The 53,943-nt window shown below is 32.6% G+C and overlaps 2 protein-coding genes and 1 pseudogene across 2 annotated transcripts; 2 read left to right on the forward strand and 1 right to left on the reverse strand.

Annotated features, from left to right (window-relative positions):
• The first annotated feature begins 19,084 nt into the window (after positions 1-19,084).
• LOC115713921 (uncharacterized) lies at positions 19,085-20,133 on the forward strand. The gene is made up of 3 exons (XM_030642400.2): positions 19,085-19,550; positions 19,627-19,743; positions 19,851-20,133. Exons 1-3 carry the CDS (start codon positions 19,266-19,268, stop codon positions 19,947-19,949), a joined length of 501 nt encoding a protein of 166 aa, XP_030498260.1. The 5' UTR covers positions 19,085-19,265; the 3' UTR covers positions 19,950-20,133.
• Positions 20,134-22,105: 1,972 nt separating this feature from the next.
• LOC115713919 (RGG repeats nuclear RNA binding protein A-like) lies at positions 22,106-24,074 on the forward strand (annotated as a pseudogene).
• A 1,563-nt stretch (positions 24,075-25,637) lies between these two features.
• Positions 25,638-30,920, reverse strand: LOC115714504 (uncharacterized protein At4g38062). The gene is made up of 2 exons (XM_030643230.2): positions 30,683-30,920; positions 25,638-30,047 (listed from the first exon to the last, which is right to left on the reverse strand). Exon 2 carries the CDS (start codon positions 30,011-30,013, stop codon positions 25,967-25,969), a length of 4,047 nt encoding a protein of 1,348 aa, XP_030499090.2. The 5' UTR covers positions 30,014-30,047; positions 30,683-30,920; the 3' UTR covers positions 25,638-25,966.
• Positions 30,921-53,943: the final 23,023 nt, after the last annotated feature.

Below are 53,943 nucleotides of genomic sequence, written 5' to 3' on the forward strand. Positions count from 1 at the left end.
ATGGGCATTTTAGAATCTTTTGATCTTTTGGGTTAGTGGGAGTTTTGTTTTCTGTTTGTTTTCAGAAATTATTATTTATAATTTTCTGAATAAAGTTATGAACTACATTTTATGTTTCAATATTTTTTATTATTGAATGGATATGTTTTCAATTATGTTTTGTTATATTCTCGAGAATGATTGAATTGAAAGCATGTGGTTCATATTGTTGTGATCATTGTCTTTTAAATTTATTTGCTTATTGACAATGATATGTTGTTGGCTTAATTCTTTAAGCAAGTTTAGTGACACTTACTTATTTTAAGTGGTGTATGTTTAATTTCACTGGCTTATTTATTAAGCATCACGGTATCAGTGAAATTGAGGACTGATAAGGATATTATGTTATTTTATATTGATCACATGTTGAACATAATTCCTTACCACACTACTAGACTTATTGACCATGTCGATTTAATACTTTGGTATTTGTGATTATGAATGTCTTTTGTTGAGCTAAAAAAACAATATGACTGTCATAGTTCATTATCAAAGGTTAAATTGGACCGGTATGTTGAGATGCTATCAGAGAACTATCAGTTTTTAAAGTGGCCACAAATGTTTTCTTGTTGTTCAACCCATGAGTCGTTTTCAAACAAAATTATTTTGATATATAATATATATGTATTAAAATCAATGTAGCCCAAGTGGGAGAATGTTAGACTTTTATTTGGGCTTACATTATATTTTATTGGTTTTATTAAAACTTGGGTTGATTGGATAGTTCTTTGCTGTATTAGCCCATGTTGTTGGTGATCAATTGTTAATGGGCTTAGCATCTGTGAGTAAAGTCTAGGTGAAGCAGAAGTGTGGGCTTTTCTAGTTGACTGAAGCCTTTGATGAGCAGGCCCAGCCCAACTAGGGTTTTGTAGCTAAGTCCCCTCCCTAACTCTATAAATACATATTGTCTCATCGCAATTGTATACCTTTTGATAATCAGAGAAAATAAACTGCTTCTGATTTAGAGATCTAGGGAGGAAGACTTAGTTGATAGTATTGCACTATCAAATTGGAGTAACTGCTGTGGATCAATCAGAGATAATTGCTATGGATCAATCAGGTACACATACTCAATTATCATATACTACTATTGTGTTCTATGTTATATACAAATAGATCTTGGGTTAATTGTTAATTTATATAACAAACAACACATTTAAAATGATTTGTTTAACGAATTATTTTTATTGTGACATAGGATTTGGGATGATCGATTGTTTTTCATTCAAGTTAACTGGTACGCATTCATACCACATTGCATGTTAAGATATGATACAATTATTATCATTTATTAATTGATTATTATCAAGTATTAATGCAGTAATTATCGTTTTGAAAAAAAAGAGTCATTACTCTATTCTAAAATTATTATTAGGTTTCTTACTTTTCAGTTACCTCATTAGGTAACGACAGTGACAATAGATGCCTGGGTAGGCTTATCATGATTGTTTCATTAGGCCACAGTATAAAAGAGACTACTACTCTAATTGAAATCATTGTTAGGTTTCTTATTTACCTGTTGTTAATTAAACAATAATAGTGACATTGGTTGTCTCATTTGGAAATGAGAATTAGCAAATACTTTATGAAATATCGAGAATAGTTTGTTCTATTAGAAAAATACTTAAAATTGTTAAAGTTGTGATATATTGAATTAATCAATTTGAATATATATATAGGAGATATCTACTGTACGTCCTTTAGTTTTGACCCCATAGTATAAGGTAGTAAAGTAAACCAATGAGAAGTTAAATAGATGAAAGTCTTCTTTAGTTACAGTGGACTGTTGTACATTATAATTGAATTTATTTATTATTTTATATAACTAAAATTACTTTATATAAAGAATAGGCATACTTGAGTGTTTTATAAGCGCGTGGGAAAATGGAGATATGAGTTTTTTTTTTTCAGTTTTTTTAGTTTATTATTACTAAAACTTAATATTTTCTATTTTATCTCAAATTTTTATATTCTACCATATTACCAGGGCGGCCCAAGTATTTTGGGGGCCTTGTGCAAAATTTTAAAATTTGGTTTTTTTTTTTTAAAAAAAAAAAAAAAACCCGTGTACATTAAAACTACAATTCTATTTCTAGCTTTTTTTTTTAAGATTTGTTCATAAATTTTCAATCATAAATTTTTTATTTATGTGTATATAATAGGAAAAAAGAAAAAAAAAAATAGGCCTTTAAAAAATGGAGGCCTTGTGCAATGGTCCAAGCTGCCCAATGCTTGGGCCGGCCTTGCATATTACCATACATCGACTTCTTTGAAATACAAATTTTATTTTATTTTTCAAATTTTAATATATTTTATTCATTTTAAACATATGATATTAATATTTACACATATCCTCATATGAAAAGTAAAATTAAAATCTCAAATGTTAATCAAATATGTTTAGAGAATGAATAATAATATTCTATAAATATAGAGCATGAATAGTGAATTTCAAAAAAGCTTAAAATAGAGAAGGAGTTTAGAGCATCTAATATAGGGTGTTTTCAGTTTAATTCTTTAAATATTTTAAAAATTCTCTATTTTAAAGCATCTAATCTGAGTGTTCTTAGGCCTCTTTTTAGTAATTTTTTGCTTAATGGTCTATTTTTAGTAGTTCAATGTTATAAGAAAATTCTAAAGTGCACCCTCTAAAGGAGGTATATCGACGCATTCCTATCTAAAACATCTTTACTACACATTTTTTAAAAATATTTATCACTCTTTTAATTAAAAAATAAATAAACTATTAATATTTGTTGCACAAACACATCCAAAGTTTTATTATTATCATTTTACAAAAGCTTTGAATCAAAATTAATTTATGGCTGCAAAAAAAATTATTTTTATCATAAAAAATTATAAAGAACATATACATACATATGTCCAATATCTCCACTACTGCAAGCACATAAAAGTAACAAATAAAATAATAGATATAATGGGTAATTTTACTGTAAGAGCCTTAGTTTGTACCTCATAACATGGTATAGTTTTTTGGCCAATAACATTAAAGTCAAATAAAGGTTACATGGTATTGTAGTGTGTATGTACACTTGATTACTTTTTTGTTAAAAAAAGCGACTGACTGTATAAAAAAAAATTGTTTAAAAAACAAAAAAAAAGGACTGCTTTATATATGTCGTGTGTATGTATACATTAATGGACTTTATTTTTCTCGGCTTTAAGTTAATAAACTTTGTTATTTTAATTTTTTTTCGTTATCGAGAAAAATGTTTCAAAAAAAAAAAAATACATATATAATTTTGAAAATAAAAAAGATATATATTAATGAGTCATAAAAATTATATTATGTTCATAAGAATGTGTTAGCGGGTGCAATTTATGACATTTGGCTAAACTGAAATTTGTGTATAAATAAAAAAATAACATTGCTATTGGGCACTAGTGGTGCCAAGTACCTTCTATAGGTGGCGCCCCACGATTGGTTATTGATATTCCTTAAAAGCTATTTTCTTAAGTTATATGAGACTTGATACTTAATTACACCAATAGCGGTATGATACCGAGGAGAGTTCTAGACATCAGTGGTGCCTTTTAACAATTCTCATAAGAAAAAAATATATGAATCTGAGTTGTATAGATAGTAGCATTAAAGAGAGGCTCAAAAATAGATTTAATTTTGTACAGAGAAGGAAGTTGTCTAGTATAGATAAAATTTTTCTTAAAAATGTAAAAGAACTGTAAGTTTCTCTTTTAAAGGGGAATTCCTTTGTAGATGTAATGGACTCGGTTTGATTAATAGAAATTATCTTTCTTGATAAAAAAAAATTAATAAAGCAACTTAATTTAAAAGATAATTAATTTATATGGTCAAACTATGTATGTAAATAAATTAGTGGCGAAAATATTTAAGTAATCAATTTCGTTACATTTAACTATTAGTACAAAAAAAATTAATAGTAAAATTGGTAAGTAAAATTATTTTTTAAAAATAAATACCTGTTTAAAAATAATTCAAATTAATTTAAAAATAATAATAATAATTTAAATTAAAAATTAAAATTAATAAATTAATAAATTTTTAATTATTAATATTATTTTATTATTTAAAATAAAATATACAAAAATAAAAAGTATAATGTTTATTAGGGACAAAAATACTAAAAACTAATTTTATGGGGAAAATTAAAATTATTTAAATATTTTTATATAAAAATTATAATTAAATATTATTATAATATGTATAAAGTTTTAATTGTATACAAGTAGTCTTATAGTAAGAGTATGCACCTTACATCATAATAACCACAGGATCTAAAATCAATAGTTAAGAAAAGTTTCCTACCGGTAGGGAACTTTTGCTAGGTCCTACCATAGTCTTGCCCTATATATATATATATGATTATATGGCTATCGTTGATTGTTGCTTTATACTGCATGAATTTGTATTACTTACTTTTCTTGCCAAGTCTTTATGACTTACGGGTACTTTGTGGTAGGGGTGGGCATTATCCAATCCAATCGAACCGAATCAATAAAATTCAATTTAGTTACAAAAAGTTGGATATCCAACTATAATTGGATTAGATTGGATGCTAAAAGTTAGATTCTAATTGAATTAGATCGGTTATTGGATGTCAATCTCAAAATTCAATTAAAAACCGATCTAATCCAATTACATTTATATATGTTAAAAAATTATTTATATGATAAAAAATATTAAAAAAATATAATATATATTTATTAGATTTTTTTTTTGTGTTGAATTTGTAACAATTGGTTGTTTTGTATATTTATTTTCATGATGTTTTGTTCTATTTTATTACTTAGAAATGTTGTTGTTTTAATTATTTAAAACTTTTGGCTACATTACACTTGTCACGATAGTATGTTTATGAAGTATTAAACTTAAATAAAAGGTGATACTTAGTGTTTTACGTATTTTTCTTCATATTTTTAAGTTAATATTGAAATTTAGGTGTGTAATTGGATATCCAATTAAAAAACCGATCCAAACCAATTAGTAATTGGAATAGATTGGATTGGATTTTGAGGTCTAATTGGATTGGATCGAATGATGATTTTCTAAATCTAATTACTAATTGGATTAGATCGGATGAAAAAAAAAAAGTTGGATTAAATTGGATGTCCACCCCTACTTTGTGGTGCATGTAAGGAAGAAGAAAAGTAGATCAACCATGAGTCAGAGATTTTCTGATGAATGTACATATTAGCCTCCCCGTCTGGCGTACTTGTGAACAAGATCATAGTTTTTACAATATTTTGTAACAAAATGGTACAATAGTACTTTTGTAAAAATTTATAAAAATGGGATCCCCGAGCTTAGTAATTTTTAAAAGATTGTAATTTATAATTTCAAAATTATTTAGTAGTGTTTTAATTAAATCACAATTTTTTCCCTAAACTGTAGTTTATTATTATAAATTAATTTATAAAATTGCACACATGGCACCTTTACGGGTTAGAGCATTACAGTCACTTTTGTTATATTGCATTATGTTCACAATTGAAAAAAAAATAGATTTTGAGATCTCCACTTTTGTAAACAATTTATGTTTACAATGTTTATTTATATATATATATATATAAAAAACTTAACTATTATAAAGTTTTAATTAAACATGATTTTATAGTTAAACCATTTGATTACCAAAAGTTAGCACAATAATTAAGAAAATACAGTAGCACGTCTAAACTAGTAGGACATTACACTTTGGCTAGAGTAGCTATGTTTTGTTGGGCTATTTGGCGGGCTTAGATTGATATAGTTTGGAAGCAAAAGGGGCAATCATTTGGTGAAGTGATGTCAATTGCATTTCAGTCTCTTGACCAGTGGAGTAAAGTTCTAGGAGTGGGGAGTAATCCCTCATTGAAGCCATTGCATGTTGGAGATGAAATTGAGCGTTGGATCACGCTAATTGATAATAGTGTCAATATTAATGTTGACATAGCCATTTTTTCGGAGACTGGTAATTATGAGATTGGTTTTGCAGTTCGTGACTCGTCCAGGAGACTTTTGGTGGCTGCTACTCGTCTTCATTCGGGCAGTGTTGAACTAATGGTGGTCGAGGCTCTTAGAATCAAGGAGGTGCTAAGTTGGCTGAAAACTCAATCATTCATGAAGATTACTTTGGATCTGATAGTCTTTTAGTTGTTCAAGCTATTAGGAGTAATTTTGGTTTGTTCTCTGCTTTTAGTTTATTGTTCATGACTGTCAGTTGTTATTAAGATCTCAAAGTAATGTGTTTTTATAGTTTGTTAAACGGTCTGCTAATCAGATTACTCACCATCTAGTTAGGCAGTCCCAAGCAATGTTGATCGTCAATTTCTTGAGGGTGATTTTCCTTGTGATTTGTTATCTACTATTTGGAGCAATGCTATGATTTAATGAAGCTTGATCTAATAAAAATATCATTATGAGTGTGTAGTGTAGTAATGTTGTTCATGAATTATTTTATTTACATATTGAAAAAAAAATTGTTATTGTGGTTTACTAAATTGTATCCGTATGCTGTTAAAATTTTATCGAATTATTAAGATTGTTAAATTTAAGGACTTATGTGTAATTTTACTAATAGAAGCCTAACTTGGATAAACGTTTAGAGGATATAATTAGGTATACGCCAAAGTTCAGGGTAGGGATGTTCATAAAATTAGCCGATCCAATCCAATCTGCATGATCCAATCTGCAAAGTGCAGATATTCGTACTTGTGTGGATTGGATTGGATTAAAAAATTCAAAATCCGCACTTGTGCGGATTGGATGATGATTGACATGTAAAAATAACCGATCCAATCCAATCCACACATTTTCGTAAAAAATAATTAAAAAATTATATATAAGTAATATTATAATGTAAAGAAAATAATAATTTAAAAGTCTAATGCATATAATACAATTATACTTTTTTAAAACTTCATAGATCAAATGTATATTCTATTCTTATATATATTTTTTTAAAATACAATTTAAAATAAAAGTAGTACATTTTTTTATACATATATTTTTTTTTCTTCCTTTTAATTTGTTATTTGTTATTTTATTTATTTTAATGTGTTGTTGGAGACATAAAATAATTATAATTTGTTTTATTTTGTTGCTAGTTATGTGAATTTTTTTTCTTCATAAATATTAAATAATTTAATAATAAAAAGTAATCAATCCAAAATAACCGATCTAATCTGCACTTTTTGCGGATTGGATTGGATTGAATTTGAGCTATTGTGCAGATTGGATTGGGTCTAAAAAAATAAAACCTGCACTTAGTGCGGATCGGATGCACTATGAAGAAAATAGTGCAGATTGGATTGGATGAACACCTTTAGTTGACGCCGACAAAACCCACTGCCACCAAATCCCACCTTCGAAACGTCGAAATCCACCACCACGAACTCTGGCTTCCAAACCTACCACCACAAAATCTGGCTTCCAAATCCACCACCACCCTTCAAAACCCACGAGCAAACCATAGACTATAGTATAGGGCACAGTTTTAAACCGTCGCCTATACCCTATTATAGGTGACGGTATTAAACCGTCAGGAATTTCACATTAGGGAGAATGATTGGTACATGGAAAATTGAACGTTAATAAAATTAAACGGAATTAGACAAAAAAAATTCAATCCAACAATCTTAATAATTCATAAAAAAATTTGGAGCAAAATTTAGTACATATCAAAATTAAAATGTAAATATCTAATTAGCTTTTTTTTATAGCAAATTATTATTGGGTTGTAGCATTAATGATAAAATAAAATAAGAAAGAGAAAACTAAAAATGATAATAAAAAATAAGTACTAATTACAAATTTTTTAGTCAATCTTTATGTTCAAAATCACAAAATACAATTTTTTTATAGCCGTATTTTATTATTTCTGTAAATTTTTAAAAAATTTCGAATGGTTTACTATATCAAAAATAGAGTTCTTGATATTTCAAATTACCATGCTTCTTAAAAAAAATTTAAACTTATTTTTGGTATCTCAAATTTTTTTAAAAATTTACAAAGATGATAATATAAATACTGCCATAAATTGGCACAATAATTTGATGTTTTTGATGACTTTTACAGATTTTGTGCCTTTTACCGTTGTTGTGCCATTTATTATGGCTTGTCATTAATTATTTAGGATAGTTTTATGATATGGTCATTAGGCAAGAGAAGTGATCTATTTTGTGCTCAGAATTTCTACTTCAACGACTTTTCAATTTTGACAAATAAATATTTCAATTTTTTTTTTAAGTTTTTATATTTGATATAGATTGTTTAATATTATATTATGAATTATTTTGTCATCGTTCTTTCACATTATTTAGTTTTCATTTAATTTTGTTGTAATATAGTTCTATTTATTGTTATTTAATTTGTTGTTTGGTTTTGTAGAGGGCTTAAAATTATTAAGACTTTGCCAATAAGTTTAATTTATTATAATCAAAATCACACGTGATTTGGTGAGTGTTGTTAGTTTGTTGCTTTTAGCTAAAATGTTATACTTTTGGTTGGTTCTTTAAAGGTTTTAGTTAGGATTTCGTTCTCTTTTTGTAGTTGAGTTTTAATTTTTTTATTTAGGAACTTAGGTGTTTAAATTTGAATTTAGTCTACTAAGTTTAATTCAAGGATTTTCTTTTCTAATACCTGTTATTTTTTGGTGTTGTTTGTTTTTTTAAGTAACATTTTTGTATAACAAGTTGAAACTTTGGCTCTCTGGTAGCAGCTATCAACAAAGGAAAAATGTTTTTAATGAGTTGAGAGTGCTGTTTGTTGATATTATAGTTTTATTGTTTAAATTTTCGAGGGCAATTTTATCTCATATGACTTGCAATAAGAATTTTGCAGTACATAATTTGGCAAATCATGCCCTTTAATTAAGCTATCCTAATTTAAGGAGGTACTGTCTCCAACTATAAAATGCTGGAATATTAATCATTTGTGATTTTCATCACCACATGCAAAAAAAAATTAGTGCCATAAATTTCTTTCTGAAAAAGATATTAGGGTGAAGAATGTAAAAAACTGATGAAGAAGAAAAATGGCTAGAAGCCTTATATTAAAAACAGAGAAAATGGCTAAAAGCCTTTTACAGAACCAGAAAAATACAAAGGAAGAAAATGGTGCTAAAAGCTCATTTGAAACAAGGAAACAAGTAGACTATATATAGACCAAGTCTATAGCACGTGAGTAATGAAAAGGTAATGCTGACTGTACAAAAGATAACAACCTATTAACTAACTAATAAAAACTGTTAGGCTAATAAAGGTTGGTTAACATCCCCCCTCAAACGAAAAGGAGTGTCAGACATCTTGAGTTTGGACCGAAGATAAAGATAGCGATCAGTGGACAGCGGCTTTGTTAACGCATCAGCGACTTGGTCTAGAGCAGGCACATATCGAACCGATAGCTGTTTAGAGAGTATAAGATCCCGAACAAAATGTAAATCGATTTTAATATGTTTGGAGCGCGCATGGAACACAGGATTAGCAGCAATGGCAGCTGCACTTTGATTGTCAACCCATAGTATTGGACAATGTGGTGTAGAGACATGTAGTTCGGAGAGAAGTGAGACTAACCATTTTATCTCAGCTGCAGCATTTGCTAAGGCTCGGAATTCACTCTCACTACTAGACCGAGCCACTACCTGCTGTTTCTTAGCAGACCAGGACACAAGGTTTCCCCCAAAGAACATCACATAGCCCCCCGTACTTCGTCTACCATCAACACACGATGCCCAATCTGCATCAGAGTAGCCTTCTAAAGTCAAAGAGTTGGCAGGTATGATATGTAGACCGTGATGTATAGTGCCCTTGAGATAGCGCATAAGCCTCTTGCAAGCTTCCCAATGCAGGCTTGTAGGAGCATGAATGAACTGACTTAACTTGTTGATAATAAATGCAACATCCGGTCGAGTGAGAGTAAGGTACTGTAAGGCCCCCAAAGTACTTCTGTAAAGTGTATGATCACTAAACGGTTCTCCTTCAGAAAGAGAAAGTTTAAGAGATGAACTTGTTGGATTAGAACAAGGTTGGGCCCCTTCCATGTTGAGACGAACAAGTAAATCTGTAATATACTTCGTTTGTGACAAATACATGCCCGTATTGTCACGATAAATTTCTACACCAAGAAAATAATGGACAGATCCTAAATCTTTCAAAGAAAAGAAGTTGTTGAGATCTGAGATGAGCTTTGTGATGAGAGGAACATTAGGACCCGTAACCAAAAAATCATCAACATATACAAGGAGAAGAATGGTGTTGTTACCCGAGCCATATATGAACAAGGAAGTGTTAGATTTTGATGCTGAAAAACCCCAGTCCAGAAGTTTATCTCTTAAAGTTTGATTCCATGCGCGGGGAGCCTGCTTTAACCCATAGAGGGCTTTATGAAGTTGACACACATGGTTGGGTTTGGTGGGATCAACAAACCCTTCAGGTTGACTCCTGTAGACAGTCTCATGTAGTGCACCATTTAAAAAGGCATTAGAAACATCTAATTGCTTGACATGCCAATGAAGGGAAACGGCCAATGTAAGAATAATTCTTACCGTGGCTGGTTTAACAACAGGAGAGAATGTATCCTCATAGTCTATTCCAGGAGTTTGCAAATACCCTTTAGCTACAAGTCTTGACTTGAGTCTATCAAGAGTACCATTTGCATTGAGTTTCACCTTGTGAACCCACTTGTTGCCAATGACTTGCATGTAAGGAGAGTAAGGGACAAGAGTCCAAGTACCAGCCTTTTTGAGAGCATCAAATTCAGTATTCATAGCTTTAAACCACCTTGGATTGTTGAGTGCAGCAGTAGTATTCTTAGGTTCAGATGGGCTTAGTGACTTTGGTAAGGGATATTTGGTTGCATTGTATGCTTTGGGTTTTCGTATGCCACTTAAAGACCTTGTCTTCATATGGTGAGTTCTTGTAGTAGTAGGGGCTGTGAGGTTATCAGGAATGGGAATATGGGGTGTAGCCGTTGGGATAGAGACATTGGATAAAGGTGTGGTATCACTATCACACAATGGTACAATGGGTAAAGGTGGGTTGTCATTATCACACAATGGTAAAGTTGGTATAGCCGTTGGGATAATGACATTGGGTAAAGGTGGGTTGTCATTATCACACAATGGTACAATTGGTATAGCCGAAAGTATTAATGGAATGGTAAGGCTTTGTGTGGGTGCATCGGGTATAGTGGGGCATGTGTGTGGTGAGGGAGTAGGTAATGTGTCAACATTGGTATTAGTGTGTAGGCTAGGTAAAGGACAAGTAGGAAAGGGATTTGTCATAGGGGTGGGTCGGCTGTCTTGTGTTGTGGTCAAAGGCTGCATAATACATGGGATGGGGCGTGGGGTATATACTGTAGGTAAGGTAAGATGGGAGTGTGATGTATCAATAGGAGGTACATTATGTTGTCCTTCATGAACAGTGTTGTCATGTTCCTCAATAACCGTGGCATTATGAGTGGTAGGAGAATTAAGAGAACCACAGTTAGTATATGAAGGAAAAGTATTAGTTTGAAAACTAAAGGTGGGAACAGTGGACAAGGATTGTACCTGCTGTGTTGAGTCACTGCTAGAACCCAAGGTAGCAGGGAAGTGGCCTTCATTAAATGTTACATTTCTTGAGATATAAATCCTGCCACTTGGGTGTTCACACAAATAACCTTTGTGATGTGAGGAATACCCCAAAAATATGCACTCTTGTGATCTCATTCAAGTTTATGATTATTATAAGGTCTCAAATGTGGAAAACAACTGCAACCAAAAGACTTGAGAATATTATAATCTGGTTTTGTGCCAAATAGACATTCATATGGACTCACATTGCCAAGAACGGGTGTTGGAAGTCTATTAATAGTGAACACAGCACAAGCCATAGCATACCACCAGTATTCCATACTTAGACCCGCATGAGCTAACAAAGTGAGACCAGTTTCTGTGATATGACGGTGTTTGCGCTCAGCGCGACCATTTTGTTCACTTGTCCTAGGACAAGGGTGTTGGAAATGGATTCCCTGATCAGTAAGAAAGCGAGCAAAAGGCCTATATTCACCCCCCAATCGGCTTGGACACTTTTGATAGGCAAGTTAAATTGTTTTTCAACAAGACTTTTAAACTTGAGGAACACATCAAAGGCATGATTTTTGTGTGTTAATGGAAAAATCCAACAGTATCGACTATAGTCATCAATGAAGTGAACATAATATTTGAAGCCATCTTTGGAGACAATATGAGAGGGACCCCACAGATCGGTATGGATTAGTGCTAAAGGTTGGGTTGCCCGACTATTAGACAATGGAAAAGGAAGTTTATGACAAGCATTGCAAAATCATAATGCTTTGATAGATCCAGTGTGGGAAATATGAGGTAAAAGTTTAGCCAAAGTGTTCTCAGCAGGATGTCCCAATTTAGAGTGCCAACAATTTATATCATTGAACTTTGAAACAGAATAAGCTTGTGGAGAAACATCAGAAAAATCTTGATTGCCTTTATTAAAATCTTGAGAATTACAAGAATCTTTTTGTACATTAGAGTGACAATGACAAGAACATTTACAACAAGATTTATCTATACTAGAATGGGTGGTAAGGTGACACTGAATGGCAGAACTGGATGTTTCTCCAAGCTGATATAAACCATCTTTGGCTCTCCCTTTAAGAAGCACTGTCCCTGTTAGTTTGTCCTTAATAAAACAACAAGATTTATGAAATTCAAGATAGACATCATTGTCAGTAGTGAGCTGAGAAACACTAACAAGTTTTTTCTTAATAGCAGGGACATGTAAGATGTTGTTTAAGTGTAAAGGGGAGGAATGTGGAGAAGGGATAGACAATTGACCAATATGAGAAATGATTAATTGCTTACCATTTCCCACGGCTAATGTCTCAGTGCCTTGGTAGGGAGTGATTGAGTCCAAATTGGGGTTTCCACAGCTAACATGGTTGGTAGCTCCAGTGTCCACATACCAAAGATCATCATCGCCCATATCAGGAAGAATGGTAGTGGTGAAAGCCTGTGGATCATAAGTAGAGTCAATTTCGGTTAGAAAGGCTTGAGAAGAAGGAGAACTACCATATTTTGGGGTGACAAAATTCTTGTCGAATCGGTAGTGGCAAACAGCCGCTGTGTGTCCAAAGCGAAGGCACACTTGACAGAGCAATTTCGAACCATTTCCACGCCCAAAAAACCGTCCATGGGGATTGCCGTGAGTGCGATTAGGGGGAACACCGTGGCCATTAGTGCCTCCATTTCTTGACTGGTTCATACTCAAGTTAGCTTGCATCTTGAGAGAAAAATCTGTGACACTACTGTGGTGTTCCAATCTTGTTTCATGAGAGAGGAGAAGAGCCTGAACCTCCTCAAAGGAGAGATGATCACTTCGTGATGTAATTCCGGAGACCACGAGGTCAAATTCTGGTCCAAGACCATTCAATAGTTGCAGCACCAGATCTTGAGGAGTGACAGGCGAGCCAACAATCGCCAAGGCATCAGCGGTGGCCTGAGCTTTGTCGACATATTCAGCGATAGACAAAGATCCTTTTTGGAGCCGAGAGAAAACCCCCTTGAGTTGTAATAGACGAGCCTTTGTTTGGCTGGAAAACCTTTGTTCAAGGGCTCTCCAAACCGAGAAGGAGGTGGTGAAGGAAGCAACAGATGCAAGAATCGGTTCCGACATTGAAGAACGAAGCCAAGAAAGAAGGAGCTGATCTTTCTTTTTCCATTGCAAGAATTCAGGATTGGGGGCGCCATTGATGAGATTGGGGTTAGGGGTAATATCAGAGAACAAAATCTGGTCTAATTCATGACCAATAACAGTTGGTACTACCTGGGATTTCCATGACAGGTAGTTGAGGCGGTCAAGCTTGACCGTGAGGGAGGAAGACAACAAATTGGAAAATGGATTCCATTGAACCGGCGGTGGTGGAGCAGCGGGAGCAGTCGTGGCCAAGGGATCGGAGGTGCAAGATTCCATTGACGTGAGTCAGTGACGATGATACCATGAAGAATGTAAAAAACTGATGAAGAAGAAAAATGGCTAGAAGCCTTATATTAAAAATAGAGAAAATGGCTAAAAGCCTTTTACAGAACCAGAAAAATACAAAGGAAGAAAATGGTGCTAAAAGCTCATTTGAAACAAGGAAACAAGTAGACTATATATAGACCAAGTCTATAGCACGTGAGTAATGAAAAGGTAATGCTGACTTTACAAAAGATAACAACCTATTAACTAACTAATAAAAACTGTTAGGCTAATAAAGGTTGTTGGGCCGAGGGGGTAGTGAAGGTTAGCTGTGGGCCTGGTATGGTTGTTGAGGAGGGTGTTGGTGAAGTGTTGGTTTTGAGTAGTGGGCCTAGTTGGTGTGTGGGTTTGGATTGCTTTTTAGTAAATGGGCCGTGTGCTTCTCTAGGGTCGGTGTTGATTATTTTTTTGGAGCTTATTGTGATGCCTTTGGGTGGTAGTGGGACGAGAGATGTGCTTGGGCCGGGTCATTTGGAGAAAGGGAGTAGTGCATTGGGCACTTTCATTGATAAACTCTTGGTGGATTTGGGTGGGTCTTTTGACAAGGTTGGTTCCACCCTTGGGAGTGGAGGGGCTTTGGTAGGAAAGGAGATTCTTTTTGCCAATTCTAATGGTAAAGAGATAGAGGAAAAATTTGTAGAGGACCGGAGGGCCTTGTCTCTTTTATTTAAAACTCAAGAGGAGTTGCTTTATGTCCGTATACTTTTTGGGAAGTTGGAGCTATACGAGATCAAGAATGTGGGTGGTGTTATTGGAGTGGCGCCTTCTTCTGAAACTAATGAACACACTAAGCATTCTGTGATTGAAGAAACTGGCTCCAACTTATCTGTTCACTCGATTACCCCTGTGGAGGAGAATGTCAGATCTCCTCCACAGGCACCATGAGAGGTGTTGCTTGGAGCTGTAGAGGGTTGGGGCAGACCTCTACAGTTCAGGAGCTGAAGTCCCTGCTCAGGGTGCACTCTCCTGATTTTGTGTTTTTAACTGAGCTCAAGGTGGATGCCAATCCCCTGGTACGTATTCTAAAAGCTCTTCACTTTTATTTTCATATTTTTGTGCTGCCTATTGGTATTGCTGGGGGTATCGTTTTAGCTTGGAAAGCTGACTTTTGCTTTGAATGTATCTCTTGCTCTCGTAACCATATTTTGGGGCTTGTGTATTCGGATCCCCCTACCCACCCTTGGCTTCTTTCGTGCGTGTATGGCCCACCCTACAATCATGCAAAAAAACATTTTTGGACTGAGATCATGGCTTTAGGAGATAGATTCGGTGGTCCTTGGTTGATTTTTGGTGATACCAATTTTGTCCTTAGTCATTCTGAGCGGGAGGGGTCGTCGGGTAGGGATCCCTTTATCCCTTTCATTTCTAACCTTGTAGAGTCACGTGGCCTTATCAATATGCATATTAAAGGGGACATGATGACTTGGGATAACCACCGGTCGGGGGAGAGACATGTTATGTCGGCCCTTGATAAAGGCATAGTGAATGGAGCCTGGCTTCACCTTTTCCCCAAAGCTACTCTCTGTTCTGTCCAGACGAGTACTTCTGACCATAGGCCGTTATGTCTTGATACGGTAGGGACTTTGCCTAAATTTAAGAGGTGTTTCAAGTTTGAGGAAAGTTGGACGAGGGATGCTAGAAGCAACCTTGTTGTTGCCAATGCCTGGGTTTCGGTGGGTCATTCTTGGGCTCCCGCCCGCGTTTTTAAAAAGATAGGTGCAACTCGGGTGGCTCTTCTTCAGTGGAAGAGAACGCAGTTTGGGAAAACTGATGAGGAAATTAAAGCTTTGGAGTTGAAACTGGATAGAATACAACAGTTGCCTGCTGGTTCTAGAGATTGGAATTTAGAATGTGTTACTAGACGTAACCTGAATGAAGCCAGAACTAGGAAAGCGGTGTACTGGAAACAAAGGGCGAGAATTGCGTGGCTTAAGGATGGGGATAAATGCTCAAAATTTTTCTTTCTCTCTGCTGCTATTAGAGGAAGGAGAAATGCTATTGAGTGCATTTTGAATAAACATAATGTCTGGATTAATGAGCGGGAATTGATTGGTCAGGAATTCTTGGATTTTTTCAAAGATGTTTTCTCTGGATCTAATTATGACCGGCAGGTAGATTGTGGTCATTTATTCAAGGAAAAGATTTCTCTTGCGAACCAGGTCGAGGTTGTCGGGTGCCCATCTCGTGAAGAAATAAGAAATACTCTGTTTGCCATGAGTAATCATAAAGCCCCAGGACCTGATGGAATGTCCATTTTATTCTTTAAACACTACTGGGAGTCAGTTGGAGAGGATTTCTGTGACGCAGTTGCTGATTTCTTCATCAAAGGAAGAATGCATAAGGGTGTGAATTCTACCAATGTGGTGCTGATACCAAAAGTGAAAAACCCAAAGAGACCAAACCAGTTTAGGCCCATTTCTCTTTGTAATGTGATGTACAAGGTCATTTCTAAAATCGTTGCAAATAGAATTAAGCCTATCCTCCCGTCTCTTATCTGTCCTACTCAAGCCGCATTCGTTCCAGGAAGGAGTATTCAAGATAATAATGTTTTGGTGCAAGAGATCATCCACTCCTTCAATCAGAAGCAAGGAAAAGAGGGGTTCTTTGCGATCAAGATAGACCTTGTTAAAGCCTATGACATGCTGAGTTGGACTTTTATAGAGCATGTTCTTGGTTGTTTCGGATTCCCTCAAAAGTTTTGTAGTTGGGTCTCTCAGTGCATATCCACCACCTCCCTCAACATTTGTCTTAATGGTGGTCCGGTTGGCAAAATCATACCTTCCTGTGGCATTTGGCAGGGTGACCCGTTATCCCCCTACCTTTTCATTTGTGCAGCGGAAGTGTTTTCTAGACTCTTGGAAGAGGAGATTGGAAAGGGTATTATTAAAGGGATACAACTTAGCAGGGGAGGGCCGGTGCTCTCCCATATTTTCTTTGCTGATGACCTCATCTTGGTTGGACGGGCTAACATAAATGAAGCTAAATCTTTTTGGAATTGTCTTGAGAAGTTCTGCTCGTGGTCTGGACAGAAGGTCAATAAACTTAAAACATCAATTTTCTTTAGCAAAAATACCTCAGCAGGAATGAGGAGAGGAATTAAAGAAGCTCTGGGTATAGACACTCCTGAGGGAGTTATTAAGTATTTGGGGTTGCCTCTCTTTAGATCAAGACAAAAAGATGCTGACTTTAATTTCATTCTTGAAAATCTCAGTTCTAAACTTCAAGGGTGGAAGGCTAAAACTTTATCAAAAGCGGGTAGGGCTACCCTCATCAAGTCCGTGGGGCTGTCTTTGCCCTTCTATGCCATGCAGACTACCAAATTTTCTAACCGCCTTGTGAATAGGATTGATGGTATGATTCGTGACTTCTGGTGGGGTTTTGAGAAAGGGAACCATGGTCTTTACCTTAAAGCATGGGATAAGCTTTGCCTTCCCAAGTCCATGGGAGGTCTGGGTTTTCGGAAAACAAAGGAAATGAACCTTGCCTTTTTGGCTAAGTGGGGGTGGAATTTATTGACTGGGAGTCAGTCGTTATGTTGTAAGATCCTAGAGGCTAAATACCTTAGGGGAAGGGATTTTCTTGAGTGCAAGTACAAAGATTCTGATTCCTGGTTTTGGAAGAATGTCATAAAAGCCAATGCAATCCTTCGAAAAGGGGCTTGCAAGAGGGTGGCCGATGGAAGAGACACTAGCATCTGGAGGGACCCTTGGATCCCTCATTTGAAAGGTTTCGTCCCGAATCCAAACAGAAGTGTAGTAACGGACAACAACTGTGTGGCAGATCTCTTGTCTCCTAGGGGTGGGTGGGATTTGCATAAGTTAAATAGTCTTTTCGATCATGAGACTGTTTCTGCTATTCTAAAAGATGGTCCCCCTGGTAATGGAAAAGATAGTTGGATTTGGACGTTGGAGAGTAATGGGCGGTTCTCTTGTAAATCGGTTGATCTGTCTCAGGCTTTGGAGAGAGTACCTCCTAGTAAAGTCGCCCTAGCTCTTTGGAACAAACTTTGGAATAGTAAAATAGTGGAGCGTCATAAAGTCCTTTGGTGGTGCATACTCTCTCAAGCTCTCCCGGTTCGAGCAATGATTAAAAGAAGAGTGCAGATTGAGGATGCTAGCTGTCCGTTATGTGGTTCGAGTGAGGAAACTATGGAACATCTGTTTCTTTCATGTGATGTAGCTATGCACCTGTGGCGTTCATCACCATGGGGAATATTTCCTGTGTGTAATTCCGGTATTCGAGTTTGGGATTGGGTTAATTTCATTTGGAGTCTCAATAAGAGGGGTATCCGAGTTGAAGATGTCTTTCTTTATGCTTCTATTGTTGTGGATAATATATGGAGAATGTGTAATGAGGTGATACACAATAATGGAGCTCCTGATATTGTAAAATGTATTGATCAAATTGGGTTTTCTTACGCAGAGTCACATACTTCTCTCTTGCCTAGTCCTCCGCCGTCTGTGCAGGATTGCTGGACACCTCCACCTCTGGACTGGATAAAATTGAATTGTGATGTTCGTGTGGGCTTGGAGCGTATGTGCATAGCTGTTGTAGCTAGGAATCACCTGGGGAGGGTGACCTCTATTCACATGTCCCGGTTGGATTTCTTGGAGGCTCTTTGTGGAGAAGCGGCGGCCTGTTGCTTGGCGGTGTCTGTTGCTTTGGAGCTAAAGTATAAGTATGTTATTGTGGAGAGTGACTCGAGACTAGCAATCAATGCTCTCAATGGGAAGGTATCCCATTGAGTCCTAGAGAATTATGTCTCCTTTTGTACTAGGTCTTCTCCTTATTTTATTTGTTGTAATTTTTCAAATGTTAGTAGGAACTGCAACTATGCAACTCATAATGTTGCTAAGTGGGCTTTCACACACCAGGTGTATGGATCGATTCCGATCAACTCCGTTCCGGAGAACTTATTGTGTAACGACCATGAGGTCTAATTTCATTTAATGTATTATTACGCTTTTCTTCTTCTTCTTCTTCTTCTTCTTCTTCTAAAAAAAAAAAAAAAAAAAAAAAAAAAGGTTGGTAAACATAGGGATGTGTTTTGGAGCAAGAAAATGACTAAAAAATTATAATTGAAAATTGACCGTGACTCTTCAAATAAAAATAGAGAATTATTTCTTAAAACCCTTTTGTTAAAAAAAAAAAGGAAGAGCCGTGACACAGTCCACGGTTCCAGGAATTTTGAAAAGTAGTATCGAATCGATTTGGGGAGAAGATCGGAAAAAATGGGAGACGAAGAGGCGAAAAAGAATGAGGCCTTGCGGATCATCGCTCAGTACACACCACTTCCTCGTTTGGTCGTCTTCGATCTCGATTACACTCTTTGGCCCCTTTACTGTGAGTTCTACGACGACGATGACAAGCCTCGTTTGTATGCAGAATCTTCCTCCGTATTGAATGCTCTCAAGGAAAAGGGAATCGACCTCGCCGTTGCTTCTAGAACACCCACTCCTAAAGTCGCTTCTGCATTTCTTAAAACATTGGCCATTGACTCCATCTTTCTCGCAAAGGTTACTTTTTTTTAATAGCACAATTATTCTATGGAGTTCAAGTTCAATTCTTCTTAATTTAAGATTTATATTGCAGGAGATTTACCCGAGTTCTACTCACAAGACAAAACATTTCCAGGAAATTCATAATAAGACTGGCGTACCCTTTTCTTCAATGCTGTTTTTTGATGATGAGGACAGGAATATTCGAGCGGTAAATTCATATCCATCTCTCCCTCTTTTCATTCTGCTCTTTTTTTTCCTCAGTTTACTCTATAGTTCAGCTTGAGTGATATCCTTCTTTGTATTTTATTTGCTTAGGTATCGAAAATGGGTGTGACATGCATTTTGGTTGAGAATGGGGTGAACCTTGGAGCTTTGAGGCAAGGTTTGATGGAATTTTCTCAGAAGTCGGGTTAAATCTCACACAATTATCAATTTATATACTGAAGGATCATTGTGATCATCATTCTTTCGAAAAAAATTATAGTATATGTATCTGGTACACTTTAAGCAATGTGATATCCATGTATGTATTAATGCATCTTGTAAAATCTAGTTTGTCTCAGTTGTGAAGTGAGAAGGGGTATGATTTCTACTCTTACTAAGTTAATGAATAAATATAATGGAAGAAATATTGACTAAAATTGAAATTGCATTAATTGAACTGAAATATGAATTTACGACTCTTATCTTTTGTTAAAAGAACATGAAAACATGAGATTGGAGTTCCCATTAGCAAGACATCCTTGGTAACTTGATTCTTGACAGAAATCAGATTGAAATTCAAAGGTTACACCATTATCAAGTTCAAACTTTGAAAACACTAATCAAATTCTTATTTATAGATTGCACATGTAACATGTTCTACATGATCTAGACTGAATAGGAGCTTTGATATTAAAGTGTTTGGCTCCACCTTCACCCCCTTGTAAATCTGATCAGTGCCATAGTACTCACCAGAGTCCAGATAGCAACACTGATCTCGAACTCTCTTGGGCGTTGATATGAGCCCAGAAACTTGATCACTACTGGCCACCATTGCAGCATAATGTGCTGACATAGATTTAGACTGTTTGGCTCCACTTGGTGTTTGATTTACCGGAATGTAATTGTAATTGTAATTGTAATTGTAATAGGAATAGTAATAGTAATGGTAATAGTAGTGGGAATACTATTATCATATTTGGTTTATTTTGTAATGAGCATGGTAATTAGAATTGAACTGACAAAAATATTCTTGCTTCATTTATTTATTTATATTTTCAAAGTGAGAAAGAAAAAGGGTAAAATTGTTTTTTTATTGTTTAGTTGTCATTGTAATTCTCATTAATGAGTTGTAAGAGTGTAATGAGAATTTATAAGATTGGAGTAATGCCCATTACAATGGAATTCCATTACAAATGTTAGAAACACAAACCAAACATTGTAATGGTGACTTACTCACTTTGATTCCATTACAAGATTCCAATCAACCAAACATGCTTATATAGGGAGTTTTATTTGCACCCAATACAATATTATTAAAAACATATAAACTTGGCTAATTTTTAAAAATTACTTTTAATATTTTTTTCTAATTTTTTTTTCACATTATTTTATGTTAATTTAATACTTATTTTAATTTTATTTTTATAATTTTTTTAACTCATTTATAGATATATTTTTTTAAAAGAATTTCATATAATTTTTTTGTCATAATATTTAAAATATAATTTATTTCTGTTTGATATGTATATTTTTTAAGAATATGAATTAAAAGAAAAAAAAATTTAGTACAATTAAAAATAAAAATTTTATATAAAATAAAAATTATTAAAATAAAGTATTTATATTATTTTGTGTTTTGTGTAGGTAAACTCACAGTTAGGGGTGGGCATCATCCAATTTAATCCAATTGAACCGAACCGATCCAATCCAATCCAATTATAAAAAGTTGGATATCCAATTACAATTGGATTGGATTGGATGCTAAAAGTCGGATTCTAATTGGATTGGATCGGTTATTGGATGTCAATCTCAAAATCCAATTAAAAACCGATCCAATCCAATTACATTTATATGTATTAAAAAATTATTTATATAATAAAAAATATTGAAAAATATAATAAATATTTATTATATTTTTATTAGATTTTTTTGTATGTTGAATTTGTAACACTTGATTGTTTAGTGTATTTATTTTCATGATGTTTTGTTCTATTTTATTACTTAGAAATGTTATTGTTCTAATTATTTAAAACTTTTAGCTAATATACACTTGTAAGAATAGTATATTTATGAAGTATTAAACTTAAATAAAAAGTGATGCTTAGTTTTTTACGTACTTTTCTTTATATTTTTAAGCTAATATTAAAATTTAGGTGTGTAATTGGATATCCAATTAAAAAACTGATCCAATCCAATTAGTAAATGGATTGGATTGGATTGGATTTTAAGGTCTAATTGGATTGGATCGGATGATGATTTTTCAAATCCAATTACTAATTGGATTGGATCGGATGAAGAAAAAAAGGTTAGATTAGATCGGATGTCCACCCCTACTCACAGTTATACACGCAGAAGCAATAGCTGTTATGGTGGCACTTTATTAGTTTTTGGGGTTGGGTATTCCGCTTAGCACTGTTGAATTGAACTGTTTAGCTATGGTGTCTGCTTTTTCTAGAAGATTTTTTTTTTTGTAATGATTTAGGATCTGTTTTAGATGATATTTATAATTTACTATCCAATTTTAGTGGAGCATATTTAATTCATTCATGTTCGTCGCTCATCCAATATAATAACAGATAAATTTGCTCTGCATGCACTCTTGATAATAAGGATAGATGTACTCAACTTCTGATGTTTATTAATAAAATGTTGATTGTTTATAAAAAAAAAAAATAGGGTATATTTAGAAATTTTTTGATCAATTTTATACGTAAATTGTTAAATTTTATTTGAGTTCCATACCACCACCCAACCACCATCGTGAGGCAGAAAAAAAATCGAGAATGATAAATATTTGCTAGTATTTTGTTATTTGGATTGGGTTTTCACTTCTGATCTAGCCGCTAGGGTTTTTCTCTCTCTTAAAACACACTGAAAGAGTGAAGATCTATATGTACACAGTAAAATTTTGATGGAGTTGTTTTTAAGCTAGCGTTGCGTGGTCGCCCTTCACTGTGAGATTCTCTTCTCAGCGATTTTTTGGTTTTTTTTGTTCTTTTCGGTTGTTGAGCTTTTTCTTAGTATTCGGGAATGGCGACTGCAAACCCCTTTGATTTGTTGGGGGATTACGATGTTGAGGACCCATCACAGTTGATCGCTATTCAGTCGCAGTTGGCTGCGGCTGCTTCTGCTATTGGTACGGCTACTGGTGCTCTGGCAAGGATCCGGGATACTCTTGCTCTGCAGAATAAGGCGGCTAATCTGCCTTCCAAGCCTCTTCCTCCTGCTCAGGCTGTGATAGAGTTCAAGAATGAACCTGGTCGCGGTGGCCGTGGGGGTGGCCGTGGGGGTGGCCGTGGTTATGGCCGTGGTCGTGGTGGCAGTGGTGGGTTCAATCGTGGATTTTCGAACGGTGAACAAAGCCCTGCTGGTCAGGGTGCTGTTGAGGAGGGAGACTCTGGGAGAGAAAGGCGTGGCTATGGAGGACCTCGTGGTGATTTCAGTAATGGAGAAGGTGGTGAGGGAGAACGCTCTCGCAGGCCATTTGAGCGCCGTAGTGGAACTGGGCGAGGTAGTGAATTTAAACGTGAAGAAGCCGTCAATGAGACTGAGAAGAACTTCGGGGACGAGAATCCTAAAGGAGAAGGTGGTGCTGCTGCAGATGGAAACGAGGAGGCCCCTCTTACAAGAAGAAAAAGAGCACGAGGATAAGGAGATGACTCTGGAGGAGTACCAAAAGGTGCTGGAGGAAAAGAGGAAGGCCCTGCAGACACTAAAGGCTGAAGAGAGAAAGGTGGATACTAAAGAATTTGCATCCATGCAACAGATTTCAAGCAAGAAAGAGAATCAGGACATCTTTATCAAATTGGGTTCTGAGAAGGACAAGAAGAAGGAGACTGCTGAAAGGGATGAAAGGGCGAAGAAGTCTGTTAGCATCAATGAGTTCTTAAAGCCTGCTGAGGGAGAAAGGTACTTCACTTCAGGTGGTCGAGGCCGAGGCAGGGGCCGTGGTGGTTCAAGGGGAGGAGGGTTTGCTGGAAACTACCAGAGCAGCAATGTGTCTGCTCCTTCCATTGAAGATCCTGGGCACTTCCCAACCTTGGGTGGAAAGTGAGACCCTTGAGAATGAGAATCCTAATTTACATAATGCTCTATTTTAGATTTTGGGTTCTTTTCTTTAATTTAAAGCAAGAAATTGACATTAATAATTGGATTTTGTTTCCATTAATAGTTTTTTCTGAAAAAAACCACCATTGTGAGGCTTGAGAAGAACCATAAGCACCTTGGAAGAACTGGCCAAAATCTCTGTTCTGCCCTGGATTTTGTGAGAAACCATAGTTACCAGGTGGAAACTTCTTGGATTCTTGATGTTATTGAGCTAAATTTTCTGAACCATAAGCTGAATCTACTTCCAGTTGGTCCTTTTCAATTCGTTGTTCTAGAGTCATCAGTTTCGATTCGATGTCTGCAACTGGTCTCGTAAGAAGGGACAATCCATTCAAAATTGCAGTTATATGATCATTGACTGACACACAATGACCAACTGAATCAAGCTGATCCACAACAGATTTTATCTTATGCAAAAACTCATAAATGGACATAGAGTTTCTTTGTACTCAGTAACTGAATTTGAGAAGCAAAATACTCATTAAAGTGCTCTCCAAACCTGTCCAGAAGTTTCACAACCCACAACTGATCTAGCTGTTCCCAGTCCAAGAATTCTTGACTAACTTTTCCTTGATCATTGAGCAGCTTCATCAACATACATCAATGGCGGACTTGCAGGATCTGAAATGAGGTAATGTAGATTATGATCACGAATTGCAGCTTGGACTTGCTGACGCCACATCAAGAAATTGAGATTATAAAGCTTCATTGACAACAACCAATGAGTGGGGACTACAGGTACAAACTTTGAACCAGCTGCCGTGGAAGAATCTGCACCAGGATTCATAAACTCGAGTACCATATTATGAAAACTGAGAGAGGAATGAATCAAGAAAAAAAATGGAACTGTTATTAACTAAAGTAGGCTGTGCATATTGCAGAAAGAAGACCACCATAACGACAATCCATTACATTTGTAATAACCGTTGACCCAACAGTCTTAATTTTCTATATTACTGACTAACATCTTAATTTCAGTATGTTTATTTTAGTTTTGTTCAAATTGGTTACTTAGGCTCTCCTCGAGCTGAAGAAAGAAAGTTATTAGCAATTAAATTTTTGAGTGATGTAAAAGAGACACATACATCTTGTGAATGCCATGGCGATGGGATGGCAACTATTTTTAGCCTCAGAAGTTCATATGGCAAAAGAGGAGAAAAAGAACTTGTAAATCAATGAAGTGGATCTTTTTATTGATCAAATGAATTTAAATTTGATTCTTTTGAGAATGATAAACTATTTAGTTTGATTTATATTTATTTATTTAATTCATGTTGTAACACTAATTCTCTCCTACGTAATGTATATATTTTGGCAGCAACTAATAATTTCTTGGTATTCACTCTTTATTTTTGGAAGCATTTGATGATATTAAATAATTTAAATATTAACTAAAAATTATTAAAGATCTAAAGATTAAACTGAAAATTCAGGATTTTTAAACTTAAAATAATAAAAAAATTAATCAAGAAAAGTTAAAATATAAGTTGCTTTGAGTTTTGTTTACTTTTTAGAATTTTAATGATTTTTTTTTTTTTGGTTTCAAGATTATATTAACATTATATTAAGATTAATTTTTCTTTTTTTTTTGGTTTCAAGATTAGATGTTATATATATATATATATTTTTTTCTTGAGTTTTGTTTACTTTTTAGAATTGTAATGATTTTTACTTTTATAATAATTATTGAAGTAAAATTATTTACCAGTGTGTTATTTTAGTCAAACTCAACACTTAAAAGAGGGTAGAAGGGTGGTAGAAAAATATTACAAAAAGGATTATTTAAGACTGTTTTTAAAGCAAATCACATTCTGAGTCAATTATAGATAGTTTAAGCTATATGATGTATCAATGCAACTTCAAAAATTGTAGTTTGTGTCAGAAACATCATTAGTAGAAAAAAATATAATGAAGAAAAAAATGCATGCACTGAATGAATTGTTGACCAAGATGCATATGTGGTAAGAACAAAAAACTTACACACTAGCATCAGTCAGTCAGTCACACAACACAAGCTGGCTAATGAAGTGGTAAAGAGGAAATTACAAGAATTCATGCTTTTACTACTACACTCTACAAGATCACCAACATTCCTTTATCCATGAGCAACATAGATATTTCTAGTAGTTGATCTCTCTAAATGGGGATCTTCTGTCAGAATTTGCTTCAAGTTTCTTCACTGCAATGGGACTATTCACATTCTCACTCTGATAGCCAGAGTGTTCATCCTCAGTAGAGGGCATTGTTGTCTCCAAAAGATCCATTAGTTGTTTGTCTGAACTGGAGATCTCACTAATCTTCTCACTCAACCCCTCAATCAATCCCAATAAGTTTTCCCTTTCTGATGATAAGTTAGTGATCTCTTCAAGTAAGTTTTTTCTCTCACTCTTGAGCTCTTCAATCAAAGCATCTGACTCTTTCAACTTTGTCTTGAATCTAAAACTCAAGTCCTTGATTTCCAACTCTTTTGCCTCCAATTCTGCTTCTACTTCGAATGCTTGCTTCTTCAAAACATACATGGAGTTTTGCTGCAGTTCCAATTTCTGCTCTACATTATGGATATCATCCTCAAGCTCAGCAACCATAAGCTTCTTCTCTTCAATTTCTACTGCAGCCATAATCTGGGCAGCAGTTATTTTCTCCCATGCTTCATGTGCCAGATTAATCTCTGCCTGTTTCTTGGAGAGCTCTGAAGAGAAAGAAATAAATGAGCTGTTTAATTTATCTTCAAACGACCCCACAAGCTGCATCAACTCATTTATTCTCTGGTTCTTCTGTTGCATAAGCTCTTTTTCATGCTCAACTGTTCTTTCTGCTTCAATTCTTGAGAGCAAAACTTCTTCAAGTTCTCTTCTCAATGATTCTTGCTCCAGCCATTCAACTTCTCTCTGGAGCTGCTCTAAGATCTTATCCTTCTCTCTTAAACTTGCTTTCTCTGACTCCAAGGACATTGCTGTTTCCATCTCAGTTGAGTAGGCAGCAGCTTCTCTTGTTTTGAGATTTTGCTCTAGTAGCTCGACCTGGTGCTGGAGATTATATATTCTATCATCTTTTTGTTCCAGCATACATTGAAGATGATGTTTTTCTTGCTTAGTGATTTCCCCAACATCTACCTCCGCAAGAAGAGAAGCTTCTAACTCTTTACGTATTTCATAGTTTTCTTCAAGATCAACCAATAAGCCTTTGGCAGCTGATCTCCATATGTACAGTTCAAATTCGATTTCATTCCCTTCACAGATTTTCTCAGCCAGTTCAGTGTGTGTTCTGTCGAGTTCGATGCATACTTCCCTCAGTTTATTTTTCAAAACACTTTCCACTTGCAGAATTTGTTCTCTTAAGAAGATTTCACACACAGATAATTCCATGATCATCTCCTCATACCTCTCAAGATCTTTTTGCATTGAAAGCTGCTGCTGGCCAATGGCATCCAACCTCTCAACTCTTCCCAACAAAGAGGCCACATTCTCATGCTCCTTCTCAATATCTTTCTGTAATCTCTCAATAGTAGAATTCTTCATCTCCAGCTGCTGCATCAATAGGGAAGCATTCCGTTTGTTCTCTTTTTCAGTCTGGTCTATTTGAGCCTTTCCATTTGCAAACTTCATTTGCGCCTCAGAAATTGCTTCTTTTAACACCAATAACATTACAGAAATCTCCTCATTCTGCTGCAAGCTTAAACAGTGACACTCTTCCAAGTTTGTTTCAAGCTCCTTCAGTCTTGCATCTTTATTATTTAGCTGAGACCTATACTTGTTAAGATCTCCTGTCATCATTTCCAATTGGTACCTCCATTGAGCTTCTTTTGCCTGGAAATTTGCAAGAAAATCTCCTTTGGTCTCTTCCAACTCCATTCTCAGTGCTTTTATCATTGCATCTCTACCATCTAACTCAGACCTACAGTTGTTTAGATCACTTGTAACATTTTCCAGTAGAGAATTCATTTCAGCTTCTTTATCTCTGAGACTTTCCAACTCCATTCTCAGTGCTTCTATCATTGCATCTCTACCATCCAACTCAGACCTACAGTTGTTTAGATCACTTGTAACATTTTCCAGTAGAGAATTCATTTCATCTTCTTTATCTCTGAGACTTTCCAACTCCATTCTCAGTGCTTCTATCATTGCATCTCTACTATCCAACTCAGACCTACAGTTGTTTAGGTCACTTGTAACATTTTCCAGTAGAGAATTCATTTCAGCTTCTTTATCTCGGAGACTTTCCAACTCCATTCTCAGTGCTTCTATCATTGCATCTCTACCATCTAACTCAGACCTACAGTTGTTTAGATCACTTGTAACATTTTCCAGTAGAGAATTCATTTCAGCTTCTTTATCTCTGAGACTTGCAGAACAGACTTCATTCATTTGCTCCACTTCCATCTTCAGCTTCTTAATCTTTTCATCTTTACTCTCTAACTGAGACCTACACATGTTGAGATCCTCTGCCATCATTTCCAGTTGGCACTTCCATTCAGCTTCTTGAGCTTTGATATTTGCTGTAGAGTCTCCATGAATCTGTTTTATCTCCATCTTGAGCTCTTTTATCGTTGCATCTCTACTTGCCAACACAGACCTACAGTTGCTCAAATCAGTTGTAACCTTTTCCAGTTGAGAGTTGCTTTCATCCTCTTTAACCTTGAGGTTTGCAGTGAAGTCTTCACGCGTTTGCTCCAACTCCATTCTTAGCTCCTTTAACATGGCATCTTTATTTTCTAGCTGGTTCATCCAATCAGCTTCTTGAGCCTTGATATGTTCTCTAGAGTCTCCACCGATCTGTTTCAACTCCACCCTGAGCTGTTTTATAGTTTCATCTCTACTCTCTAACTCAGCCATACAATTGCTCAAATCATTTATGGCTTTTTCCAGTTGAGAGTTCCATACACCTTCTTTAGTCCTGAGAGTTAAAGAAAAGTCTTCACGTACTTGCTCCAATTCCAGTCTGAGCTCCTTCACCATTGTGTCTTTACTTTCTAACTGAGAACCACACTTTTCCAATTCCTGTGTCAATGTCTCAAGTTGGGACTTCAATTCAGCTTCTTTAGCCCTCAGAATTGCAGTAGATTCTTTGTGCATCTGCTCCGAACATTTGAGCTTGTTTCGCAGCTTTGCAACAGAAGGTGAACCTGAAGCCTTTTGGATTAGAGCTTCCTGAAGTTCTTTTAGTGAAAACTGTACCTCCTGCATTTCTTGCTCCATTTGTCTTTTCTGATATTCCATCTCTTTAAGAAGTATCTCTTTTTTGTCAAGTGCATGTCTAAGAGATGCAATTTCTTCATTCCTCTTCTCAGTGAAGCATTCTAGTTGGGATTTTGCATCCTGGTAATCATTGAAAACATTGTCAAATCTGCTTTGAACCTCAGAAAATTGAACTTCAAGATACTTTCTCCGGCTTTCCTCATGAGCCAACGCTTGGGTACACGTTTGCAACCGGTCTTGAAAATCTTCTGATATTCTAGTTTGAGAATCTAGTCTTGTTTGCAGTGAATCGATCTCATCAATCATAGAATTCTTCTCTAGCTCCCACTCCTTTTGACTTGCCTTGAACTGGTCTCTCATTTTTCTATGCGCTTCTTCTAGATGAGTAAACTGTTCCTTTTTCCATTTGAGCTGCTCTTCAATCTTCCTCTTGTCCTCCTCTAGTTTGAATAACACATTCTCTCTTTCTCCTGCTTCTTTGGCTCCCTTTGCATTCTTCTCTACTTCAAAGCATTTCTTCTGTGAAACTGATAAACTCCCTTTGAAGACTTCAATTTGTTCTTTGTAAGAATGAATCAGTTGCTCTTGATCCACATTCTTTTCATTTGCCTTCTCTAAAGCCAAGATCAGCCCTTTATTTTCCTCTTCCCATTTCCTGAACTTGTCATCACAATCAACTCGAATCTTCTCATTCGCAGCATTTAGACGCCTGATGATGGACTCCTTTTCATTCAAACTACATTGAACATCTTCAAACCTTTGTTTCAACACAGAGAGTTCGTGTGCTTTGTCATTAATTTCTTCAGCCTGCTTCTCAATTTTTGAACTTGCTGCCTGGGCTTTTTTGAGTTGCTCATTGTAAGACCTCTTCAAGTTTTCAGATACTTCTGTTTTGCTTTTATTCTCCACCCGGAGCTTCTCAACCTCAGCTTTAGCTTCATCCAGCTCTTCATAAACCCTTTCAGTATTCATTTTTCTATCAACTTCAAGAAAAGAAAGAAATTACCTGTTCAAGAACGAAGCAGGCACTTAGATATAATACAGCAAAATATGTAAATCTACATGTGTTTGAACGGTTGATAATATAGTTCTAATGTATGTTTTCTTTCCAGAATACATTTTAATTAAAAGAGCAGACCCGACTTGGTGGAATCTTCAAAATTTCTCAATGGATTTGACAGAGATTTCAAAGTATGGACGCTCTGTTTGGTTGCTTGGAAAATATGAGAAAGGAATAGAAAACAAAGAATTCCTACATTGACAATGTTCTAAGAAGCATAAGCTCTTCATTCCACTAAGCAGGGTATAACATTTTAGTGTTTGCTCGAGTAAAAGCAAAATCAACTATTTCGGCTACATTATCTATTTCGTCTTTAATTTTCTCGGGAAAATAAAAAAGAAAGAGCTTCTATAAATCACAAAAAATTCTACGGAAAACAAAATCTAACAAGCAAACTAAGAAGAACAATTACATTTTAGTACGTCGCCAACTTAAACTTATCACTAAGCGAGACTCAAATTCTAACAAATGTCAAAGGGTAGCCAAAGAAGTGCAATGAATTAGAATTAAAGAGCACCCTTTTCATTTTCCTACGGTTTCTAGCTAAACAAACAAGAATTAGGAGGAACCCAAGCAAATACCTTGTAGTAGTGAGAAAGACTATAGCTTCGCCATTGGTGGAGTTAGCTTAGCCTTAGCCATTAGCCCTATGTCTTTGGAGATTCTTCGGTGAAAACTTGAATGGAAGAAAACGATTCAGAATGAAAGTAAAAAAGAAAAGTGAAGATGGGTTTGTCTCACTGTTTGGTTTGAACAAGTTAAAAGTAGCCGTTGGAATTGAGGGATTTGAAATTTGACGGCGCGATAGTGTTCGTTATAAACGGCGTTATTCTTGGATCCATTTGCTTTTTTTTTGTTTTTTTTTTTTTTTTAAAAGAAGGATCCATATTACTTCCTTTTAATCTCTTTTACTAAATCAAAGTTCGTTTGGTAATTATGATGTTTTTATTTAAAAATGTAACAGTGTATTTTTACGGATTTACAGTATTTTATATATTTTTTTTTAACCAAAATACGAAGTATTATTTTTTATTTTTGAAATAATATTATTTTAAAAAATAATATTCTTTTAAGAAAAAAGAAACAAGGTTAAAAACCTCTAAAAAAACAGAATCTGTAAATATATTTATATATACTAGTAAAATGTTACGTGCGAGACACGTATACTAAATTTTATGTTAGGTATTTTCTATTTTATATAGTAAAAGTAATCATAGTTGTAAAATCTTAGTAACAGAGTGCAATCTATTGTCATCTCATCATCAGCGTCACACAATTTGTTTTCAAAATTTGCTATCCTTTTTCTAAAAGCTTGAGGGCCCGTTTGGTACGCAGGACTGGATTGGATTAGACAGGCTAATTTGTCCAATCCAGTGTTTGGGCATGTTACAAGTCTGGATAACTAATCCACTTAACCTCATCTGTCTGGGATTATTTATCCCATCCAGCAGGGTGGGATAAATAATCCCATGCAGGTGAGATTTTTTTTTTTTTATTGTTTTTTTAATTTAAATTTTATTAATATATTTTAAATTTAATAAGAATTTAAAGGAAATAATTATCACACATTTATTTATACATTTTTTTATCAAAAACTTATTCATTGCAATTAGTGAAAATGTATAATTTTGAATTATTATACATAAGTTTTTAAAATTTAGAATATTATTAATTAAATAATAGTTACTTAAATTGATTCTAAGAAAAAAATATGATAATAAAATTATATATTATTTTTAAATTACTAAAAAATTTATATAAATATTTTAAAAAATTAATATTTATATTAAATTAGTGTTTAAGATAAACAATTTTATATTATTCAAGTATTTTTATTTTACTATTTTAATTATTTATTAAATAAAAAATATGACAAAATATTTTATTATATATTTATGATATATTCTTAATTATATATGATATATTATTTTTTTTTGCTACGAATTATTTATTTATATTTACATATTTTAATTTTAATTTATTATTATATATTTTTATTTAATTTAAGTTTTTTTTTTCTAAAAGGAAATAAATAAAATAGTCCAGTCTATTCTGAAACCAAACACAGGATTACTTTCAGCATAATCCAATCTTGTCCAGTCCAGTCCAATCCTTTTCAGCCCAATCCAGTCCAATCCTGCGTTCCAAACGGGCCCTGAAAGAACAATAGTATTTTAACTACACATAAACAAACAATACGAATGAAAAATAAAAATAATGATTAAATAAATATTATTGTAAATTTATATTTTATTTTTACTATAAATAAACAAAATAAGCATCAATAGATAGAATTTATAGAAAACTAAATACTTCCAACAAATAAAATTAAAAAGAAAATATAAAATGACTTATCTTGTCAAATACAATTAGTGTCTCAAGGAGATCCACAAGCAATAATTTAATTATTTAAATAATTATTATAACTCCAATAACTTTATAACTCAAATAGTTGATAACTTAAATTATGTTTATAATAATCTAATTTAACTATTTTACATAAAAAAATTTAATTATAGAAAAATAAAATGATTGAAAGGAAAAATTATTAATCAACACAACAGTTTTTATTCGAAAAAAAAATCAATAAGATAAAAATAGAGACACTGAAATAATATCCTTAAAAGAAATGTAGGCGCAATCATAAAAAGACAAACTTTTATTAAAAAATAATAAAATCTTCAAAGAAAAAAAAAAAGAGAAAACATTATCTCAATTGAATTGTTGAAACATAATACACATGATGGTATCATAATTCACTCAAGTCAATACCTTTATCCAAATTACATATTCTGTATTGCCATGATGAGGAAATAATTATATGCACAGTAACATGTTTATCCAAATTACATATTCGGTATAGTTAGCAAATTACACAGAAAAAAAATTAAGTATTTACACAAAAGCATAATCAAAAGATAAATATAATACAACTCTAAATTAGGGGAAACTTAATCTAGATCATATTTAAAGCGGAGATGTAGTAAGACATATTTGTTCTTAAAAATATATCATACCAAAATATTCATATGAGTTTAGTACACTTGTTACATATACTTCACATTGCCCCACTACAACATGTCTACTGCGATATACATGAGGTTCTCAAGAAACGTCCAGATTGCTTTCTTCAAGGAATGCAATCCATTCCTTAAGAACATAAGGTAGTGGAAATAATACACCATTAAACAAATTTCTTTTTCATAGACGCCACTTCAGAAACAACCAATTTCAAGCAAAAGAAGGTTCTAATATAATAAATATCTATACTTCATCAGATAGAGGTGCTCCTCCACAGGAATATAGCTCCTCCACATCATACATAGCCTAGAAGAAAGGATCGTCTCATGTCTTGTTCAAAACAAGGAAGATAAAAATTAGAAATCATAATTATTAGATTGACTTTTGACATTGATGATTCTAGTGTGAATTCATTATCGTCATCATTATTAAACAAATATTTCACAGAGAACTACGAGACTCAAAAAGGCAGATGGTTCACCTATTTGTCGATATTTGTACAATAAATAGGTCTTGCCACTCAGCGTTAGGGATTTGACTGTTGTTAATATGGGCTCGTTCATCCTTCATCATCGACAATATACCTCAACAAAAAGGCAGAGGGTTAATATTTTGTTGATTTACCTCAAGAGTGTTGGAATCGACTTCCTCTCCCTTTCTCTATGTCGTTGCTTCAGTGATTTCAATTCTTATTCGGCCAAGGCTTTATCGTTGTCCATCAATTCCTCAAACAGAGGACTCAGAAGCTTCACTCTCCGTATCAAATCCCTGGTTGTTTTCTTTTTAACTTTATTTTTGCCTTCCTGTTTTATAAAAAAAAAAAATTAGTCTCCCTCACTTTAAATGGGTTGTGATTCTCGAATAATTAGCATCAAATATCAGTTCAAATATTAATGGAATTTGTTTTATTATTATTTTATTATATATAAATAATATTTTATTATTTTATTAAATAAAAATAAAAAGTCACCCATAAATTTCTCATAAACCAAGAATTCAGTTATATAGGCACACTTTATATACAATAGATATTCAAATAGTTTGGTTAAATGCATTCCCTTTCTCTGATATTTTATATGATTCACTTTCTCTCTCTTACTTCTTCCTCCTTCAACCCTAACCCTACCATTTCAGTCGGACACCGCTGCCGGAGACACCACCTTACCCGCCGACGCAACAACTCAACAATTTTCTCCTCGCCGAGATCCGCCCATCAAATCTCTCGCCGTTCGAGCTCTAGCTCTGTACGTTACCCTAATCCCTAAACTTGAAAGTAATGTAATCTATTTTTATTTTTTTTGAAGCAAGTAATGTGATCTGTTATTATAATAGAAAATTTACATTATTAGTTGCATCTAAACTTTTTATTTTGTGCGATTTTAGAAATTTTTTTAAAAATAATACGATCTATTTTTTTCTTTTGTTCATTGAAAACCCAATTTCATAAACTCAGAGAAAAATTTGTATTATGCTGTTGCTTTCTTTGATAATTTTTTTCTTTAAACTCATAGAATGATGTGTTTTGATTTTTGTTTATTCGATTGAATCTAACAAAGGTGAATTTTTCTTTTTTAACTTTATTTTTGCCTTCCTATTTTATAAAAAAAAAATTAGTCTCCCTCACTTTAAATGGGTTGTGATTCTCGAATAATTAGCATCAAATATCAGTTCAAATATTAATGGGATTTGTTTTATTATTATTTTATTATATATAAATAATATTTTATTATTTTATTTAATAAAAATAAAAAGTCACCTATGAATTTCTCATAAACCAAGAATTCAGTTATATAAGCACACTTTATATAGAATAGATATATAAAAATTCATTTCAAGTGTTGTAAATTTAAAAAAAGAAAAAAAAAAAGAGCAGAAAGTAATAATTTATTGGGCCTACTAAGTGGCCTACTTTGTGATTTATGTTTTGGGCTTTAATGAGATTGGTTAGTTTAGACTCATTAATAAATAGAGGAAATTACTCTCTATACTCTTTTTATATTGTCCTCTTTTATTTTTATTCTCTTTTTTAAAGTCTATCATTTTTACCTCTTTTTTTTAAACATTGTACCAATTTTGCTCCTGTCACTTCAAGATACTCTTTGTGTAGCTCTCTTATGTCAGGGTATTTTAGGTACAATACATATAAAAAGAGGTATATTTCAATTAAATATGAAATTAGAAGTAAATTTGATTAATTGATTAAAAAAAGTAGTATTTTTCAACTTACCCCTTAATAGTAGACACTCAACTGCTACTCCGAGAGAAGTTGTAGAATATATTTTTTTATATATAAATTAAATTTATTTTCAAAAAAAAAAAAAATTTAAATATATATTTTTTTATGAGTATTATACTGAAGTTATCCTCACACACTCACATAACTAAGATATAATTTCAAACATAATAAATTTGTGTTCTTTGTAGATGGATATATAGATTTGTAGAAAAGTTGGAGAAAATTTTAATTTGAGAAGAATAAAATCTATTGTAAAGTGATAAGGGTAATATTAGTAGAATAATTGAAAAAAGAGGTAAATATAATAAATTTTGAAAGAGAGTGTAAAAATTAAAGACATCAAGTTAAAAGAGGTATGTAGTGTATTTACTCTCAACTGTTACTAAATAAATAGGGATAAGTTGAGAAATACCTCATTTTTGTATCCATTAATAAAAAAACACTTTTATATTATATTTCATTAAAATGTATTCACTTTTGTGAGTGAGTTGCTCTATATATACCATTATCATCCACTTAAGTCTAGCACATAATTTACATTAACTTAAAGAAGTATAATGAAGACATTATCTATAAAAGTGGGTATATCTTAAATAATATGAAAATAAAAGTAAAAATTAAAACAAATAAAGTGGGTATATAATATAATTTTCTCAAATAAATATTACATCAGAAAGAGAGAGTGAGTGAATGACTAACAAATATCAAAATGCAAAAAAAAAAAAAATACATGTATGGATTAAAGAACAAAAATTATTACCTTTGATGGTGTTTGGTAATAATTTTAAGTTTAAATTTTTTTAATTACAAAAATAAAAGTAGAATTTTTTTATTTTTAAAAAATAAAATGTGTTCTATATTACTTTATATATATATAGCGAAGCAAATTTATTAAACAAAAAAACTAACCAAACAGACAAATTTTACAAAGACAATCTCATAGAAGTCACAAAGGGGCAATCTCCTTAAAAGAAAGAAAACATGCCAAATTGCAGGAAGATGCTCAAGCTACAATATCATGAGCAGCAAAGTTAGAGGTTCGAGGAATTCAAAACACATTGTTAGAAAAGCAATCTCCTAATAAAGAGAACAAGAAAATAAAAACATTAGTGTGAGTTGCCAAATTGGAGGAACTTTAACCTCAATAGCCAAAACCAACTAATGACAATCGCTAAAAAAATTAGTGAATCTTCACCCTCGACTAGAGCACAAGGAAATGGCGTGGCGAAGAGCAAGAGTCTCTATCTCAAGGGGAGAAGACACCTTGGCTTTCACAGTAAGAACTTCAAGTAAGCTCACCTTGACTATCTAACACCAAAATAGCAAGGAACGCCTCATCACCACACACTACGACATCAACAAACACATTGAAATCACAGGGTCAAGGGTTAGGGTCTTGGTTTTTAGAGTTCATATTAGAGTTGCAATGAAAGTAGAAATAGGATTGAGTTTAAAAAAATATATGTTGTTGAATTTGATATGAACCTTAAACCCCGAATCTTAACACAATATTACGTCTTGTTGACTATTAGGATTTCCTTGAATGTTTTCGTATAATATATTAATCATCCAATCCAGTAATGGGCTTGATAATGAATTCACATCTTCCAGATCAGCCTCAACACTCAAGATGAGAGTGGGCCTATAGATTAAACAGGATGAATGACTTTTTTTATTACAGTGTGTACTCAACTCATGAGACACTGTAACCTGAAATTGGCAAAACACCAATTCTCCTTGAAAAGATAGATAGATAGATAGATAGATAGATAGATGGATTGATAGATAGAGAGAGAGAGAGAGAGAGAGAGAGAGAGAGAGAGAGAGAGAGAGAGAGAGAGAGAGAGAGAGAGAGAGAGAGAGAGAGAGAGAGAGAGAGAGAGAGAGAGAGAGAGAGAGAGAGAGTAAGAGTTGAATTTTCAATCGTATTTTTTAATCCCCAAAACTTAGTTTTACGTACTCTTCTCACTTATATATATAACTTGTTTCAAAATTATAAACATTATAATATTTTAAACTTGTTTTAATCCTTTAAAATAAAAAGATGATATTGTATTTTAATTTTGAAATTCAAAATAATATTATATAACCGAATAATAAAATTTAGTTATATTTTTTTATTTTATATTTATTGACGCTAAAAAGTAGCCAACATTAACTCTCTAGATTGACAAGAATAAGTAAGTTGTTAAGTAATTAATAAGAGAGATACATAAAATTTTAGTAGTTCACCCTTATGTCGTGATAGTAATGGGGCTACGTCTACTTCGAGTTTTTATTTCTCACGAGATCATGATTACGTCAAGTCTTTAAGTATCAGATTCTCCAAACTCTAGAGAGAGAAGCTCTGACCTTGTGGGGAATTTTCTGAACGTAAAAAATGAACTAAGGGAGCTCTCCTTTTATAGGTGAAGGAGACCCGCAAAAATAGGAGATAAAATACAAATAAAGTAATTTGCACCACTAATGTTGATTTAACGGTAAAAATTAGCTTGTGGTGGTGATGGCTAATTTTTTATGCTTAGCGGGTCCCACTGTGAGTTACTCGAAGCTTATTTTTATAACTCCCTTGGGGTAAAATTAGACGATGATAGCTTCGAAACACAAGTTGAATCATGTCAATCAGATAAAAATTGAGTGAGTTATGGCCGTTTTACTGAAGTCAGTTCAGGTCCCAGCGCCCAGGGTGACATCAAGCGCCTAGACTGACATTCCAGTGCTCAGGTTGACATTTGATGTCAACCTGAACGATGTATAAGTGTAGAAATGTCCAAGGAAAGTCCTTTGAGATGCCTAAGTGATGGTTTGACACCTCTTAGTCTTTTTATAGGTTCTGGTGAAGCTGGTCACATATTCTCGAAGACGTTACTGTTTTGCAAAAACAGAAGACTCGAAACTTTCAGCTAGAGATGGAAATTGGTCGGTTAATGTACGGGGAATGCAATCCCCGCCCCCATCCCCGTTACCTATTTATACCCCCATCCCCGCCCCATCCCCGTCTAATAACCAACGGATTCGGGGTAGGGGAATACCCATCGGTTATGGGGAACCCATCGGGTATCCATTAAGGTAAAATGAAAAAACAAATTAATTTAAAATAATTGAAAAAATAAGTTAAACTAATATTCTCACAAATATTTGTTATGCATTCATAATTCATAGAAGATAAAAAATAAACCTACTTAAAAAAAGCATAACCTAATAGAAAATAAAAACTAAATATGTGTCAAAGTTTGAAAAAAAAAACAAAAAAAATTATATATATCTATATCGGGGTCGGATATGGTGCGGATAGTATTATCCCCGCCCCCGCCCCATCCCCACTTCGGGTATTGAAATTGTCCCCCACCACCGTCCCATTAACCACTAAGATGGGGAATCCCCACCCCATTAGGGGCGGGTCCCCACGGTTACCCATTCTCGCGGTATAAATTTCCATCTCTACTTTCAGCTTTCGAATGAGCCAAAATTGAAGTTATGAATTTGACTAATCTAACCTCATGGATTATTGCACTTGTGAAAAACTTGACTAATGGTCGAAATGACATCATATTCGAATAAGCAGAACCCAACGAACCATGCCATTTGTTGACCTAGGCGTTGGGGCCTTTAAACCAAGCACTAGAGATTTTATTTTTAATACTTCCAAGGCTTCTGAACTTGAGGATAGGGTCTCCTCCCCTATTTTTGACCATGCTGGATTCAATGGTTGCATCAAATTTTCCATTTGAGCAATTGAAGGTAGCATCCCAAGTTGATTGTCAACCTGGGCACTGGGCCTAGCACAAAGTCAGCCTGGGCGCTGGGCCCTATTTCTAGGGACTTGGGATTGTGGTTTTTGTTGGGTTTTATGCCCTAAATAAAACTCATTTCAATATAATCAGATTTACTTATTAATATAGATCAGAAATAACATTTAATGTTGCATGGTTCACATGATTTATTTCATGATTATATGTACATAATGTATAGATTCATCTGAAACCCTTTTCACATACTTGATCCTGTTTATTGTGCCGTCAACACATTTGAAAGTAAACATGACTATGTGAATAAAGTTTCCTAGATTTATCAGACACAGGGTTTTACTGATATGATAATCTACAACAAGAGTTTACTTGCATTTGGAGAAATGCTATGTTCTTTCCAGAACATTGGTTAAAGTAAAGCTCAGGTTGGATGCATGGAGTATGCATCGGAAGGGACCGATATTGAACTTTGACTTAGATTTAATTAAACTTACCGTAAAATCTATTCAAGTCAATTTCGCCTAGTTGATCCTAGATCAAATGATCTTAATCCTGTTATGATTAGGCTCAATCTTGAAAGGCTATTCGTGTTCCTTGAATTGTTAGTTAAGCCTACTTTTAGGTCAGGGTGATACGTACTTTTTGGGAACACGGTAGTGCAATTGAGTGGGAGCGCTAGCATAAACATGGAATCTATAGCTTCTATCTGGCAAATAGTAAGCAAAGGATGATCTCCTTCGAGCTTGACTAAACGAAAATAAATGGTGGAGATCTCATTTCACATAAGCTGAAATATCATTTATACGGGGTCAAGTGTTTTAAGGATAAAATACATAGTAGGGTGTTACGGTAATCTAATCCCTTTACTGTGTAGATTATTCATATAGAGGATCATTGATCAAATTAGGATTATAACAATGGATAACTAATGATGTGTATATATGGTGGAACATATAGAGCATTCTATATACTGAGAGTGCAATTCTAAGTTCTATGCGTGGATTCAACGAAGAATTAATAAGTTAGTGAATTTTAGTCCTAAATTCTTGATCTACTTATTGGAAGCTCGGTTATATAGACCCATGGTCCCCCCACTAGTTGAGATAATATTGCTTGTAAGACTCATGTAATTGGTTTTGATTAATCAATTATAATTCTCAAATTAGACTATGTCTATTTGTGAATTTTTCACTAAGTAAGGGCGAAATTGTAAAGAAAGAGTTTATAGGGGCATATTTGTTAATTATGATACTTTGTATGGTTCAATTAATAAATATGATAAATGACAATATTATTTAATAATTATTTATAGTTATTAAATAGTTAGAATTGGCATTTAAATGGTTGAATTAAAAAATTAGCATTTTTGAGAAAATCAGATACAAAAGGTGTTAAAATTGCAAAATTGCAAAAGGTAAGGCCCAATCCACTAAGTGTATGGCCGGCCACCTTAGTAGGTATTTTAAGTTGATTTTTTCATTATTTTAATGCCATATAATTCAAATCTAACCCTAGTGGAATGCTATAAATAGATAGTAAAGGCTTCAGGAAAATTAGACTTTCTGAATCAGAAAAATCTGAGCCTCCTCTCTCTTCTCTAGCCGCCACTCTCTCTCTCTATTCTTCCTTGATAATTTCGAAATCCTTAGTGTATGAGTAGTGCCCACACACAGCAAGTGATACCTCAATCATAGTGAGGAAGATCGTGAAGAAAGATCATCAGCAAAGGATTTTCAGCATCAAAGATTCAGAGAAAGAGATCCAGGTTCAGATATTGATAATGCTCTGCTACAGAAAGGAATCAAGGGCTAGATATCTGAACGGAAGGAGTCATATTATTCCGCTGCACCCAATGTAAGGTTTCCTAAACTTTATATGTGTTTATTTCATCGTTTTAGAAAGTTCATATTTAGGGTGTTAATCAACATACTTGTGCGTAGATCTAAGATCCTGGTAAAATAATTTCCAACAACTGGCCTCAGAGCCATGGTAATTGATTTACTTGCAAGAAATTTGGACTTTAAAACGATTGTTTGTATGTTTTTGGATGGTATCATGTTGTATTGAGTGTTATTTGATGATTGATTGATGTTTGTAAATTTTCGTGAAAAATAATTATGATTCTAGTTCTGAAATTATTTTTATTGGATAGTATGGAAAAAATTAAGCAAGTTAGCCTTTTACAGAACTCAATTTCGATTTTATTTGAATTAGTTATGACTTTTTGAAGATTCGAAAAAATCGGAGCTGTGCTGAAATTTTCCTGCGATCGCGAAAACTGTCCGTACAGTTCACAATTTTTTCGTTTATCTTTTATTTTTCATGCTTTTTCATGGAATTAACTTCCGAATTTTTGTATAGTTTTGTATTTATACTATTACTATTCCTAATTCAATTCTAATTATCATTTTGAATTAATTTAATATTTTTTTAAATTTAATTCAAGATATTAGTGTAATTTGAATTTGAATAGAATTAGTATCTATCTTCTTGCTTAAAAATCTATCTTATTTTTAAATTTGATTATATCTTATCTTAATTTTAAATTTAAGGTCAGATTTTATATATATTTTTTAAATTAATTTTTTTTTAGATATTTTGACCTTATTTAAATTTAAAATAAGATAATTATAATCATGTAATTTTAAATAGATGTAAGATATTTTGTTAACTTTTAAATTTTGTTATTTTATTTATTTAAATTAAATTTAAAATCTGAAAAAGATATTTAACTTATCTTTTCTAATTTTTATTTAATTTTTATTTATAAAATAACATTTAAATTTTAAAAGTAGTTAGCAAATTTTGAAATGATATTTAGGTTGGTTGAAACCTAATTTTTCAAAATTGTAGGTTTAATTTTAAATTTAATTTTTTTTTAAATTTTGAATGATTCAAAATTTTTTTTTAAATTTTCGAAAAATTATTTTTTAATTAATTAATTATTTCGAAATTAATTATTTAATTTAAAATTAAATAAATCCTACATCCAACTATCCATCTAACCTTGTTGCAGGAGTATGTGTTTTAGCTTGTTTGTAAGTTTTAAAAACCTATTATTACTTGATTGCAAATAGCCATGGTTACTTTTTGCCAGATCTAATGATCTGATGGCTCCCTTGGTCAAGTTAATAATTTGTAACAGGTATATTTACAATCTTCTTTCATCTGTGTATGACCTAGCAACATGATAGGACCCATCCAAAGTGTGCCTGTGTGAGCCTATGTGTTTAATTTGATTATAGATACATATAGGTTGTTGTTGCTAAAATAAATTATCATTGTTCTTGATAGAATTTATTTAGACCCATTTAGTTATTGGGCTTATTCAATTAATAACAGTTGTTCTTATTAAGGTTAAATTCCTCTCTTTTGGGCCTCGTGTGAGAGTTGGGAGCCATAGAAGTGGGTACGACATACTGAACCTAGCACCCCCTCACATGAACCACCCCAATTGTGAAGGCCCATTTGCCTGATTTGAACAACTGTACTAGGTTAATTACACTAGTTTAACCTAATAAAATTGATTAGCAACATAATTAATTTCATTTATTTTAAAATTAATTTAAGAAAATTATAGTTTAAAGAATTCTTTATTCTAAGCTAAACTATATGTATTTTCTTGTATTTAATTAAATATAGAATTATAACCATCTAGATTCTTTCTGGAGCTTAATTTAAATTTTTCATTAAATATTCCTATTTAAGTTGATATTTAGTTATCTACAACTAACCAACTTAAATCTGAATATCTTTTGAATTTCAAATTTCAAAATTAAGTTGAGGAATTTTAGGCATTGGTTATTAAGATTCTTTAGATATTTTTTAAGTTAATATCTTTTCGAATATTAACTTAAAATGGAATATTTTCAAATTAAGTGGTTACAACTTAATTTTTGATATTTAATTAAATTTAAATTTGAAAAATATTTAAGTTCTAGATTTTTTCTAATACAACTTAAATTAGATATTTTTTTTTCAAATTTTGTGGAAAAGATACTTAGTCAAATAAGATATTTTCTAGATAGTTATTTCTAGACTACTTATTATTTCTAATATTAAATAGGAAAATATTATACATTGTGAAATTAATTATTGGGCTTTTTTCAGTTTTAACCAAAAAAAGTAACAATATTACAAAAATACTTTCAGCTGGCCAAATAAACAAATATACAGCCCAAATAAAAAAAAATTACACAAATACCACTTACACACACCTTCAACTCAGGATCCATGCTTCCTGGGCAACTATCGTGCAACTATCGTGCAACCATCTTGCAACTATGCAGCAACCCAATGCAACCGAAATAAAAATTCAATGAGAAAGAGAACCAATATTAATTTCGGCGACTTCACCTGAAAAGACGACCAAAATTAATCAAAACAGGGGTTGCTTCGAATTCATAAAAAAATGTAGAAAAACTACTAAGAAACTAAAATTCAACTGGAAATCTAATTTAATTTGCATAAAACTAATGTCCTCACTTCAGTTTTTAGATCTATGAAAGACAGATCTCAAATTGTTGAACTGGAGTTCCCAAACAATCCAACTCAAGTATAATCCAAAAAAAAATTACATCAATATTATAGTAAAATGTTTATCTTGGTGTATTTTTGTTGTTTTCTAAATTTCTAATGGTGAATTTATTCATATTAAATCATTAAGAGACATGTAGATAGAGTTAAGTACGTGGAAACATTGTTATGATTTTTAATGTTTCACAACAGTTGCACTACAGTTGCATTACAGTTGCCTAAACATTTTGCTAACAGTTATTTCGTCTGATTGAAACCTTCGTCTGATGCAACCTTCAGCCAACCACACAGCAACTACCCAGAAACTTTCGTCTGATTGAAACCTTCGTCTGATGCAACCTTCGGCCAACCACCTAGCAACCACCCTGCAACCATCGTCTGATTCGTCTGATGCAACCACTGTGCAACCACGCAGCAACCACATTGCAACCATCGTCTGATTGTGTAAGTGATGATAGTGTAAGTGGTATTTTAGTAATTAAAATCACATAAAAGGTATAAATGTTGTCTTTACCTTATGGAGGTATTTTTGTAAATAAAATATCAATTTATATTTTTTATGTAATAATTCCTTAATTATTTATATAATTAATTTTGGTACAATTTATTTTAAGTATATTTTTCCTAGTATTAAACTAGAGACTAATAATTAAGCCTTCTCTACACTTAATTATTTATTTCTTGAATTTAATACATTTAATTAATTTGAAAATTGAATATCTAAGTTGATTTTTATCATCATACTTAAATATTTCTTTTTCATGACATTTAATTAAATAGAAAATTATTTTTAGTTGAAATTTATTTTTTCAACTAAATTTAAATAATTTTCAAAATATATTTTTTCTTTATTTTATTAATCAATTTTCGAAATTGCATTTCTTAAATGCTAGAATTTCGAATTTTATCTTGAAAAATAGATTAAGTTGTAAATTAATTATTTATTTTAATTAATTCTTGGATCAACTTAAATCAATGATTTTTTCATTTATTGATTAATTTAAAATAAATTGAATTAAAGTATATTATTAGAAATTGAATTAATTAGTCAAAAGAAAATCTAGATAGATGATATTTTTGCTTGAAGTATTTTTCTAGTATATTTAATTAAATAGAAAATTAATATTTAAGTTGATTATCATCATCATACTTAAATATTTGAAATTTTTCTTATATATTTAATTAAATAGGAAAATTATATTTTTTGTTGGAAATTAATTTTATTAATTAATTTTGGGCCAACATTAAATTAGAATAATTTTTCCAGGATTAATTTTTTATTTTAACATGTATTTTCGAAAATTGTATTCTTAAATACTTTAATTTTTCGAAATGCAATATATATTTATAGAAAATTAAATTTGAGTTGTAAATTAATTTATATTAATTTTGTAACAACTTAAATTGAATATTTTTCTAAATATTTATTGGAAATTATTACTAAGATGGAAATAATTCATGTTATTTTTATATCCATCTAAGTAAAATTTATAAATATTAAATTAAAATTTATATTTATATTTAGAATTTTTCATTCTAAATTGGAAATTTTAAATAAATATATATTTAAAATAAATAAATAAAATAAAGAGAATCAAAGAAAATACAACTCACTTTAAATAATGAGCTTGATTATTATTAAGATATTCGATCTCCATTGTTGGTCTTACAAAAGTTAAATGTTTTCAATATAACCTCGAGACGCTAGACTTCGTCCCCCTATGGATGGTTATTCGTTGAACGCAATTAACACCGTAAGATTTGATTTGATAAGTGTTTTGTGAGTTTTCGTCTCTATTTAGATTCTCCCCTACGATGACTACTTAGAGACAAACTCATAAAACATGAAACAATGGTGGAAGCTCATAAAATAAGAATAACCTTGACTCTCGCCTACCGGGACAACGTTGGATTCTTATTTTGATCGAATAAAAGGTTGCTAGAATGGTTTCTATTTTAGATGAGCTGACAACTCTATTCAATAAATGATGCTTTGACTCTCGCCTACCGGGACACTGTATCAGTTTGTTGAAAACCTTGGAAATTATTTAGGATTGTATGTTTTACTATTTTCACTAGTCATTCCTACTTGCTATATGTTTATAATTTCTGAATTGTGTATGAATTTATATTGAACCATGTTATTTTCTGTTATTAAGTTGTAGTTTAATTTCGAATCTTCATTGTTGGTCTAACATGTTTGTTTTTCTAATGAGATAAATCCCTAATGGATTTTCACCATTAGACATACATAATAGTGTAAGATCTCGAAAGATAAATATTGTATATGCAACATCTAGCTGTTCATCAATTGATGACACCTTAGACTAGTATTTTTACAATATGAAACAAGAAGATTACATAAATAAGATTACTTTGTCTTTCGCTAATCGAAGCATCGTTGGATTCTTATTTATAAACGAAATTATCCTAATTCCTCTAAGCTTATTCATTTCGAATTAGCTTTAAAAACATATCATTGGATGAATGGTCTATAAATCATTTCATGTCATTATATTTTCTCTTAAGAAATTAAATGACGCATATGATTATAATCCCGAAATTCTATTCCCAATTGATATAAATCCTCAATCTTAGAAATCTCCTACTTGTATGGGCAAATCTGACTTAGAGTTTGTATTAGTAGTGCTGGTCCAAGATAGAATTACTCATTATATTTGGTATAAATTTAAGTCTTTGACTTTAATTTTAGATTCCAAATAGAAATTTTCTTATATTTCTAATTCCAGAATACAATACAGTTACACTTTCTCAAGTGTTTAATATCCATCTTTTATTAATGGATTCAAACTGTATGGAATATGAGTTAGGTATTCTGTGACCAGGATCCACTTGCAGTATTCTAAGAACTCTTTGATGTAACTAAAGCCTTGTCATCAATAGACACTACCATTTTTTTTAATCTATGGCATTTGTATCTTGTTCATAGTGGATTTGACAAGATCAATCTCTGCAAAGAGTTAATATGCCTATATCCACTGAAAGTAGTTCATCTCATTCGCAGATGGATGTACATTCAAGGGTGGATATGAGTTTTTCGTTGTATTCTTAAAACGATAACTCGAGATTATACCTTTTAGCAAAGAAATTTGAAATGTTTGAAAATTTTCATTAATTTCTAGCAATGGTTAAAACCATTAAGGTAAGTGGTTAAAGATCTTGCGAACTGATAGGGGTGGAGAAATAGTTAGTAGATATGCAGTTCAAAGATAATTAAATTGATTTTTGAATTATATCCAAACTTACCTCCCCAAAAATTTCGAGTTGCATGTTGATGATTAGTTACTAGTCGTTGCCTAAATCCTTCTATGGTAATACAATTTCAGAATGATGTAATGGTTGTATACTTAATGTAAAACATTACTAGATTCATGGATGACCTAATCAAAATCTTAAGAAAAGCTAGAACTGTTAACCATGGTTTGTTAGCTATTCTAAGTGATTAGGGGTGGACCATCCCATTGTCAATAGATAAGAAAGTGTTTGTTTAAACAAATACTACTTTTCTAAGAAAATGACTAAGTCTGAAAAATAAGTAGCAAATAAAGGAGATATTTAATTCTTGATTCCAAAAGTGTTCTATCATCTTATATAACATATGATGATCCCACTGCCTCTGTTGTCTTGTCACAACCGAAGAGATCAATACCATTAAGTTTTCTTAGACATAATTCACGGTGCCTTGTCGTAGTGGGAGAGTTTCTAGGAACTCACCTTCTTATGACTTGGGAGACACTAGTGATTAAAATACATTGTGAGTTTAAACAAGTAATGGATTGTCAAGATAAGAAACTAAGAAGAAAGCCAATAGAACTATGGTTTAATCCATTCACATGGAATAACCTAAAGTTTTCTATTACAAGGACATAAAAGGAAATTTTAGTTAATAAGTCTATTCTATGGACTTAACAAACTTCCTGTTCCTAGTATTATAGGTTTGAGTTTATCTAAACCTATGGCTTGTGGTATACCTGGTAATTACTTACTCTAATGCAAGAAACTTACTTTAGTAAGATGCTGAAGCATTTTCTTTCTAATGGAAATCTATAGAAGCTTCACAACTTCTTAGACATAGATTTTATTTATCTAAGGAAAAGTCTTAACTATTCCAGAAAAGATAAAGCCATGAAAGAATTTCTTATATCAACAGTGAGAGGTCTTAGATATGCTTTTGTATGCCTTAGACCAGACACCTGCTGTTGAGTGGGAGTAATGAGTAGGTATCAGATTAATCCAAGAGAAGAACATTGGAAGACAATCAAGTAAATCCTAAGATTAAGAAGAGGAACTATATGTTAGTCTATAAGAGTGTGTTTATGTTGGAATTTATTTTACCAGGATCTTAGATCTACTCACAAGTATGTTGATTAACATCCTAAATATGAACTTTCTAAAACGATGAAATAAACACATATAAAGTTTAGGAAACCTTACATTGGGTGCAGCGGAATAATATGACTCCTTCCGTTCAGATATCTAGCCCTTGATTCCTTTCTGTAGCAGAGCATTATCAATATCTGAATCTGGATCTCTTTCTCTGAATCTTTGATGCTGAATCTCCTTTGCTGATGATCTTTCTTCACGATCTTCCTCACTATGATTGAGGTATCACTTGCTGTGTGTGGGCACTACTCATACACTAAGAATTTCGAAATTCAAGAGGGAAGAGAAAGAAGAAGTGGCAGCTAAAGATAGGGAGAGAGAAAGGCTCAGTTTTTCTGAATCAGAAGTGTAGAAAATTTAGTGTAATTTTCCTGAAGCCTTCACTATCTATTTATAGCATTCCACTAGGGTTAGATTTGAATTATTTGGCATTAAAATAATGAAAATATCAGTTTAAATTTCCTACAAAAGTGGCAGGCCCTATACTAGTGGATTTGGGCCTCACTTTTTGCAATTTTGCAGTTTTACCTTTTCTGCACCTGATTTTCTCAAAAACGCCAATTTTCAAATTTAACCATTTAAATGCCAATTCTAACTATTTAATAACTATAAATAATTATTAAATAATATTGTCATTTATCATATTTATTAATTGAACCATACAAAGTATCATAATTAACAAATATGCCCCTATAAACTCTTTCTTTACAATTTCGCCCTTACTTAGTGAAAAATTCACAAATAGACATAGTCTAATTTGAGAATTATAATTGATTGATCAAAACCAATTACATCAGTCTTACAAGCAATATTATCTCAACTAGTGGGGGGACCATGGGTCTATATAACCGAGCTTCCAATAAGTAGATCAAGAATTTAGGACTAAAATTCACCGACTTATTAATTCTTCGTTGAATCCACGCATAGAACTTAGAATTGCACTCTCAGTATATAGAATGCTCTATATGTTCCACCATATAGACACATCATCAGTTATCCATTGTTATAATCCTAATTTGATCAATGATCCTCTATATGAATGATCTACACAGTAAAGGGATTAGATTACCGTAACACCCTACTATGTATTTTATCCTTAAAACACTTGACCCCGTATAAATGATATTTCAGCTTATGTGAAATGAGATCTCCACCATTTATTTTCGTTTGGTCAAGCTCGAAGGAGATCATCCTTTGCTTACTATTCGCCAGATAGAAGCTATAGATTCCATGTTTATGCTAGCGCTCCCACTCAATTGCACTACCGTGTTCCCAAAATGTACGTATCACCCTGACCTAAAAGTAGGCTTAACTAACAAATCAAAGAAGACGAATAGCCTTTCAAGATTGAGCCTAATCATAACAGGATTAAGATCATTTGATCTAGGATCAACTTGGCGATATTTACTTGAATAGATTTTACGGTAAGTTTAATTAAATCTAAGTCAAAGTTCAATATCGGTCCCTTCCGATGCATACTCCATGCATCCAACCTGAGCTTTACTTTAACCAATGTTCTGGAAAGAACATAGTATTTCTCCAAATACAAGTAAACTCTTGTTGTAGATTATCATATCAGTAAAACCCTGTGTCTGATAAATCTAGGAAACTTTATTCACATAGTCATGTTTACTTTCCAATGTGTTGACGACACAATAAACAGGATCAAGTATGTGAAAAGGGTTTCATATGAATCTATACATTATGTACATATAATCATGAAATAAATCATGTGAACCATGCAACATTAAATGTTATTTCTGATCTATATTAATAAGTAAATCTGATTATATTGAAATGAGTTTTATTTAGGGCATAAAACCCAACAAACTCCCACTTGCACTAATATAAAACAAAAAGTGCGTTTCAAATAATCTCAACACCTTGATATACAATTCAAGTGTAGTAGTAGGGAACTCCTCGTAATAGGATCTGAAAGGTTGAATTAAACACAACCTTTTCTCCACCATTACTCTTCCTTTAATCACAACATCATTGATAATGTGAAATTCCTCTCTATATGTCTACTCTCTTGGGATACTGGATTCTATATCTTTGGCAACTACTTTTGGTTAATCAGGAAATTAACACTAGTAGTTTAAGGCAATTTGGAATGATGCCAAAAATGTATAGAACTTTCCTTAGACTGAATAAGTACCTTTCCTGCAACCTTAACATTCAATCCCTCTCTGGTAGACCTAGAGACTTCAGATAGGTTTTTACACTTCTCCAAAATCAATATTCCAGCCCCAGAGTAACCACCATCTTATCAGAAATATTTACTAGCACATAGGCAAATTTCGAAATCTGATGTGGTGTAGTCTAAGAGTTTTAAACACACTCTTATAGACTAACATATAGTTCCTCTTCTTAATCTTAGGATTTACTTGATTGTCTTCCAATGTTCTTCTCCTGGATTAATCTGATACCTACTCATTACTCCCACTCAACAGCAGGTGTCTGGTCTAAGGCATACAAAAGCATATCTAAGACCTCTCACTGTTGATATAAGAAATTCTTTCATGGCTTTATCTTTTCTGGAATGGTTAAGACTTTTCCTTCGATAAATAAAATCTATACCTAAGAAGTTGTGAAGCTTCTATAGATTTCCATTAGAAAGAAAATGCTTCAGCATCTTACTAAAATAAGTTGCTTGCATTAGAGTAAGTAATTACCAAGTATACCACAAGCCATAGGTTTAGATAAACTCAAACCTATAATACTAGGAACAGGAAGTTTTGTTAAGTCCATTGAATGGACTTATAAACAAAAATTTCCTTTTATGTCCTTGTAATAGAAAACTTTAGGTTACTCCATGTGAATGGATTAAACCATAGTTCTATTGGCTTTCTTCTTAGTTTCTTATCTTGACAATCCATTACTTGTTTAAACTCACAATGGATTTTAATCACTAGTGTCTCCCAAGTCATAAGAAGGTGAGTTCCTAGAAACTCTCCCACTACGACAAGGCACCGTGAATTATGTCTAAGAAAACTAAATGGTATTGATCTCTTCGGTTGTGACAAGACAACAGAGGTAGTGAGATCATCATATGTTATATAAGATGATAGAACACTTTTGGAATCAAGAATTAAATATCTCCTTTATTTGCTACTTGTTTTCAGACTTAGTCATTTTCTTAGAAAAGTAGTATTTGTTTGAACAAACACTTTCTTATCTATTGACAATGGGATGGTCCACCCCTAATCACTTAGAATAGCTAACAAACCATGGTTAACAGTTCTAGCTTTTCTTAAGATTTTGATTAGGTCATCCATGAATCTAGTAATGATTTACATTAAGTACCCAACCATTACATCATTCTGAAATTGTATTACCATAGAAGGATTTAGGCAACGACTAGTAACTAATCATCAATATGCAACTCAAAATTTCTGGGGAGGTAAGTTTGGATATAATTCAAAAATCAATTTAATGATCTTTGAACTGCATATCTACTAACTATTTCTCCACCCCTATCAGTTCGCAAGATCTTTAACCACTTACCTTAATGGTTTTAACCATTGCTAGAAATTAATGAAATTTTTCAAACATTTCAAATTTCTTTGCTAAAAGGTATAATCTAGAGTTATCGTTTTAAGAATACAACGAAAAACTCATATCCACCCCTGAATGTACATCCATATGCGAATGAGATGAACTACTTTCAGTGGATATAGGCATATTAACTCTTTGCAGAGATTGATCTTGTCAAATCCACTATGAACAAGATACAAATGCCATAGATTAAAAAAAATGGTAGTGTCTATTGATGACATAGGTTTAGTTACATCAAAGAGTTCTTAGAATACTGCAAGTGGATCCTGGTCACAGAATACCTAACTCATATTCCATACAGTTTTAATCCATTAATAGAAGATGGATATTAAACACTTGAGAAAGTGTAACTGTATTGTATTCTGGAATTAGAAATATAAGAAAATTTTTATTTGGAATTTAAAATTAAAGTCAAAGACTTAAATTTATACCAAAAATAATGAGTAATTCTATCTTGGACCAGTACTACTAATACAAACTCTAAGTCAAATTTGCCCATACAAGTAGGAGATTTCTAAGATTGAGGATTTATATCAATTGGGAATAGAATTTCGGGATTATAATCGTATGCGTCATTTAATTTCTTAAGAGAAAATATAATGACATGAAATGATTTATAGACCATTCATCCAATGATATGTTTTTAAAGCTAATTCGAAATGAATAAGCTAAGAGGAATTAGGATAATTTCGTTTATAAATAAGAATCCAACGATGCTTCGATTAGCGAAAGACAAAGTAATCTTATTTATGTAATCTTCTTGTTTCATATTGTAAAAATACTAGTCTAAGGTGTCATCAATTGATGAACAGCTAGATGTTGCATATACAATATTTATCTTTCGAGATCTTACACTATTATGTATGTCTAATGGTGAAAATCCATTAGGGATTTATCTCATTAGAAAAACAAACATGTTAGACCAACAATGAAGATTCGAAATTAAACTACAACTTAATAACAGAAAATAACATGGTTCAATATAAATTCATACACAATTCAGAAATTATAAACATATAGCAAGTAGGAATGACTAGTGAAAATACTAAAACATACAATCCTAAATAATTTCCAAGGTTTTCAACAAACTGATACAGTGTCCCGGTAGGCGAGAGTCAAAGCATCATTTATTGAATAGAGTTGTCAGCTCATCTAAAATAGAAACCATTCTAGCAACCTTTTATTCGATCAAAATAAGAATCCAACGTTGTCCCGGTAGGCGAGAGTCAAGGTTATTCTCATTTTATGAGCTTCCACCATTGTTTCATGTTTTATGAGTTTATCTCTAAGTAGTCATCGTAGGGGAGAGTCTAAATAGAGACGAAAACTCACAAAACACTTATCAAATCAAATCTTACGGTGTTAAATGCGTTCAACGAATAACCATCCATAGGGGGACGAAGTCTAGCGTCTCGAGGTTATATTGAAAACATTTAACTTTTGTAAGACCAACAATGGAGATCGAATATCTTAATAATAATCAAGCTCATTATTTAAAGTGAGTTGTATTTTCTTTGATTCTCTTTATTTAATTTATTTATTTTAAATATATATTTATTTAAAATTTCCAATTTAGAATGAAAAATTCTAAATATAAATTTTAATTTAATATTTATAAATTTTACTTAGATGGATATAAAAATAACATGAATTATTTCCATCTTAGTAATAATTTCCAATAAATATTTAGAAAAATATTCAATTTAAGTTGTTACAAAATTAATATAAATTAATTTACAACTCAAATTTAATTTTCTATAAATATATATTGCATTTCGAAAAATTAAAGTATTTAAGAATACAATTTTCGAAAATGCATGTTAAAATAAAAAATTAATCCTGGAAAAATTATTCTAATTTAATGTTGGCCCAAAATTAATTAATAAAATTAATTTGCAACAAAAAATATAATTTTCCTATTTAATTAAATATATAAAAAAAATTCAAATATTTAAGTATGATGATGAAAATCAACTTAAATATTAATTTTCTATTTAATTAAATACACTAGAAAAATACTTCAAGCAAAAATATCATCTATCTAGATTTTCCTTTGACTAATTAATTCAATTTCTAATAATATACTTTAATTCAATTTATTTTAAATTAATCAATAAATGAAAAAATCATTGATTTAAGTTGATCCAAGAATTAATTAAAATAAATAATTAATTTACAACTTAATCTATTTTTCAAGATAAAATTCGAAATTCTAGCATTTAAGAAATGCAATTTCGAAAATTGATTAATAAAATAAAGAAAAAATATATTTTGAAAATTATTTAAATTTAGTTGAAAAAATAAATTTCAACTAAAAATAAATGTCATGAAAAAGAAA

The sequence above is a fragment of the Cannabis sativa genome, chromosome 4 (genome assembly GCF_029168945.1).
Source record: "Cannabis sativa cultivar Pink pepper isolate KNU-18-1 chromosome 4, ASM2916894v1, whole genome shotgun sequence".
NCBI classification, from domain to species: Eukaryota; Viridiplantae; Streptophyta; class Magnoliopsida; order Rosales; family Cannabaceae; genus Cannabis; species Cannabis sativa.

Coding starts and splice junctions, on each gene's coding strand:
- LOC115713921 (XM_030642400.2), top strand. CDS start 19,266: ATGGGAGACGAAGAGGCGAAAAAGAATGAGGCCTTGCGGATCATCGCT. Junction 19,551..19,626: donor ACTCCATCTTTCTCGCAAAG/GTTACTTTTTTT, acceptor TTTATATTGCAG/GAGATTTACCCGAGTTCTAC. Junction 19,744..19,850: donor AGGACAGGAATATTCGAGCG/GTAAATTCATAT, acceptor TTATTTGCTTAG/GTATCGAAAATGGGTGTGAC.
- LOC115714504 (XM_030643230.2), bottom strand. CDS start 30,013: ATGAATACTGAAAGGGTTTATGAAGAGCTGGATGAAGCTAAAGCTGAG.